Genomic DNA, 72,089 nt, shown 5'->3' on the forward strand with positions numbered 1-72,089 from the left:
TCGGTCCTCAGAGTCACCCACGTCTTTCTCTTCTCTCCCCCCATCACACAGTCCCGTCCTCTGCTTTGCACAAGGTGAAATACTAATACCTGTGAAGGAAGGGGGGAGAGGGGAGCTGACTGGTGATTGGTCGTCACTTTAAATGAAACCAGGCTGTGGAATTTGAAACTGTACTGCTGCCTTTTTAATTATTATATTAATCTTTTAATGCCGATGTAATGAAAAAAATAAAACAAGTGTAAGTTTCCTGCGTGCTAAGGTGCTAGGGTGCGTTCGATTCAGTATTTTCTGTACTTTTATTGTATCAAGATATTTCGTTTCTTGTTACTGATATCATGTAATAAATAGGATGTAAATCCTAACTGAATGATATTTAGCTTGCTAAAAATGTCAATGGTGGCTGCATGGCATTTCTCAGGGCATTGTTCTAGATGGTGATAAGAGTGCACAAGGGTTTTATATGCTGTGCTGAAATAGCCATTTGTAGTCTTTATTGGAAGTCTCAGTGACAGGGTGACAACGGAAGAGCACAATAGGGAGAGGGGATCAGAGCGTTGCCACCCCATAAGTACCTGAGTGATAAGTGCAGGATCTCTCTGCTTCTCTCTCCTATGCCCGTCCTCTCCTGACCAATGCCCTATCACTAAGAATGCTGCTGATATCATCAGTGATTGGCTAGCTGGAAAAGCAAGATGGGCACAGGAAGGGCAGAAGCCAAAAAAAATAGAGAAACTGCACTCCTATTGGCTGGTGGCTGTTACAATTTCCAAACCACTACAAGTATTTGATGTACAATCCATAAAAATAGGTTTGATTGCAATGCAGTGGCTAAATGATTTACAAAACAAGGCCAGACATTCTGCCCTGGAATTGAAAAATATATGATCAGAAATACGGTTGATTGATTTAACAATTTTTCTTGTCCATCAGTACACACACTGAGCATCCAATGTATTGCATGGTTCATTTTTATTTGGTTACAAAAAACAATATTTCACTGGTTTAGGTTTGCAGAACCTATTTAGATTTATTTCCTTTTGTCTAAATGTCACTCCTTACCTGGACTGTAAAAACTCAACCAATCCCAGCACAAGGCAAATTCTAATAGCGATCAGATCAATTGAATAACTGCGGTATGCAGAGGCAATATGGTAGACAGAATATCTGTTTCATGGACCAAATGTGTTATTACAGATACTTTCTCTCATTCTCTCCAGTCTATAACTTATGAATATTAGTTATACATTATAGTGTTAAAATCTATCATTTGTGATTATATGACAAGAAAGAACAATTGATGGCAGACTCCGTGCACGCAAGAACCAATATGAAATTCCTACTTATTCTTAAAGTGAGTAGATTTTTTTCCTGTTTTTAGAATTATAATGTTTGCTGGAGATAAAAGCATGGTAATGGTCTGATTTCTCTGGATGTTTGTATTTCCAGTACCACTCTCATTTGCTAGGTGTATGTAGGCTTCCAGGTGATATAATGGACAGACTGTCTGGGTTTTCCAGCGGTCTCTGATCCAGTTACCTTGTTCTTTTGTGCCCCTCATCCATCCAGTTCCCACACTGACGGCTATTCATTCATGAGAGGCTCTCCGCACTCTTCACAATGAGGTTGTGTGTGAGATTGATCCAGCTACACACATTAATGGGAAGTACGGAGTAGATGTGGAAGAGACACAAAATACTTGTAATCATTCATGGCTGTCCAAAGACTTTAAACTTTTTATCTATACTCCTTTTAAAATTTTAAATAAATGGGAAAAGTTAGAAGCATTTTTTTGCTATCTATGACCCCTTTAGAGTGATTTCCTATCTCTTCCTGTTCTGGTGGGATGACTGGTGATAGTTTAGATTATAGAATTCCTTGCAATAAATTGATAAAAAGCATGATTTTCAGTCTTTGGGAGAGGTGGTGGGGAGGTTTGGGTTATTTTATTCCTTTTCTACTTCTGTGTTCTTATGTCACATATCTCTAAAAGTTCTGTCTGTGTACAATGTGACAATAACAAAAGTTGTTGCACCACATTGAACTAAATGCAATTTAATTTTCAGCTTGAATAAGCCTAATGCATTCCAGGTAACAATTCCTGCTGATTAAAAAGCTCTAGGGAGGCATGTCAGACCTCTGCAGAGAGACCACTGCTTCCACACAGACAGCAAGGCTCCCACTCCGCAGCATGGCGACTGCAGCCTAAGAATGAACAGTAAGATTTGCACAGTTTAATGAGATACACATATAAGTTAATTAATTTACTTTTATGTATAACGAGAACAAAAATATAAACACATCCCCCTCTCCAAATGTTTTCTACCTGACCTCAGTGCACAAAATATTTAATTTAAATATATTCATTTATAGCCACAAAGGATATCAATCCACTAATCCAGGGAGCTTCCTGTACAGAGATCAGAGCTGGGGATGGGAGAATACACGTTTAAGTGTTATTGTGTAATATGGTGTTTTGCATGATGTATATAGTGCAGCATTATTGTATATACATTAAAACTGTATAAACAGTATAAACAGCTGTTTTGTACAATCTATATAGCTGTGTCTTTGTGTATCATTGTGTTTTGTATGTGCAGCATTATTGTGTATTGGTTGGGTAGTTTACAGTGTATAAATGGCTGTTTTGTACAATGTATACAGATCAGTGTGGCTGTGCATTACTTTGGTTGTATGCTGTATAGAGAGCAGTCTTATTGTGTTGTTCAATGTATACAGAACAGAGGTTTTGCCTATCAGTGTGTTGTATGGTGTATACAGGGCAGTGTTGTTGTGCATTGCTTTGTTTTATACATTGTATACAGAGCTGTTTTGTTGTGTATCAGTGTGTGTTGTATGGTGTATACAGGGCAGTGTTGTGCATTGGTGTGTGTTATACAGTGTATACAGAACAGAGTTATTGTCTATCTGTCTGTGTTGTATTGTGTATAGAGAGCAGTGTTGCTGTGTAATGGTGTAATGGTGTTGCAGTGTTGGTGTGCATTGCTGTGTGTTGTGCTGTGTATACAGAGCTGTGTTCTTGCTACCATTGTGGTTACACTAACATGGCTTTTCCAGATGGGAGGATTGTAGTGAGTAAGGGAGGGGGCTCTCAGTTGTGTGTCAGTATGGGGAGGTTGCAGTAGGATGGACTCTCTGTTATGTGTCAGTGTGGGGAGGTTGCAGTAGGATGGACTCTCTGTTATGTGTCAGTATGGGGCGGTTGCAGTATGGACTCTCTGTTATGTGTCAGTGTGGGGCGGTTGCAGTAGGATGGACTCTCTGTTATGTGTCAGTGTGGGGCGGTTGCAGTAGGATGGACTCTGTTATGTGTCAGTGTTGGGCGGTTGCAGTAGGCTGGGCTCCTAGCTGTGTGTCAGTATGGGGTGGTTGCAGTAGGCTGGGCTCCTAGCTGTGTGTCAGTGTTGGGCGGTTGCAGTAGGATGGCTGTGCACTGGCTGCAGTCTTCAGGAAGTGAATTTCTGGGATTGCACAGATGAACTGGGAATAAGGAGGCCTCTGTGTATACGGTGTGCAGAGAGGGTACGTACTGTACTGTCATCTAACATTTCTTCATGTAGAGGAACTACAAGTCCCAGCAGGCATTTCTATCAGTCTCTGTATACAGAGTTTTTAAAGCCTTGCTCAGCAAATCTGGCATACATACAGGAAAAAATGAAGTTTGTGTAAATATTTTTCTGCACACTTATATTTATGTTTAGATTTTATATAGATCACTATAAAGGGCAGCGAGCACAGAGCAATATAAAATGTGATGTAATAATAATTATACAGATGTACAGGGGTCACTGCTTTCTGGGTTCACTCATGTAAACATTATGCTATTATAAAATTGTTTCTGGGTATTTGGTTCTTCAGGATTCATCTTCACAGAGTATAACTCCCAGCTGGCAGTGACTCAATCATACTGTGTCCCCTAGTTGTGGATTGCTTATCCCTAATACAATGGTGTTTGTGGTCTCTAATCACTCACAGACCGGCGATTTCTAGAACAGGAGATGGACCAAACACCCCTGATCAATAGTTTGTGCAGGGTAAAGAGAACCTGTCACAGAGAGATGATGGAAGCTTCCATTGCTGAATTTGTAGTTTCATTTACACACCCAACACAGGCATGCAGATCACTGGCACAATTATCTGAACACCTGAGCTGCATACTCATTTTGGGTCAGTGATTCAGGAGGTACTAAAAGCGGAGGATCAGAACACCAACCAGGCAAGCAGGATTTTGTTTTATGACAGGGTCAGTAATGGCAGCTCTTGCAGGATGGTTTGGTGACTACCAGCTCCTTGTATCCAATAAGAGATAATTATAGAAAGGATTATAAAGATGATGTTATGTTAGTGTAGCTTTATTAAGTCAGTGATGTCACAAAACTTTTTTTAATAGGGGGTTATGGGAAAGAATGCAGCTAGTGAGCTATGTTGGTCTCTATTTTTATATTTCTTGGGTGATCCAACAATGAGATGTAAGATTCATCTCTGAGCACCTGGGAACTTTGAGGGTTTATGGCCACCTTTGTCTGTTCCAGCTTCTCTTGTTACAGATTCCACAATTTATGTGAAATAAAAAATCCTGTAAGGATGGTAGAGTCCTTGATAGGCTCAGCAAGTGTACAAAGTTGGGAGCAGGAAAACTTGCAGACCCAATAACCTAACTCAGTGATGATGGTAAATCTAAATATTCGGGGCACGGTCCTCTCCTCCTCCTGTGTCACGGTCTGTATTCGTCTGCCATTTGCAACCCCTATTTATTGTACAGCACTGCGTAATATGTGGGCGCGTTATAAACCCTGTTTATTAATAATAATAATAATAATAATAATAATAATTATCAGTAGATGAGCAGACCCAGGAAATTAGCACAATGATGTTGGAAAACCCTTATAATGGGTTAAGTAGGCGTACAAAGTGTAGTAATGGTAGGAAGCCCTCAATTGGCACAGCATTTGTTTAGACTCACAGAGTTGGTTTGAATATATTGAGCCTTCAAACTTGACCTGACTTGTTTTATTTTGGAGCAGGTGTGTGATGTCCTCCACAAGAAGAAGTGGGTGGGATGTCCTCGGTGGAAACCGTGCAGATCCTCCTGGGATCCAGATGTTACCTTGTCCCCCGCGACCAGCTGGTGGCTCAGAGTGGCTTCTTCCAAGCCCTTTTCCGCTCAGGGATGCGGGAAAGTACCGGGGAGGTGGTGACTTTGCACGGACTTACCCATGAAGGCCTTGAGGGTGTCCTGCGTCACATCACGGGTGGACCTGTGCAGGCATGTAGCCCTGTGGAAGAAGCAAAGTGTGGACTCAAGGCACTAACTAGCGAGTGTCCATCAGGCCAAGATGAGTCAACTTTTGTCCAGGAGGCTATGGCACAAGGCCAACTGCAAGCATTGGTGGAAGCCGCCTGTTATTTGCAGGTCCAGGGCCTGTTGTCTCTTTTGCAGTCCTCGTTGTCAGCGGACACTTGCCTGGACCTACTGGAAGTGTCTCAGATACATGGCCAATGGGATCTGGCTGCAGCTTGCTTCAGTTACATGGCTGCTCATTACCATTGTATGCTGCAAAGAGCAGATTTCCAGGAGAACCCAGAGTCTCTTAATGAACGTGTCCTCCAGGAGCGTCTACGAGGTGTGCCAGCTTTGCTGCTATTGTCCCAGCAGGGAGATGATTCTTGGGTGCTTCTGCGCTACATAGAGGGTGGAGTAGGTTGGCAGGTCATGCCCAGTGTCTTTCCACAGAGCATGCTGCGGGTTCAGGGCTATGGGGCGGCCTCACTCAACAATTATCTCTTTGTAGCTGGAGGGACCCGTGAAAATGGTCAGGAGGTGAGCGCTGTCCACTCCTATAACCCCAGCACTGGATTCTGGAGTGAAGAACCCGCCATGAACCAGAAAAGGTATTTCTGCAATTCCAAAACCGGTATTTTATTTTGGGTGGATGTTGTTGGGTGTAATCACTCACTAGTTTCCTATATCTGTCAGGAACTTGGTGGAAGAAAGTGTTCATATTCTGCTACCTTTTGTTGACCTTCCATTAAAGTCTTGCCACTTGCTGTTGGATCTTCTATTTTAGAGACTGCAGCGGAAGTAGTGAGACATGGTCACTTAGCTTTATATCAAGCATCAAAGAGCAGAGAGATATTTCTGCTTGACTTCCCTGACAGATGTGAGGCTGGGAAACTGGCATCTATCTGCAGAATCTGGATGACTTGAAAGATAACTTACATAAAACTAACCTAGAACCAACTGGCCCCTCACCACTCCAGAACACCAAGAAGACTTCAGGTCAGACGCTTGTTCTTCAATAAGTGCTGCGGCCTTGGCTGAATGGCAATTTATATGGCTTTCTGTCTGTTGGGTATATTGGAGAACCATCCATGTCACATGAGTGATTCTGATGTTTTCGGTGCCCTAACAGAACAGTGAAAATACTGACCTGCTCCTCTATTAATCCTTTACTGGCCAAACCAGCATTCTGTAGTCCTATCATTGCTCCTTCATTGAAAGAGCATTCAACATTTATCAGTAAAGGCTGAAGCCATAGGACTGGATTAGTCATTTTTTAGCATTTGGTACAATCACTAAAAGGAGATAAGTCTTAGCCTCTATCACAAAAATGGATTTAGTAGTCAATCACATACTGGCTGCAAGGAGAGTAGAAATATGACTTATGGCTTTTAGAAACGGCTTGTGGGTTTTATTTGATTATTTGATGTACAGCTCACCATAAGGCCATATACACGCTGGCATGAATTGTGGGCATCTTCCTAGGGCTCTGTACAATTTTCTTAATTAGTTGTTTCAGACTACAATTGACATTTCTTGGATTTGGTTTAATAATGTCATTCTTGTGCTTACCATCTACCTTAATATTTTTTGTTCAACCCTACACCTGAATGAGCTGCACAGTTTAAAAGAACATCCTGGTGCAGGATCTGACATTTCCTAGGGCATTCATCCAAGTTTAGCTTCTTCATTCCATAGAGGCTAGAAGGGTCACTGAGGGTCCTGGTGAATCAGGAAATCTCTGTGGCTGAATGCTGGTCACACACTGGCAATTTGTTTGCTAAAGCTCATTGTAAGATGACATAGAGACCAGTGATTGTTACATTATGATCCGGGCAGGAATGATTAGGAAACAATTATGTGCCTATCCAAAATCACAACACATCAGCCTGATCATTATATATGAAAGGGTTTCACCAGGAGAAAAAGTTTGGTGCTGGTGGTAGAGATACTCAGTTGAAGATATTTAAATAGAACATTGACTATCTCTGCATGTCAACCACCAAGTAACATCTGAAAGTGGATTTAAAGTTTTGTTACAACCACCATAGCATCCAGCGGTGTGAGTAGTTTTACCTGCAAAATGATTTTCATGACTGTCCATAGCTCTGCCATACAGCACAGATCTAATTAAAAGACACTTACAGGTCTTGTCCTTATCATAGCCTCTGACTGTACAGAGAATAGAGAAGAAGTTTATAGAACAGCATATCTATGTTCATTACTGCCCAAGTTACTGATTGCTTGTGCTGCTTCTCTCAGTCCAACCCTGAGCGGGTTCTGGTGCGTGCAATTTTTGCAATTTATTTGCATTAAATGAATGTAATAATTATTACAGAGCTGAATTTGTTTTTCCTTATATCTGCCTGGAGTACATCTTTAAAGTTACATTGGTAACATGATTTTTTAAGCTATATCGGTGGGAATGAAGGGGTTAATTGGTGGCCTGCAGCTCCCATGACCTATCTTTGTATCTATGTTGCTCACCTTATTTGGTGCTCTTTAGAGAAGATAGAAATTTAAAGGATCTCTCCCTCCCTCTTATAGAGGCGGTAACATCTGGTGGATGGGAGTTTTCCAAACATTTATATCTCGGGGCTTCCTTGGGATAATTCCTCATGCCCATACAAGGGGCGTCCTGGGACTCCTGTAAAGAAAACAGTTTAGTAGCTGACAATAACTTAGGTTTGTTTTTACTGAATTCCCAACAGAGCTTGAAGTATTTTTATGGGAAAGATTCCGCTTTGTACTTTTTTCTTCTTATACAACATTTGAGCCCATCCAGGATTCCTCTGTGCCCATGTGTAAGAAGATACATGGGCAGCAATGAAAAATTTGCCACAAATGTTAGCTATGAGCTGCCACTTCATAGGGAAGCATCTAGATACATTTCATTACAACTCATTACAACGAACTTATAATAAATACATAACTGGATGAAATGTTTGATTGTGCAAATTGCTGTCTATAGTTCTAATTTTATATTTCCAGACCATTCTAAGTCTCATTTCCCTTTCAGATATAACTTCCGTCTCCTTGCCGTAAATGGGTCCCTCTTCGCTGTTGGCGGTCAGTCCTTACACACCATGGAGTCCTTCAACCCAGCACAGAACACATGGAACCTTGTAGCCCCCCTTCCAGACCCTCTGGTGGAGTTCTCGGCCTGTGAGAGTCTGGGGAAGATCTATGTGGTGGGTGGTTATACCCCACGAGGTTAGTCAATGTATTTTATTTCACTATTAAAGTAGATCTTTAGGTTAAGTTCACACTGGAAGCTTTTACCGCTTCCTCATACTGCTACCTCTCGGGAGATACTACATGGTAGCATCTCCCTGCAGCAGCTCCTTGCAGAGTGAATAGGGGCAGCCAGTACCGCTCACTTCTGCCAGCTGTCAAATGTACAAACGCTGGTTCCTTTGGACTGCTGTGTGAATGTTCAAGCAGCTGGCAAGGTGCAAGTCGTGGGTATCGGCCCTAGATAGTGATGCCATCAGCCTGCTGCAGACAGGGAGAAGCATTTTCTTAGTCTTTGGTCCCTAAAATGATCACACTGCAACATTGTAACAAGTCATCAGGTGATAGCATGGAGCAAGGTCTGTTCTTTGTCAGATACTTGTGAAAACAGGCATAAAATGTACAGACGCCATGACTTTATTTAAACCTTCACTGAGCTTGCATCTCAATCCAGGAAGTTGATGGTGACCCTGGATGATGCCTGAACAAAAATGGCACTGTCCACAAGGGAGAAAAAGAGATGAAGGTGTTGTTACGCATGACTTGTCATGCTGCATTCAACAAAGATGGTTGGTCCATGATGATGGAGAAAGCTGTACTGCTGTGAGAACATTGGCACTACACCTGACATCCAAAGATTATCCAAAGACCCTGACATTCTGCACTCATAGGCTTTCTTCATCTTGTTAAGTTATGCTGGGTATAATTTACCTGGAAGGCTGAGGACATCTTGTGGCAAACTAAAGGTACTGCAGGAGACACCTCTGAATTATAGGTGGTGTTGCAGTCAAAGCTGTGTGTTTTTTTTGTTTTGTACCTAACATGCAGACATTTAAAAAAAAAAGTAAGCTAGAAGATTCACCTGGTTATCTTGCTGGTCAGTTCTTATCCTAGGGTGACAACACACATTCATTGTACCTATGGAGGTATTTTCATAACATAGAAAGGAAGGGATTCTGTTGTCATCAGAGAGAGCTGAAACCAAGAGTGCAGCACAAGAGGTTATCAGCTCATAAGTTCTGTAAGGAATATATATCCATATGAAATGGATATTACAAAACCCATTCAATCGTGTGTGTATATATATATTACTAAGTTGGGGGGGGGGTCACTGTTGTGGTTCATACATTTCAGTAGTTACTCTAGAAGGGTATTGATGATTTCATCTTTTCTCCTCTCAGGGCGAAACCTAAAGGTACTGCGGTATTGCCCGTTGGCTGACCAATGGTCGGAGATTGACATTTGGCGTCATCATGTGCGGAAACAGCAGATGGTGTCTATCGAGGAGACTTTGTACTTGGTGGGTGGATTTATCCGGGACGGTCTGTCCGGAGAGAGCGAGGACTCACTTAACATTCATTCATATAACACTCGGACCAGAGAGTTCAGCTGCCTTAAAGTGAACACCTCCAAATCAGGGCTGAGCATCTGCTGCACCCTGCACAATGATGGCATCTACATCCTGAGCCGTGATGTCAACCCTGGCATGATGGGTAAACACAGAGTGTTCCTCAAGTACTGTGTGTTCTCAGAGGTCTGTGAGTATGTCCGCGGGGCCCCATCTGAAGGCCACAACATGCAATTGTTTTCCATCTACCTACCCTAAAGGTTCCAATAGAGCGGGACTGTGCAAATAAACAGCACCGCCACCCAACCTTCACTACAACCTTCACCATCAACGTAATGTGATTGGTTACAACTTTGACAAATCTCCTTCATACCAATATACCAGGACTTTAACAACAGCTGTATTCCTAAACTACCAAACCATATTTGTATCTGAACTGCTAGCTTTGGATGAAGTGGAAAATAGAATCCCATTTCAGGGTGTTATTGCTGTGTCCTGCTGGGGAGAATTCCTTTACTTTCTGTAATGGAGATACAACAGGAAGTAAGTAAAATCTCAGAAGTCAAGGGAACTAAACAGAAGGTTTTATGACTTTAGAAATGACCATCTAGCCAGTAAGTAGACACTCCACTCCACACACCACATGAGTTGGGGTCACTCCTATATAAATGGAGCCTTAAAGGGGTCACTCCCATTTACATGGAGTCCTAAAGTGGTCCGTTCCCCCCAAAATAAAGCTTTACTTATTAGTGAAGCCCAGTGGCCTATATGCTTCATTTATGTTATACTCCAGCAGTGAGATCTCCATGACATTATTTTCCAGCTGCTCCTGTCCACCTGAAAGTTTGTGATGTCCTCACCCACCTACATTCTCCATCATATTAATAATAAAATTTCCAATGGGGAAGGTTAGAACTCCTTTTAAAAGGCACAATGAATGTGCAGACTCAGCACAGGGATAGTAGAAATAATAATTTAATATTTTTTATCAATAATTTGATAATGGGCACAGCAGGTGTATAGACCAAAGAAATGTGCACAGGGATGGAGGGAGACCCTCATAATGGGCACAGCAGGTGTTCCGTTGAGAAACCAGCACTGGAATGTTGGAAATCCTCTTGTGATTTACAGTAGGTATGCAGTCTTTGGAACTCAAGACAGAGATGGTGGGAGACCCTTATCATGGGAACATCAGGTGGGCAGGAGACACAAAAGACTTTTGGGGGGTTTGACTCTCCAGCATTTACTAAACATAGAGGTAATTTTTTTATGTGGGAAGCCTGAAGTGTTCTTTGACTACAGCCCCATACAGATGTCAGATGGACATCAGAGAATTGAAATCATGAACTTGATAAATGCCATGTATTACTTATCGTGTTCCATTTACCTGCACAGGCTCTAAAGGTATCTTCCACATCCAACAGGAAACTCGTAAATTCAGCAGAGATTGGTCAGCAGTTATCCACAAACATGCTATGTGTCAACATTTCCCTAAAAACAATTGTTACAATAAAGCAATACAATGTTTTCATTACAAGTGTTACGAGTTGTGTTTGTCTGACCTGTAACAAGGGTATAAAATGTTCAGCTTTGGAGAAGTATTGACCATACATGCCAGCAGTTGGGGTAAAAATGAGTTTTAGGGGAATTGATTTTGCCATGACAAAGTTTCAGCATAATTTGTCTCCAGCTTGCAGGCAGCATTGGAGAAATTGGCTCCAAATACAAATCACATGATTTCATTTTAACAGTCTCAACATATGCACAGGTGGCTTGAATAAAAATTTAGGAGCTTCAATACAATGAAATGCATTTATTATCCATGTTCTGCATTTGATATGGATTCATGTCAACCATTGTCAGTATGCTCATTTCCCGGGTGGCTATAGGCCTGAACCTGTGAAATGCACTTCACCTCATTCTAAGCCTATTCAGTAGGAGCCAGGGGAAGGTAGTAATCCAGTGCAAAACTATGTAACAAAGAACTACAGTCCTGTTCAAAAGCCTAGAAGTTAATTATACAGAATTCATGCAGAAAATAAACTAACATCAGCCAGGATGTGTGGGCCACAGCCAGGATGTATGGGTGCCATTTAGGATAGAGGGGTCACAGCCAGGATGTATGGTTCCCATTCAGAATGGAGGGGTCACAGCTAGAATATTTGGGTCTCATTCAAGATAGAGGGGTCACAGCCAGGATGTAGTGGTCCTATTAAGGATAGTAGGGTCAAAGCCAGAATAGATGGGTCCAATTCAGGATAGGGGGGTCCTATTCCTATTTGGAATAGAGGGGTCACAGACAGTATATATGGGTCCCATTTAGGATAGAGGGGTCATAGCCGTGATGTAGTGGCCCTATCAAGGACGGTAGGGTCACAGCCAGGATGGAGGGGTCACAGCCAGGATTGATGGGTCCCATTCAGGATAGAGAGGTCCTTTAACTATTTGGGATAGAGGGGTCACAGCTAGGATGTATGGTTCCCATTGAGAATGGAGGGGTCATAGCCAGGATATATGGGTCCCATTCAGGATAGAGGGGTCACAGCCAGGATGAAGTGGCCCAATTAAGCATGATAGGGTCACAGCCAGGATAGAGAGGTCCTATTCCTATTTGGGATAGAGGGGTCACAGCTAGGATGTATGGTTCACATTCAGAATGGAGGGGCCACAGCTAGGATATGTATGTTTTGTTCAGGACAGAGTCCCATTAAGGATGATAGGGTCACAGCCAGGATGGAGGGGTCCAATTCAGAATAGAGGGGTCACAGCGAGGAGGTATAGGTCCCATTCAGGATAGAGGGCTTCACAACCAGGGTGGAGGGGTCACAGATGGGTTGGAGGGGTCCCAGACAGAATTTAGTGGTCCTATTTAGAACGGTAGGGTCACAGTCAGGAATTATGAGTCCCATTCAGGATAGAGGTTTCACAGAAAGGATGGAGGGGTCACAGCCAGGGTGAAGGGGTCATAGCCAGGATGTGGTGGTCCTATTCAGGTTGGAGGGGTCACAGCCAGGATGCATGAGTCCCATTCAGGATGGAGGTTTTACAGCCAGTATGGAGGGGTCACAACCAGCATATTGGGGTCCCATTCAGGATGAAGGGTTCACAGCTGGGGTGAATGGATCATAGCCAGGATGTGGTGGTCCTATTTGGGATGGGGGGTTCAAAGCCAGTATGGAGGAGTCACAGCCAGGATATTTGGGTCTCATTCAGGATGAAGGGGTCACAGCCGATGTGAAGGGGTCATTGCCAGGATGTAGTGGTACTATTCGGGATGCAGGGTCACAGCCAGGAGGTATGGGTCCCATTCAGGTTGGAAGGGTTACAGGCAGGATGTGGTGGTCCCATTCAGGATGGTCACAGCAAGGTTGAAGGGGTCAGTTAGAATGTATGTTAGTGGTCAAGATAGATTTGGACAGCCAGGCTAAATAAAGTTAGCCATAATGAAGAGACCTGGGTACCACTGCAGTACAATGTATCCACAGCTTCCTGCAGCAGCACCACCCAATCTCTTTGCCCACACCATGAGTTGACTTTGTACCACTGGCATGATCTGACCCTCTCAGTCTGTGCAGAGCATCATAGGGGCCACCTCCATCTTCCCCATGCTTTGTTAATCATGGTGGCTGCAGAAGGCAGAGGGGTACTCTTTACATCAGTCAAGAGATTGAGTTGACTAATTTGGAGTGGCAGTAATTTCCGTCCAGTCTTGGTGCATTCCCAGGTACGTACATTTTAGGACTGGCAAGCTGCAATATATTATACTTTTGTTCTTGTTCCTATTGTTACACACACACATATAATGGCTTCAGAAAATATTCAGACCCCCTTCACTTTTTCAGTTGCGTTGTGTTGCAGCCTGAAATTCTTTTTTCTTGAAAACAGAATTTTAGACAATTTAGTAAATTTATTAGGAAGAAAAACTAAAACCTCATATTTACATAAGTATTCAGACCTTTAGCTACAACACTTGAATTTAAGCTCAGGTGCCTTGCATGATGAGATATTTCTGCACTGTGATTGGGGCCCATCTGTGATAAATTAAATTGATTGGACATAATATGGAAAGACTCACACCTCTCTATAGAAGGCCTGATAGCTGGCAATGCATATCAGAGCAAAATCCAAGTCATGAGGAACGTCTTGCAGAGCTCAGAGACAGGATTGTTGCAAAGCACAGGTCTGGTGAAGGCTACAAACAATTTCTGCTGCACCGAAGTTTCCCAAGAGCCCAGAGGCCTCCATAATTCTCAAATACAAATATAATAATTCTCAAATGTAGAGAACTACAAAGAGATGTAGCGGAAGAGGAGCGGAGATGGGAGAAGGGAGATAGGGCGGTAGTTGGAGGGTAGGGAGGGGTCCTGTGAGGGTTTCTTTAGGATAGGGAGAATTATGGCATGTTTAAAAGCTGAGGGGTATTTACCAGTAGAAAGGGAGAGATTGAATAGTTCGGTTAGGGCTGAATGTATTGGTTGATACTCCTTGAGGAAAGGTACCTTAAAAGTCCTCTATGTTCTGTACTTAAAAAGTAGAATGCTCAAAATCCTGGTCCTCCCCTGCAGCTTGCCAAGCTGGCCACACTGGTTTCATAGAATAACCAAAAATCAGCCAGTGAATACTGAACATTCCAAGGATGTGACTACAATCAGCCAGCAGGGGGCGCCCACACATCAATATTCCCAAAGATGTGTAAAACCAGCGTCAGGCTAGTACTTGCATCAATGTAGTTCCTTATTGTCACCAGCAGGTGGCAACATGGTACAGTAAGTTCTGCAGCACCAAATCCATAGCAGGGTCAGTGAGTCCATTTGGCAGTAATGTGTGAGCCAGAATTTGTATTATTGTTAGAAATTAGGCCTGACTGTGTTCTGAGAACTGAAGAACTCCCAACAAGAAACAGCTTAAAGGGTCAGTCCACCCAAAAGTCATACATTACCCGTTGATGTCAACAAGCATGTTTGTGTTCTGGTCCTCTCAGTCTCTAAGGGAGTCCAGCACTCAACATTAAATCTCACTTCTATGGATAAAAAAAGGGTTTTTATTTGCATGTTTACTGGTATATTGTCAGTGAGATATATTAAAACTCCAGCAAGGAAGGTAGAAACCCCTCGTAATGGTCGCATCAGGTGTGTAAATCTGGAAACTCTTTGTAATGGGCACAGGAGGTGTGCAGAAGGGGTGGTAATGGTGACAGGTACAATTAACCCTTACTACTTTATTATAATTTGCAGCATAGGAAGTAACCGAAATCACCAGAGGTTATGTAATGGGCTGGTCAGTGATATACACTCCACTTAATAACATGTTCTTTGTCATTCTCTTTATCTCTTTGTCATGGCAGGACCCCAGGAGAAGCACATTTAAAAAGATGAAAAGATTTAAAAAGAAGAAAAATGACTTTACAATATCATTAATGATATCTTTATCTTGTTGAAGCTTAGATGAGATTTTAGTGATTTAACAACCCTTTTACCAAAGGGGAACCCTTTAATATTAATAAACAAGATTGATATAGCGTCAACATATTACGCAGCACTGTACACTAAATAGGGGTTGCAAATGACAGACAGATACAGACAGTGACACAGGAGGAGGGGAGGACCCTGCCCCGAAGAACTTACAATCTAGTAGGTGGGGGAAGTGTCACACAATAGGAGGGGAGATATGTAGTGTGGGAAGTAGTGAGGGTTTTAGGAGACGGAAGAAGACAGATAGGCAAGTTTGAAGAAATGTGATTTGAGTTCTTTTTTTTATGAACAGAAAGTAGGAGCAAGCCGGATAGGACGAGGAAAACCATTCCAGAGAATTGGGGCAGCTCTAGAGAAGTCTTGTAACCGTGCGTGTGATGAGGTTATGAGTGAGGAAGTCATTAGTAGGTCATCGGAGGAGTGGAGAGAGCTTCTGGGGGTGTATTTTTTTTACCAGGTCAGAAATGTAAGTGGGACAAGAACTGTGTAGGGATTTGAAGGCAAAGCACAGGAGCTTAAATTTGATTCTAAGGTGAAATGGAAGCCAATGGAGAGAACTTCCAGTTGGTTGGTCTGAGCTTTTGCCAAGGGTGCAAGTTTTTGTTACCCCTACATCCCACCAAATGCCATCTCTGCTGCCAACTTCTAATTCCACCGTGATCCTTTGTGGCCATTGGTTGGCCGCTGATGGCATGTGTGCAAGTAAAATTGTCTCCACCATCTAGGTCTGTTCTTGGAATAAAATGCCACCAGAAGCCTGGCAAAATAAGACTTTACATGTCTGTTCTTCCAAAACCCCCACCTCCTGGTAACTTTATGTTGTATTGTGCATTGACTAGACGTGTGCTACCTTCTGTGATTTACAAGAGCTGGAGATAAACTTCTAATTGCCAATTAAACAAACCAAGAAGATTCTAACAGGTGAAATGACAAGAAGCAACAAAATTCTTTATTTCTCACATGTACATCTCTCCCTCCGAAACTAGTGATATGGCTGCTAGCAACAGTAATGTACTGTAAAATAGGGGGACTGGTGTCTGTTACTCAGACAACATGGGACAAATGTAGGCAACATAACTATATGGGCAATACGGAGTTGGGAAACACATAAGCAGACAAAGTCAGCAGTGGTCCACTGTTTAGGGGTCCAGGGAACCTGTGCAGCAACATACTTGACACCTCCTTGGGGAGACAGGTTTGCATTATATGTTGCCAGACTGTAATTCCACCCGCCATGAGAAGATCCAATGATCAAGAAAATCATGTGCATTATGCGATTGGCCTGAAGACTCTGAAAAAAGATGTATATGACAATGGTGGAGAAAAGTTAAAGAGGAGCTAAACTGAAAAGTGCCTAAAACAAAAAAAAAATAGACTTACCTTTACTCCCGCAGCGCAGTGGATTGGTCTGGAGGTGTCTTTCATGGCGCCGTCCCGCTATCTGTCTCCGGGTGCCGCCATTTTCTGCTCTTCTTGTGGGTTCTTCTTCCTACGTCACCCAACTTAGGCGCGAGATCGGGTGACGTAGGATGGAAAAAAAACTTGCCGATCTCACTGCGCATGCATGGGATCGGCAATTTTTTTCTCTTTTCAAGAAAAGGCTCCTTCTGCCCCTGAGATGCTCGGGAATGCGCAGAAGGAGCACCCAAGAGCCTCCTGGTATCTGTGACCTAGGTATTCCAGGAGGCTTTGCGAGGCGATCGAGAATTATGGAGCGGTGCTGCACCCTTTTTTTTAAAACAAAAGGGTGTTGCACTTACAAAAAACCTAAAGGAACAGAATTTTACTTAACATAAAAGGGTTGTCTACCCTTTTATGTAAAGTGAAATTTCTGAGTTTAGGTGCGCTTTAACACGACGCTGCTTTACAGGGGCCACAATCATTATAAACAGTAAAAAAGAATCTTATCAATTTTCGGCACAGGCTGATGACGGGCCAGGCGGATTTTTCAGCCATTGCTAGAATAGAACTATAGAACCACTAATCACTGTTTACAACAAGTGGCTGCGTCCTTCATGCATACTGCCATAAATTATGAGCGGCTGCGTCCTATTGGTTAGACCGCACGGTGCTGGGTTTGGACAGCCATCATGCATTTTGTGGGATGTTTGACCAATCCCATCAGTGTGAAGTCTATCCAACGTACCAATAACTATACAGTACAAGGCATTGCCTGATTGGCTAAACATTGATCAGATAGTTTGGGTAGGTCCTTCTATAATATTACTTTGGAGAGTGTACACAGATTGTTTCATCAGATTGTGAGGTTTAAGACAAGATGTACGGGGACAATAATGGCTTTTTTTCTTTTGATCTCTTAGATTGTAAGCTCTTCGGGGCAGGGTCCTCTGCTCCTCCTGTGTCACTGTCTGTATCTGTCTTTCATTTAAAACTCTTATTTAATATACAGCACTACATAATATGTTGACGCTATATAAATCCTCTTAATATTAATAATAATAATACATCAAAAGACAATTGCCATCTCTTGGCACTGCTGGCAGCGGCTTACCCATTTACCCCGCCAATGTCTGCTTTTATTGTTCCCACATTTATATTCTGAACACTTTTCCCACCAATAGATTTAAATCTGTGAAAACTGGACCACAAGTTGTTGTTAATGTGAATGAATTGACTTGTCTTCAATCTGGGAATGGCGGAGTTCTTGCAGGCAGCTTTGCGGTCGGAGCGATCCTTGTTCTGGGATAAGGCACATCGCCCTAATTAATTACCCAGATCGCAATCTGCTCGTAAATACGAACGCTGTTTATAAACCTGTTCTATTTCAAGGCAAAAGCGGCCATAGTTGTGTCTATTAAACGGCCCTCCGCAGTCCTGCACACGCTACCGGCACCTGTGAAAACATCTTAATTTGATGGACTTATTGTGCAGTTCCACCCAGCGCCTCCTGGGTGGGCTGCAGCAAGGAAGGGGTTAATCATCTGGCAGCAATGAAAGACTATAAAGTGGACCTGTCATCAGATATATTTTCTCGTGGTAAAGGCAGTATGCTAAGTAATGTGTCAGTGTAACACTTCCAGGTATTATTTATAACAGAGAGCACAGTACTCCCCCTGACAATGCCTTCATCTGAAAAAATACAGAACCACCTTTGTTTGGGCATCATCCACGGTCATCATTATCATTGTTAACTCTCAGTAAATCTTGTTATCTATGCAGCTCTTGGCTGTATTCACACATCCATATAAATCAGCCCCTGTCCGCTTGCTATGAAGTTACAAAATGCAGTCCTATCACAAGGGATAAGAGACTGGGGAAATGCTTCCTTCTGCCTGCAGCAGACTGATGACATCATCTCAGCCTAGACAAACTTACAAGACTGGACCTTGTAGAGCTTGCTGTTCCTTCTGATATGTCAGGTAATGATTCCTGCACAATAGTTATGTTACTGACAAGTTCACTATAAGTGGTCACCAGATCAAAAAATCCATTTTTTTTTTATTTTTACTGAAACTTTTATTTAGGAATGGTGATCTCTAATTTTTCAAGCCAGTTTCATGCAGCTTTTAGTGATACAAATCAAGGCAGCATAACGTACACAGCTTTGTCTGCCCTAAAGAGAACCTGTCGCCATACCATTCTTTAAAAGAGCAATCGTCTCATTGGATTTTATGTGCATTTAACATATTTTAGGCATGTTGTGTAGTTGTAAATATCTATATCCACATGCTATGCTTTCCAGAGATCTGCATACTCCCAATGCCCATGGCTACAATTCATGCTCCATTCAGAAAGTTTTCATTTGTAGCCACTACGCTGTGCTGTAGAGACCTGAGCTGCAACCACCCACATCCATGACATACAAGGAAGTGTGATAGGCAGGGAATTACATTGCAGCTGTTATGCTGCCATCTAGTGCTCATTAAAAAAATAGCGACAAAAATCAACAGCTTGTACACCAGAGTTTCTCCACCTTTTTTGGGGACCCACTCCTAATATTACTATATCCACAGCTCAGAGTATATTGGTGCAGTGGTCAGTAGAAAGAATGCCTTTTATATTGTTGGTCATTGGGAAGAATGTCACCCTTACAGATAGCTAAAAAAACATTGATCTGAGATTCACAAATTGCTCAAGGAAATCCTAGCAACCTCTGGAGGTACCTTGGATGAAAAACACTCCTCCACATGGCTTGGAGGCATAAGGTAAAACTTTTTTTTAAGTATGCAACTCATATACAATTATATATATATATATATATATATATATATATATATATATATATATGTTGGGTGGTGCTCAAGGATAAAAAAATGTACTGACGTGAAAATGTCAGGACTACTTTCTACCCCTGCTAGGCTGTAAGTGCAAGTTGCAGTGGTTACTGCCCCTCAGGGGAGGACTCCTAATGACCTGCACTGGCAGTTTGTGCTCAATGTGTCCTTGTTGGGTGGAAGACTGAGGACATCTTGTGGTGAACAATAGGTAGTGTAGTGAACAGCCCTGGAGAGGAAGCCTGAATTAGTTTTATTTTTAAACAGTGGGGATGGGGGATCTTTTTAAAAAAAATAAAATGTATTTGTACTAAACCAAAAAAAATCTACTCTTCATTTAGTACTTTGGGGGCTGGGTGTGGTGTATTTATGTTAGTGTGGAGTTGATGTATTTGTGCTTTTTTTTTTATCACAATAGGAGCCAAAAAGATTGAAAAGCTACATTGATGTGGTCATGTATCTATAAAAAAAAATTCAAAACAGAATAGACTGACTCTGTAGGAATTTATAGAATGCCTCCGTTGAGGTTCACAGTTTTTCCGCTGCTTCTTTAAAGTAAAAAAAAAATGTAAATGGCTCTATAAATAGAGACAATTTTTCCTTTAATACTGAATGTTTATGAGTATGTGGGTTGTAAATTTGGCCCTCGTCACCCTGGGGGGGTGGGGGGGATTCAAAACCAGACAGCGCTTTGCTTACTTTGGACACCGAATTTATTACACATTCTGTACAAATTCCACCAGTTGCCACATCTTATACATGCACAAAAGAGAAAAAAAATGTTTAATTCAATATAAAAAAAAAAAATAATAAAAAAAATAACAAAAAATCATTGGCGCGTTCTAGACATTAAAGTGCAACATGAAACGGGACGCCAGCAGCACAAGGAATTATAATAATAATAAAAAAACACAATAAATATATAATCCAACCAATAAATAAGGGGAAGGGAAGGGCCGCAGGGGGGGCGGCTGTGCAGTATTACAAACGGCGGGGGGAAGACAGCGCATTTGGGGGGTTCGGGGCAGTCTCTGGTTCTTATTTACAAGAAATAAATACATCTTATAAGTCCAAGTTCAAAGATCTCCGCTGCACTCCCCGCTCAGCTTTTGTTTTTTTACGGTTCTATTTCCTTTTTTTTATTATTTTCTCTTTCTCCAATATGGAAGCTCCAGTTCAATTCTCATTGCGTCCTGTGAATGGAAGGAAAATCGGTTTAGTTTAAATATCCAAAATATTTATTGATAAAAGAGTTAGTTAACAACATTTCAAAACTGATTGGTCAATCACTCATACAAATGCACCTGACTGCCTCTGTTTGGGTCGGTGGTGACTTTTAATTAGCAAGATTGTCTGGGGTTAGAGGTTAAGAAAGCACTGAAGCCAATGGATTATTGTAAGAGCCAGGGAGCTGGTATTTTAAGTAATATCCACCTCCATGAAGCCTTCCTATAGAGTTATATATATTGAAAGACCAGTGCTAAAGTTTTATTAACTTAACTACCGCCACCAAAAATCACAGAAAGTACTGAAGCCAGGTGATCATCATGACAGCCAGGAAATTAGTTTTTTTTGGAAGGAGGGGCCAGCAATATCCACCTCCATAAAAATAACCTCCCATTAACTAAATCTCTGATGCCTGCAGAGAGTCTCGGTTTCATAGTGGCAGGCTTGGGAATTGTCGTGAAAAGTTTTTCCATCAACGGAACTACTGCTATTAGAAAATCCCAACATGTTGGTATCGCTGGGTGGTTGTATGGAAAAGAAGGCAAAAAAAATGGCAGAACTTGTTCTAAGATGTGACGTCTGAATGCTAAAGTGCGTCCGGTACAGTAAGCAGTCCAATATTTGATGTGTGCATATTTACATCACCGTGGTGGAAAAATACAAAAAAAAAAAATGAATGTGCTTTTTTAAAATTTGGTAGCAACTTTACCAACCAATGAAATCCCAGCCTGACCAATGAGGTTAAAAATGGGCGTCCGCATTAATCAAAACTCACCACAATGCTCAAAAAATTTCCCGCGAGCGCAAGTAAAACAACCACAGAAAACAAGAGATGGGACAATCCTGCAGTTCTGGTCAGGATTATTTTTTTTATAACTCAAAGCTATCCATTCATTGGAGGCCTAATAAAAAAACCATGTGTGCTTTTCTGGAGGTGCCGGAAGCGTACAGCACATCCTCCATTATACTTTGTTGTCTCTGACACATTTGGGGGAAGGGGAGACAGAGAGTCTTTACAGCTGCGTAAGCTGCGTTAAGCCCGGCTGATATATAAATTGTATTAGCCGTGGTTTTCGGTGGATCTTCGTCCAGAGTGCACTTAAATTTCACCATCTTGCACTAAAATTTGCAGCCCCTTTGGAAAGTAACATAAAAAGCCAGCCCACGCAGAGGGAGAGAGAGACCAAAGATAAATACCGCAATGGGATGAGCTGACTAAACGAAGATCACACCACGTTCACACAGCTAAGTCCTCCTTGAAGCAGATTTAGGAAAATTAGGGAATTGGTTTGATGTTTTCTGTATCAACCAATCAAACTGCAGCTGCCATGTTTTATGCCCTCTTTTAGGATAAAAACTAACATTTGATTGGATGCTACAACCAACACCCTTTTTTTGCTGTGAATTCTTTAGTCTTATACATAAAGTTTACTGGTGCTCCTTATGTGAAGGGAGTAGGTCACTATGAACCGTTGGTAAGTGATATGAGTTCATTGGCTTTCAAAGATGTGGTGGCAAGGGCCCTTAATAAGGGGCGGAGCTGGGAACTCACAGTAAAGGGTGGATCTGGGAACTCAGATAGCCCATATGTATTTCTTATGTATTCCCAGCTCCACCCCTCCATAGGTGGGTGACCTAGGTGGTATTCGAGTAGGCTAACCCTAGACGTATTAAAATCTGCACCATCATCACTGGATCAGCATGCCTGCCAGGACAACAACATTTTCCTACTGTAAAACCACAGCAATGTTTCATCTCAGAGGTTGATCTACTGACCTGATGCCTAACTCTTCCCACCAAAGTTCTGACCCTGGCGGGTCCTGCAGGCCCTCTAATGCCGCCCGCTCTTTCCTCTTCCTCTTGTCCTGCTCCTTTCTTTTTCCTGGCTTGCCCTTCTTCTTCTTGCTTGGGTTTTTGGGTGGAGGGTCTTTGAAACTTTGTGATTTGTGTGTCTCCTGAGTCAGCTGGGTCGTTGCTCCCTCCTCCTCGCCCACCAGACGCAGGGTGTTAAAGTTCTTCACGCTGGGGATTGGGCGGGGCAATTCATCGGGCACTGACCGGATTTCTGCTGTATTTACCCCTTCTATGAGGTTCTGTAAAAAGATTCTGCGCCGCAGCTCCTGGAGGGATCGTCCTTTGTCATGGAGCAGCTGATGTTCTGAAACTGCCCTCCGTCTGCAAGAGAGATAAATCCATCAAAGTTAGAAACTTCATCCAAAAAAACGAATTTACATCTATGATAAGCAAAGTTTTGCTGTAAACCAAATTTTACTTTAAAAATGCATTCACTGCTGCGTATGGCTACCTCCTATCCCACGGGGCAAGATTTTTTAGCACTCAAAGGGAAGTGGTCACAGTGTGTCCCCTCCCATGAGCTGAAATACTTCAGCAGGATAGGTTGAAGGTCCAGACCCTTTGGCACCCCCACCTGCTAAAGTACCAAAGGCAACTGCCACTTATGCCCCATCTTGGCCTGATCCAAAATAAAACTAATCCTATCTCCTCCCTGTAGGTGGGCAGGGTGGCACAAACACAATTCATTTTGCATGTCTATTTAGGTGGTCAGCCTATTAGTAGTAGTTGCAGCTTCCAAAATTTGGACAAATTATTATTTTGTTTTACTGCTTTTTTTTAGTTCTAGGAAATTTTAAATGAATGCACAGCAGTTGGATCCAGTGAGATGGATGAGAGGAAGTGCAGTGTGTGGTTACACAGGATAATCCAAAGTGTTTTCACATATGACAGACACATCCTGCTCCACTGTTAAACCCACGCGAGAGACAGCGCGTCTCCCATGGATGAGACAGGATCCAAGCCCAGAGCTGGCAGGCGCACAACCACCCTGATCTGCATAGAAAATTACGTCTGACCTTAAAATTACACACAAGCCTTGCACATCCTCCCACACATATTTACACCACAGTGTGACTAGCGTGTATTAATTGATCCGGAATATTTGATTTGTTAGCAAGACATAAAAGATCTAGGGGTGAGATGGTGTGACAACCAATTCTGAGAGCTGATCTCTTCCTGATTTGACCAGGGATGCTCATTGGAAGCCTTGTTGCATTTTCTCCATAGAAAGGAAAGGTTTGGTTATTGACCCAATGAGAATTTAAATCTTCGACTATGTGATTAGCTTGCTGGTGAACTTTTTAAGGCATGAATGCCAGCAATGCCCAGATTGGTCTTGTTGCTTGCCTTTGTCATGGTCAGCCTTACAATACCCAAATTAGAAATTAAAAGAAGTAAAGAAAGGAAGGAAGAATGTATATGGGAGACTTCCTATTACCTCTCTATTGTCTCTTTCTTGTTTCCTCTCTAACCCACCTCTGTTTCTCTCTCTTCCCTTTCACACCCCCATTTCTCTCTCTCATTCTTTCATTCTTTTTCTCATCTTCCCCTTTCCTCTATCCTGCACAGACAATGCAGCATTGATGTGTTTTTGGTATGCCCGGGGACACGGCTCACATTAGTGTTAGTGAAAGGTGCAGATTTAATTACAATTCTTTCTTTAGAGCTACGTGTGTGCACTTGATTCTCATCCGTTTCCTTCTATATTTAACGAAAGAATTGTTTCAGAATTAATCCTCTGATGTGGGTGGAAATCTGATTCCTCAACGGACTGCATTTTATATTAAAACTCTGCAAACGTATTACTTTGCATCTAACGGCAGTGCAGCCGCTGGCTTGGATGAGGCCCAAGCTGTCCTGTGCACGTTATTTTCTGGCCTTGGGAAGGATTCCTATGACTCCCTCAGGGTGGAATAACTATATATGATATGACCATATAGGAAAGTCCTCCAAAACAAAATCTTAATGGCAAACCTAGAACTACATACAGAGGATCAACTTGTTATTACTTCCTACAGCACTGGTTCACCACCATCCCTCGGACTGAACCAATATGAAGTTGTAAAAGTTACACCAGCAGAAAAGATTTGGGAAGATGGGCATGTGATAGATAACAATATGATTGGTCCTGCAGCTGCATTTGTTTTGTCTTACCACCATCCTCAAATACATATATTATATGCACATTTACATACACATACATTAATGTATTAACAAGCGCACAGCCAGTCTCTTACATTCTGCTGTTGAGTCCCTGCGTTGGTCTTCCATGTGCGGGGAATGTGCAACTGAGGATGAAGACTGCCAAACTACAATGTGGTAGGAGACTCCGCAACATCTTGAGTGCAACCGAGACCTGCAAAGAAAGACATTTGTTAGGGATCATTCCCATCAATGCATTGACCTTTATTCTGCATCAATTGGGGTTCATTGACAAAATTACTTAAAACTGTTCACTTAGCAAAGTAACTGGAGCTATATTCACTTTTTACAATTATTTAAAATGTGACCTTCTCACATTACTTCTAATCTGATATTACAAGATATCCACAACATTTAAGAAAAGACACTATAAAGGAGACACAGTAATGGGAAAATGGGGTGAGTTCATGAATTAGGTGGGTTCTAGAATTTCAAAGTATTTCATCTTCAGATATGCCAGTCTATAAAAAATCCTACAATTCAGAAACTCAACCATTCAGGCACAGTGTGACTCTTTGTGATGACTTACATCAAATTGAAAAGTCTAAATCAGATATAAGTAAAGAAATCAAAATCAGATGCCACCGCTATTCACCTGATATTCAGCTTCATTAACTTTCATTTTAAAAAAAAGAGATATAATAGCTAAAAAATACCCTAAAATTGATGTTCCTTTAGAACCGCACTTTACAGTGCCATATTAATGTAGTTGGATGATTTTTGGAACATTTGATTTGATATTTTTTTTTTCTAAATACATTTTTGACTTAACAAAAAAAAAAAAAATTCAACAAGAAAACCATTGTAGTTACAAAATGATCACATTTAAAAAAAAAAAAAGCTGAATGACAACCATCAGACTTTTTGTTGGTACCATTGATCATTTCACACTCTGCTACTGTTTAATATTCAAACTGTAAGACAGAAAGACCAACTGCACTAAAACTGGATGATTGGAAAATGTGTTTCTATTGCTTTCTTTTAGATTAAGGATATTTGTTGGATAATCAAAGAATAATTATTGAATGTATTTCTTTGTAGGGATGAATCAAAAAAAGGTTCCAGTACAGTACAGATTTCTAGAGCGATAGAATGTTTTATGTACTCATGTCTGGGGCAAAACTGCACCACAAATTGGTAATATTTTATTATATATCCATATTAGAATGAATGTCAGGGGCACTTGCAGAGCAGACTTGTAGATGGCAAATATTTTTTTAGACCACCTTAGTTTAGGTGAGTAGCTGCACCCCACCAAAAAGTCTTTACAACATTTAAATCTCCTTCCTTGAGTGCACCATGGTATATTTGGAGTGCAAAGGGTATAAAGTATAGGTACCACTTGAAATGTATCTTAGTGCCTTACCTGTCCAAGTCTTTCAGAATTTTCTCTCTTTATATATTTCAGAATAAGCAGAAACCCTGAAATAAGAAAGATAAAACATGTAAATAGTGCATCCATCAGTATTATGATTATAATTACTCCTTCTTCTTGTTTTATAGTAGTCAATGCACTTCATTAAACATTTACAGAGTTTGCTATTTTTCAGCTGTTTTAGAAGTTGCTGTGTGCCCACAACTTGCGTTGCGGTGACTTTTAGTGCAACAGCAGGCAACGCATCCAATGAACTCTTTTTAAAAGTTGATTACTTTAGCGACAGATGACCTTGTGTCCAGTAGTGTCACACAGAACACAACAACAACATTTGAATAAAATTGTAAAATCATGCCAGAGTTTTTTTAACTGGCATTTGAGCGGGCACTGGTAAAGTTAGACATCACTAAAGTTAATGGCCCATAGGGGGCATCCTTGCAGCATCTTTTTTCACTCACTAATCAGAGACATCACTGGGAACAAAGACAAGTTTCATGGAGGAATTTCTTTCGGAGCCTTTGCATGCCAACCTTGTCCTGTCCTGTCTAGGTAGACATGGAACTTTGGCAAAGAGTACCTACCCCTGCCCAAACATACGGAATTGACTAATCATAAGGCCCCATTGGTGCTGCCACCCAGAATAGGCCGCTTTAATTCAAGATTTAAAAATTGACACCTTGGCATAACAGAATTGGGCACCTGTGCCAGGGCTTCCCAAGAAGTGCCAAGCATAGCATTACCCGTAACCATCTTATCATTCCTTGACAACTGTTTCACAGATTCCTTCCTCTCGCCCAGCCTCAACCTTTACCCCACCGGACTATTTCCCTAATCAGATGACATGCTGATAAAATGTTATTTGCACATTGTTTTCCCAAAAACACAACAGAATTCCTATTAAATTCAGGAAACCATTCTTCGCATTCCGTCCAAATTTTTGAATGGCTCGGAATACTGAGCTCGACTGTACACTTAAAGAGGCGTAAAAAAAATAATCGCTTAAGTAACCTTAGATTGCCAAAAAATGGAATTTAGTTTGTGCGGGGGAGGGCAGCGAAATATTTCACTAATCTCTGCGTGAAAAAAACAATGATTGTTGGAGCTCAAAAAACTTGTGGGTTTTGGATGTTGCCTGTATGTGGAACGGAGTCAGACTGAGGTTTGTGTGCGTTCCGTGGGGATGTGAGACGCAGCAGACAGATCCCTCTCAATGACCCTAAATACACCGCATCAGCACCCGCAGTTATTTCTCTAAGGTTTCCTACACATAGGTATTATTATAAGTCATTAAAAAAAAGGCCAAGAAAAAGGCAGCTCAACTTACAAAAAAAAAAAATTAGGAAGAGTTTTCTAATGCATCTTTTGACCACCCATAAACTCTGATCATTGAGATCAGTCCTCTATATCTCTTATCTTTTTTTTTTTAACTCCTGATGGATTCTAATGAAAAAATATTCAAAATCAGGGAAGGTGAACTTTTTATTGGCTGCAGATAGTGCAGACTTGAGAATTCAAATGTTGGGGTGTAACCATTAGCTAGGTAAAAATTCACTTGGATCTACAAAACATTGGGCGATGACCCTTTTATCTCAATTTATTTGTTATTGGATACAAGGAGCACCCTAATAGGACACATTCAGCTAGACCCAGAGACAAAGTCAAACCTGTCAACAAGTCAACTATTTTTTCTACCCATAAAACATACTAATGTACAGAAAAAAGTTCAATTCACAAAACTAAAACATTGCAAATATCATTTGTGACAGTGACAGTCCAACAAGATAAAAAAATGACAATCACACAACAAAAAGAAAGATCCTTACAGCTACTTATACCTATTGACAGTTATGACATTCTGTTTTTATAAACATTTTAAAAGTAAGAAATACAACTAAACATAATTACAGTTTAGAATATATAATCAATTCATGATTACAATTACAATTCATAACTTTGCATTCCATGATCAAAATCATAAAGTTTTTTTTTTAGCTTGTATAAAGTTTTTCATCTTCATTATGTCCTTTGAGCTCTTTGCTGTGCTCAGGACACTTTTCTGCAGATTGATATAAAATAACATTTTTTCTGATTAGTAATAAAAAAGTTGCATTAAAGTTTGTTTTTTGCATACCACAGGCAGTGTGCACACTTACTTTCTGCAGCTCCTGTTGCTTGTGCTCTCCTGTTGCTGTCTGCAGATCTGTGTAGTATTCCCAGTGCTGATGTGATGTTGCAGTCCAGTACTCCAGTAAGGAGCTGTGTCCTTTGGCTGAGTGTGAGGAGAACTGAATTCCTTCTCACTGAGCTCTTAATAAAGACAAAACTGTGACATCATAAGCTACATTCCCCTTTTCAACTAAACAGCACTCATGTTGGTTCATTGATGGTGAAGCATGTGACAACACCCCCCCCCCCTTTAACACTCCTCACATCTAGCATACAGTACATAGCCAATGCCAAGAGAAATGGAAGGAGTGTCCTGTGGGCTCACCTGTCACTATACAACCCTCCTTGTTAGATGTTTATTGGGGGGTCTCTACCAGTCTGCAGAGAGAGAGATAGAGAGAGATGGAGATAGAGAGAAGGAAGGAAGGAAAGGAAACAAAGAAAGAAAAAGAAAGAAAGAAAAAGAAAGAAAGAAAGAAAGAAAGAAAGAAAGAAAGAAAGAAAGAATGAATGGAGAAGGGGACAGAAAAGAAAAAGAGGAAAATAGAGTGAGAGACAGGGAGAGAAAGAGAGATATGGAGATAGAAAGAAGGAAAGAAAGTAAGAAAGAAAAAGAAAGAAGGGAATGGGGTTGGGGATGATAGAAAGCAAGAGAGGAGAATAGAGGGAGAGAGAGAGAGAGAGAGAGAGAGAGAGAGAGAGAGAGAGAGAAAGGAAAGAAAGAAAGAGAGTGAAAGAAATAGTGTGACATGAAAAAAGAAAAGAGAGATACAAGTGGGAAGAGAGGAAAGGGAGAGAGACAAAAAAGAGAGAGATAGAGACAAGGCCAGGGAGATTATATCCAACGAAAAGAGAGGAATAGTGAGAAATAGAAAAACATTGGAAATTTATAAAAGAATAGAGGAGGAAGACAGGAATAAAAACTCAGTATTTGTATTTTCTTTGTATCTGTAAAGTATTTAGAAAAGAAAGAAAGAAAGAAAGAAAGAAAGAAAGAAAGAAAGAAAGAAAAAAAAAGAAAAGAAAAGAAAAGAAAAGAAAAGAAAAGAAAAGAAAAGAAAAGAAAAGAGAAGAAAAGAAAGAAATGAGCTCTCGGTGGAGGTGAGGCAGCTGTGCCATACAGAGAGCTTGTAGCAGTGCGGTCTGGATAAGTATCTTCTCTCCGCAGAGCCACAAGCACTTTGTACAAATTCCCACAAACTTGCGCTTGTGGCACACGGGTGGTCATACATGAAAGTGGCTGGGGATTGAACGGAAGCGCAGGCTTGTATTTTTAAGACCGACAATATAAGCACTGTACCACACGTCTTCAAACAGCTCCACTGTATTCAAGGAGTGCAAGAAGTTTTTTTTCCTTCTACAAGAAATCCCCCCTCCCATTTTAAGAACATGTCCTGTGGTACTATTAAAGTGCACCTGTCACCATTGTATAGTGGGGTAAAAGAGGGAACATAAGCAGCATTCAGACTTACTCCCTGTAAAATATCCCTCTGCCTTAGCAGCACCTCTGACTGCCTGAGGGGCTCATTATCACCCTCTAGGAGTTCACAAATGGCCAATTATCCACAGAGCTCCAAATTCATAGTGTCAGTTATTATTATGAGGACAACTAACCTGTACTGCTTTGTTTAACATGATATTGCACCTTTGAATAAACACACAAAAAAGAAGTACCAATGAGGAATGAATAAATTCCATGTACAGTAGATGGCATCCTTAGTGGGAATTGAACACAGGACCCTATGGCATGGGCACAAATTTGCAGATTTTGTTTATTCAAAGCAGACTTTCTACAACAGTTAAAAAGGTGGCAACATTCATGTTCTGCCCTACATAGTGATCTATCCCATGTTAGGTGCAGAGACAGGGAGAACTTGGTAATGTTCTACAGAAATAGGAGCAGATACTTAGGAGTTTAACATCTCCCTGGGCTGATATTAGTATGTAGGTGGCCCTTTTGACCATTCAGACATATATCACAGCATGACCTGCAGTCAGTGACACATGCTTGGTATCATACAACTGGCTGCTCCCCATTCAGATCCCAGCTATAATAACTATAATTTTCTGGTTCTAGCTTCTCTGGTGGCTCTGAGAGAACATATTATGGAATGCCAGAAGGTGAAACTTGCTCTGAGAGACATCATGGCGCACTTTGCATGGTACACATTCATCACTCCACAAAAATCTAATCCTACCATGTAAGTGCCTCCAATGAATAGCACAACATCACAATCCTTTCTACTCAATTCGGATCTCTAGGGTTTGTCCACCAAAGATGATTTTCAATTTTTTTCTCCACTAAAGATGATTTATCTATTTTTTTCTCTCCCTTTGGACATACCTGGAAATTTACAAAGGGAGTGCAGTCTAAGGTTACATTCTGGAGAGATGAATATTTTCCACAATGATCATACTGTGTCAGTAATACTGGAATGTGGGCAATATTACAAAGCAACAGCAATTTGGCGGAAAAACTACAATTACTAACCCAAAGTTATCAGCTATTCTTACTGATGAGATCTGCACAGGTCTGCACAACTGCTGTTCTTACCAACAGAGGAGTTTAGTAAACTGGAGTGGGAATATTTGTCTATTAGTGACAGCAAGCAGTTGGGGTTTTGGATGGTGGGCCATTTGATAAGTATGATGGTTGGGGATCCTTGTCCACTGTAGTGTTCTCTTCAAAGGGCTATGATCATGATGACCAGTTAACCATGATACATGGCTGCAGTAGCTGATATCTGGTGGTTTGCGGTAGTTGGGAGTTTATATTAGGTAAATCGTGTTGTCATTATTTCAGATGGTGCCCTGTAACTTATGACAAGGGAGTTTGTAAAACAGTGCGTAATATACGGGAACTATGTAAATACTAGATATTAAAAATAATGATGTGACAGTGTTAATATAGGGGTCAAGGGTATTGTTATGGCCATTAACATTGAAGGTGTTATTTACGTTTATAACAAAAAGACTGTTATAGCCATTGAGCTCCACTCAAATTAAAGTGTTTTATTTATTGAGTAACATGGTTTAGGATGAGATGAGAAGGTAAGTTTAGGTTAGCAGATATTAAAGTATGACTACTCCTGAACTACTCATGTCATAAAAGGTTCCTGCCATCCCTGTGCTAAGTTCCCAGGTCTGTACACCTACTGTGCCCAATATGGGCAGCGCCAACTATCCATGTGCTGAGTTTGCAGGTCTGCTCACCTACTGTACCATTAGCGAGAGTTTCCAACATCCCTATGGTAAGATCTGTTCTCATTATGAGGCATTCCCATCATATCTACTGCTTAATTTGTTTTATTTAATGGAGAATGCAACAGGAGGAGCAGGAACATGCAAATGTGGACACTCAAGACTACCAAGTAGGGAGTAACAGAGATAGAATTATGGCATGGAGATCTGATTTTGTTTAAGCACCCAACATATTGAGAATTATCCTACTAAGCTCCATCTGTAACTATAACATGACTTTGAAGTGGACTGACCCTTTAAACATTACCCTTCAGAACATGAATTCTTCATTAAATAGGGTCATATGATGTCACCATGCTTCAATTATTTTTTCTTTCTTTCTTTTTGTCTGCTGGGGGTGGTGGCCAGGGGAGCTATAATGACATTCCCTTATAAGAGCATTCCAGCTCACTTCCCATCCATGTAAATGACTTCCCTCGTGGATCTTTCCATTGCTCCAGTGGAGGTGTCTGATATCTACACAGGACAGACACACAAGATATGTTGGAATTTTGGTGTGGGTGGATATATGGATTGTATAGATTTAGGGTAAAATTCTGATGTTTTTCCACTAACAGCAAGTAACCCCAACTTAAACTTTGCTGCTTTTTATATTCAGGAAATAAACATTTTTAAATGATTTTCTTTGTGCTAAAATCACAATTGTCTTTTGGATAGATATTATATGGGATTATAAAAAAATGGTAATTTAAGTAAACCCCAAATGAATGTCATTAAGTTTGCTAAATCACTGTGTATAATAACAATTGGTTTTGTTATTTTTATAATCCTTTGCCGTATATTAGTGCTGCTGATTTCCTGGAGCCTGTTTACAGACGGTTATTATTATTATTATAAACAGGAATACAGACAGTAACACTGGAGGAGAGGACCCTGCCCCGAGGAGCTTACAATCTAGATTACTGTCTACATAAACACTAGTGATAGCTGCATGGTATTTATCAGGGCAGGTATATTGATGGTGACAACAGCGGACCATGCCTGTATAATTTGTGTTGGAAAAGCCACTTGTAGTCTCCATGGAAAGTCATTGTTAGAGGATGACAATACAGAAGCAGAATAGTGCTTATCTGTTGCTTTGTCCAATCCAATGCATTGCCATCCCTATTATTTTGCATGGACTACCTAATGCAAAGCACATTATTTGCACAGAAAATGCAAAAAGTTAAAGATCTACAGCAAAAAATTGTGCACCTAGCTGTAATATTTCCACCAGAGCTCTGAGTTACAGTAAATAAAATACTTTTAAAATAGAAATCGGGCGTTAACAAAATAGATTCTGAGTTGAGTAAGAACAACACGTGTAATAAGAAAAAGGAAACTCTCTGTTCCCCTCTGTGAATATTTGAATTCTTATCAGGACATCTACCGTAGAAGGATTTGGAGACATCGCAGCTAAAGTGAAGGGAATTCATAGATCACAACTAAGAGATTGTGTATTGGTAAGGTCCTGGAAACAACAGGAAGGTGAAATCATTAAGATAGATGGACTTCACATTACTCATACCAAGTTTATTCATAAAAAGGAAATAAAGAAATAGGCGCTATTCTGGAAGTGTGATCTGTAGGGATGCCAAATAAATAAAGATTAACAAAAAGAAAAGTTTGGAACATTTTTGTCGCTTCCTTTTTCTTTCCTTTAAAATACATCTGTGATCAGAACCTTTTATTTAAACAATTATGTTTTTTTAATGGGAAATCATTGGTGTTTGGAGACAATGTTTTTATATTATTTCAATTTTTTAACTTTTACAATTTCGCTATCATGTTTTAAAACTTTTTAAAATTATTTATTTGAAAATTTTGTTTTGAATTTAAACAGAGATTGAACGCATGACACTGGATTCCCAGAGCACGAAGGGAAGGAAACAAAACACAGGCCCAAAAAGTGTAAACGGATGTTCTCTTTTAGAGGAAGGTCCACTAAAGTAAGGAAGAGCTGAGATACTGAAATTCTACTGACATTCATTCCCTCAAATATTCCCTGGTATGAATCAAGTACTACTATTGAAACACATAGACCTGGAAGATTCCCACTAGGGAATGTTTGAGGGATTGTCAGATTCCCTGTTTTAGGAATAGAACCCTAAATAAATATTGGAAAATTGAAATTAAAAATGATTAGCTAGACATGACTGAGTGGGAACCTATTTTTTTTATTTGGGTTTAAGCTTGAGATATTAAGCTCTGTAAACTGTTTTAAAGTTGTAAATTATTTTTTTAATTTAATTGATTGCCTAATTTTGACTATAGTAAAAATAAAAGAAACTAAATACAAAATCAATATGTTTCTTTTAATCCAAACATGTTGCTTATATATCTTTTACTTACTCCATAAACATTTCAGTTGAATCATATTTCAGTTACCTTTTCCCTAAATAACTTACCTGTTCTATTCACCTGCCCCTTCATATCTACCTTTTATCAAATCTCATTGATCACCTTCTTAAGCTACGTACACACGTCAGATTTTTATCGCCCGATAGTCGGCATCGGCCAATTATCGGGCGAAAATCTGCCGTGTGTACAGTCGGTGTCGTCCATCGTTCGGACGACTGACCTGCCGGATCCACGGACGATGGACGACAGCCGATCCTAATGAAAGGGAAGGGGAGAGCGCGCAGCAGGGTGCCGCTCCGTCGCTCTCCCCCTCCCCTCTCCATAGAGCATGAACGGTGCTGTATGTACAGCACCGTTCATGCATCGTGCACTCCCTTGTCGTTGGAAAGGATCGTGAAAGATCCTTTCCAACGACAAAAATTGGAAGTGTTTACGCAGCTTAACATTACTTACCAGTTCTATAAATCTCTCACCTGTTCCATTATTTCTACCTTTTATCATATGCTGCTGATCTCTTCCTGATGTAACTTACCTGTTCCATATATCTCTCACCTATTCCTATATATCTACATTTTATCAAATCATGCTGATCTCTTCCTATTATAACTTACCTGTTCCATATATCTCTCACCTATTGTTATATATCTTCTTTTTATCAAATCTCACTGATCACCTTCTTATATAACTTACCAGTTCTATATTTCACTCACCTGTTCTTATATTTCAACCTTTTATCATATGCTGCTGATCTCTTCCTGATGTAACCTGTTCCATATATCTCTCACCTATTCTTATACATCTTCTTTTTATCAAATCACACTGATCTCTTCCTTATAAAGCTTACCTGTTCTATATATTTTTCATCTGTTCATATATATCTTCCTTTCATCTTATCACGCTGATCTCTTTCTTATATAATTTACCTGTTCTATATATATCTCACCTGTTCCTATATATCTACCTCTCATCATGCCCAGCTGATCTCTTCCTGACACAACCTACCTGTTCTATATCTTTTTCATCTATTCTTACTGTATATGTATAAATAGAGTATGTCATATTATCTATATATCATAATATCAGCTGTTCCTACTGTATTTATCTATCTATCCCTATATGCCACTCCTTATACAACTCACCTGTCCTATACATTGCTCAATAGTCCCTATAGGTCTTTCTTTAATCTCACTAATCTTTTACTGTTATACCTTACCTGTTTTATGTGTCACCCCCCATCCCTATATCCCTATATGTCATCATATCTCATTTTTGTCTTTCTTATACAACTTACCTGTTCAATACATCTCTCACAAATCCCTACATCCCTGTCTTTCATCATCTCTTGTACCTGTTCTTTTTATAACTTACCTGTTCCCTATACATTGCTCATCCCTATATCTGTCTTTTATCATATAATACTTAGTACTTGCTTGTATAAAATACTTGTTCTATTTTTCATGTACTCTGTATACATATCACTTACCTTTCCCCTATCTCTTGTCATACTGTACCTAATTTTATATACCTTACCTATTCTAAATATCACTTGGCTATGCCATACTTTATTCATTTGTTAATTGTTATTTTTATACATCCCTTGTCTGCTCAATAAATCAATGGCCTGTTATATATAAATATTACCCAGGGCCATTTACAATTAGGTGCAGTGGGAAAGTCCATATAGGCTGGCTAGCTTTTGGCAGTAATGTTATTTACCACTCAGAATCTATAAAAAGTGGAATTGCTATTTCCATAAATTTTAGCAAACATTACAGTGTTTCAGAAAACTTTTTCCATTTGGGCAAAAAAGCTTGGCAAAAATAACATTGGGAAGGCCAAGATTAAGATGTTTTTGGTAAGGTTTTAGGTTAAGTTTTAGGCAAGGTAAATTTAGGGGGGTACTTTTCCTGAATACCCCTCACCTGTTCTGTGTTTCCCATCATTGGTCAGGTGGGATTGTACAGGCACATTGTATCAGTGTCATAATGGTCCCCTCTCTCTGTAGCACAGGCTCTGTTTAATCTATAGAAATATATAGGAAGGGCGCTCTGTACCGCTCCATATCATCTGTCAATGCTCCATACAGCCGGAACGCATGGCCTCTCCTCCATAAACCTCTCCACATCAAACTCTTCCTCTTTATACATGCACATAAGATGTTTGTATTTGCCCCATAAAACTCACCCAATGCTCAATATAACTTGTGAATTAAACACACAGTCACAGTTTTATATGGTAAAAGCAGCAATTATTCATCTTATATACCATATTTCCCTTTATTTATTTCTGCCTACTGCTTAGAAGAACTGTGACCAGGTTATCGAAATTCAAACATTATATATTCTATACAAGCAATAGAAAAGCTTAAAAACAATAGCACATATTTTTAATCCTGGACCAGATCCATTCCTGGTTTACTGATCACCTTGGAAAGCTTTAAAAAATCAGCCCCATTGTTCCGCAGAGGGAGCAGGCAGAGCTGAGCTTCTAAAATAAAAATTTGAAAGTAATTTCTGCAGTCAAGTTTCAGGAGGAATTTGTCCACAGTACCTGCATCTAGAGGTCAGTGCGGTCTTGCTCATTAACTAATACACTGATTGTTAGGGATGTCCAAATATTTAAATCTAAGACCTAATATGTTAGAGACCACATGTTTGATCAGTTAGGTGTTTCTTAGTGAGGGCGCATCTCCAAAAATCAAACAGGAGCAGCGGCTGCAGCTCCTTTTGCTGATTCAGCAACACCCAATAACAAGTGGTCAGGAAAGGATCTATGATTTGATTCTCTTTTCTCTATCTTCATTGTTTTTTGGCAAGCTGCTAAGCAGCCCCCACGAACCCTGATCCTGTTGCTATGACCAGATAACCACAAAAATATGGGAGTATTGCCCTCCAAAAAAGCATAGATGATTTATCCCAAACATCCTGGGTAACAAAAAACATTACACGCAAACTGCTACACTAAGCGCACAGCTACCCCTGAGGAAGCTTACAAAGGGCGAAACGCGTCGGGTAACAAGGCTGTGTGCAAAATTACCTCTACCTACCTGTGTTCTTCGTACATATGATTTGCTCCATGCCACACAGGAATGATAATACCACTAATTAGAGGATCTATGTCTAGCGTATAGACACTGGACCTCAAGGAACGAGGCCATACTGAAATATACTGTACAAACAAGCAACTATTGTTTATTTTATGAATATGTAAGAAAATACAACATCATTTTTGCCATATAAAACCCTGCCTGTCTTTCATGTTTACATATAAGTAGGTGTTTCTAATGCTAAACGCAGATTAAGAAAATGCAACTCCAATTAAGAAACCAGGATTTTGGAATATAGTTTTTTTAATTAGTAAAGCACTGGCCTTTCCATTGTTCAGTTTTAACTAAGGAAAACACTACATGGTAAAGTATTATACTCTTTACCGTGCAGATGTATGGCGTACATACGAGTTTTCGGGTAATGTTATTGTTGTCATTGTAACAGCTGACAGCAACAGAAAAAAAAATGGCTGCCAAGCGTTGTCACTGAGCAGGACCTGCGCCAAGTCTGACCCTCTCCCTATTCTTATCTACTCCAGCAATTTTATGTCACCGGAAATATGCTCTATTAATAACCCATTGTATGTAGCTGTTGACAAGACCCGCCAGAAATATTCCCTGAGAAACCAATGGCCGTACTGAGCCACGGAGCAGAAAATTTGTCACCACTTCTTATGACGGGAAACGGCACTTTGAAACGTGACAAAAGGAAAATGAAAAAGAGTGATGGGCGGATATGAACTACTTGTTTGTAATCTGAATTGTGGTATTTCAAAGTATATAGTCTTGTCCCGTCTATAGCCACATCTTTAGCAGAGAAGAATTAGAAATACTGTGTGGGGACTCCTCCACCCCTCTGGGTGATTCATCCCCTTAATTTGTATTGGTGACCATTGTTGCAGGGCCATTGGCCTGATTTATTAAAGCTCCCTAAGACCAGAGAGGATAGACTATCATGGGGGAACCTGGGTGATCTAGCAAACCTGCAATATATCTAATCCAGTATGAAAAACATTTGCCAAATAATAGTAAATGATTTTAAAACATCCATTCTAGGTTTGCAGGATCACCCAGGTTCTCCTATATTAGTCTATTGTCTCTACTCTTGGAGAGCTATATAACAAATCAAGCCCAGGAACACCCAAAATATGAAGTTGTCATTGGAGCAAGAAATGAGAAGAAATCTTTGTGCCGGGGACAATAAAAGAATGAAGTGCACCTACTGTTCATGTGCAGGGGAACAAGGTGGCTGTGGATGCTTTCTACAATCATAATAAAAATGACGTCATGGACTACCCATATTAGGTGTGTTTTTTTATAGGTTGTCTGTAAGATTACAAACGGTTGGCAACAATCTGTAATTGCTCTGATGTCTCTAACCATTACCTAATCTAAGGAAAGCATAACAATACAAGCATATTAAAGTAACCCTACGGCTAGGTTCACACTTCATGTGAGGTTGTGGTGTGTTTATGGCATCAGCATGCCAAGATCCGCTGCCTCTTAGGAGATGATATATGGTAGCGTCCACCTGTGGTAACGCCATAGGGAATGAATAGGGATGGCAGTGAGAGGTACCAGTACTGCTTATTGCCGCCAGCTGCAAATAGACGCTGCTTCTTTAAGTAATGGTACCGCGGTGAGAGCGGCGGGCAGGGTGCCAACTACGGGGAGCCAATCATTGATCCCCAGGCAGGTGGGAACAATAAACTCTTATTTGCTCTCATTCGATCTGTTACATATACCATTGAAAATGTTGAGTAATTTGTATTAAATACTAATGTTGAATAAAATCTTGATTCTTCCCCCCTCCCTAAAAATGTGAGTTTACAAGTTTCTATGTACTTGGTGATGTTATTATCCAGTATTTATATAGCACCATCATATTATGTAGCACTGTACAAAGTCCATATCCATGTCACTAGCTGTCCCTCAAAGGGGCTCACAATCTAATGTCTCTACCATAGTTATATGTCTTTAATGCAATCTAAGATCAATTTGGAGAGGAAGCCAATTAACCTAACTGCATGCTTTTAAGATGTGGGAGGAAACCCACATAAACATGGGGAGAAACTACAAACTCCATGCAGATAGTGCCCTGGCCGAGATTTGAACCTGGAACCCAGGCAAGAGTGCTAACCTCTGAGCCACCATGCTGCTCATGCTGCTTGTGCTATTATCTCAAACAAAGTTATTGGGAAGTTTCTCAGAACTACAGAACATTTCCCACTATTATGGAGAAGTAGTTGAAACACATTTCCTGTCTCAAGGTGACAACGCTGCTTCTCCATGGTCTTGGTACTTGAAGTGTTACTAATGTTTTACACAATGTCCTCAGTTCTGTTTGAGGTTGAAAGGTCTGAAGCAAATCTGAGCATCTATGTGACCCCTAACTGCACAGAGCAGGGAGCCCCTATCCTCTATGTACAATACAGACGCACAGTGCTGAACACCACCCTGATATTTACCCTAGTACCGACTTGTAGGTATATAATGTACACAGCTGGCTGTGATCACTTCCAGTTTATGTCCAGTCACCGGGTCTGATTTATTAAAGCTCTCCAAGGCTGGAGAGGATACACTTTCATCAACGAAGCTGGGTGATCCAGCAAACCGAGAATGTTCTTAAAATCAGTTTTGAATCCTGGACTAGATTCATTCCATGTTTGCTGGTTCACCCAGCTTCACTGATGAAAGTGTATTCTCTCCAGCCTTGGAGAGCTTTAATAAATCAGACCCAATACTTCCAGTGGCACCACTGACTCCCAAAATGCTTCTCAGCAGTTTGCATTAAAAAAAATTTAAAAATTGTCTGTCGCACATTTCAGGTTTTTGGAAACAAGTTTGTATTTTGAAAGCTCCTTATCACCGTCCTTCATTCTGTACATGGTGAAAGTTTCTCCGAGACATGGAGTACATAGAGTAAGAGCTGGAGGATGCTTGTGGGAAAGCCTATGCAGGACTTCTGAGAATTGCATTGTAGAAGCCATCAGAAAAACTGAAATTGTAGGCACCACCTAATACAACTCTATAATAACGAATACATCATAAATCTTCTTTTAAATGCAAGAGCCTGAATCTGACCTGGTGAGTCTCTTGCAATTCCTTATACAACATGTGTTATAGCTGTGTAAGTGTTAGGACTGCACTGAAACTCAAACTATGATGTAATTGAGTTTCTGTAGGGACATCTTCTGAGAGCTCAGCTCTTTATGATGTGGACAGGCCCCCAGAACTACATCTTTCAAGAGCCAAATACCTGCATGCAGTAGATTCATAACTCTGGGAAATAAAACAACACGTTCCTATGGAAAAAGATGGGGAGGGGCTGGGATGAGGTTCCTATGTCCAGTATGCAGAACTGACAACATCACTTGGAATTTCAGTGCAGCAAAGACAGGGGGTTGTCACCCCTAACACGAAGTTAGGAGTTCAGTGGACTTTGGACAGATCAGGAGGTATTTTTCTATACTTACAGCATTTTTAGAGAATTAAACATGGTCTGATATCAGTAATGTGATGGGGAATTAGAGAAGATGAGAACATTTGTGATTTCACTGTATATTGCAAAATTTTGGAGAAAATTGAGTTACACAATAATTGCAGAAAAGGGCCCTGTGAGCCTGCATGGGGGTATCCGACTATAAACATATCTATCCTTGTTGTACATGGAGGATGTGTATGGCAGTGTTATACAAAGCTCCTACATACATATGGCACACTATATCACAATTTGTATCTAATAACATCTGCAGCATACAAGTTCCCAGCACTGAGATGAGGGAGTGACCTGGATACTTCCCAGTTCTGATTTCAATGGAACCCCAATGGGAACCTGTCTGTACTTCAATAAACAGTAATTCCATATATTACAGAGTGATGTATTGCAGAGAAAGGACAGGTGCAATTTGTACTCCATTGCTGTACTTTAGTATTACAAATGAATATGTTGCCTTAATGTAACATTAAAGAAAAGGCTTTCATACTTTTTGACATTTACAGGGTACATTGCAGTCCATTGAGGTACTTTGGTATTCCAAATGAATAGGTTGCCTTAATGTAATTTTAAAGAAAACACATTAAACACATCTTTATATATTAGCAGGAATGGGCCCTTAAGCAATTAAGATGTTGTTTTAAGTTTTTTTTTTAAATCCACAGGGTACATTTAATGATATGTTGATAACAATAGGAACATTTTCATTCAGGGATTTACTGTCATAGGGTGATAAATGTCTCCCAAATCTGCATGTTCCCCTTGTAGAGACTACTGAAGGTGTGCCGATCCTCCTTGTATTGACATGGTTCACCTTACACCAGTGAAATTCAGATTTGATCTCAGTGCCCTATGTCTGGCACCAGGTATTAAACAACTAAATCTAATAGCATTTTAAATGCAAATTATTTGATCACTCAGGGACTTAAAGATAGGTACAAGGATTAGAGGGCTTATGGTTAGCCACCAAGGCAATGAAAATACACTTGGGAGAATAAGATTTTAGGACTGGAGGAAGGGCAATTGCTCAGGGTAGGAAAATATGACAATATGACCTTGGTATGTTTCACCAGGTGGAACGGAGCTAATTTTACCCCTATTGGGGGTAAGCTATAAGTTGAAATTTAAAGGTTAAAGGTTATATGCACATATAACTCTCCACTATAAAGAATTCAGGATCACTGAGCACCAGTGAAGCACCACCACAAAATGCAGTGGTGGAGAAAGAAGAGAAGCTAAGAATAGTCTGCTTTGGAGGGGGAATTTCAAATGTTACCTTGTCCTGCATTAGTAATTTTAAAAAAATGTATAGTCATTGCATAATGGCATGAAAATGACAATAGCAGGTAAAGCAAAAGTAATGGCTATCATGCACCAGTCCTATAATATGCCCACTGTGAACATTTCCACATATGGCTCTTCCATGATTGTTTTATTATCTGAGTGTATCCACCCCCCAGCGGAATGGAATCTGGACACCTGCTTTCACCGCAGAGGGCATATGAGTCTATGCTGGAGCATTGTACACCAATATCCCATGTACTCGCTCATTAATAAGAGTTCTTTACAAAGATCTCTGTGTAGCTTTTGCACAGTGAGCCAAATTACCTGAGCCAGTTGGCGGTTGAGCTGCTGTTTTTTATGGGTGTTATTTTTTTCGCTTAATTAGAAATTTAAAGGGCTAGTAAAGTTTCAATATGGTTTGTATAAAAGAACTATTAATAGCCCTAACACGAACATATGTTTTGGTTTTAGGAACGTATCCAACAAGCAAGTATAGCTGACATAGGTTTCTGGTGTTCTCTGCGCTGGCGGTCACCTCGTACTGCTGGACGTTCCATTTTTATTCATTTGCTGTACAGTTACATGTATACCTGTGAACATAATTATTCTGGTATAAAAATGAACTTGCATTTTAGGTTTACTGCTGAGCAGTTAGTAAAAAAAGGATATTAAATATAATTTAAAAAGATATCGGTCTCTGGGGCCTCCGGTTTGGGTAGTTTGCAGCCTCTACATTCTGTTTGAAGTGGGATTTCTGCAGGTGATCGCGGCTTATATCATACACCGGCCTGGACATTAATGGAGAAAATAAACTTTTTGTTCTGTACCTGAATGAAGGGAATGTAATGTAATTCTATCACAAGCTATGAAAAATTCAAGCTGATCTACAGGGAGCCAAAAAAAAAAAAAAAAACTGTTACATTTTGTCCAATTTGCTTTTAAAAGATCATTTCAAACCGTTCGTTCCCTGCAATAGAAGAGGAAGTACACTGACCTCTCTGGCACTCCATTTCTTTTACCTCTCCTCCTTTTCAGCGCTGCAGTTACGTCAGTCTCTCCAGTGATCACTACTTCCCTACCCTGCACCATAGTTTCTTCTTCTGATCTCTACGTCACTGCTTTGTCCTGAGATCCAAATATGAAAAAATAAATAAATAAATCCCGGTACCTGTTCAGTTTATGGTTGTGTATAGACAGTTCTAAAACAGATCAAACCCCACTGATCAACCTCACACCATGTGACTGCCTACAAATGTACAGTATTGCACTCTGATCACTGGGGCAGAGGAGACTGAGTAAATGTTTCCTCCTATCTGTAGCAGACTCATGACATCTTCTCAGCTTAGGCAAAGTCACTGAACTGGAAATCTTGGATTTTTTTTTGTTAAACCGGTGTAATTTATTGAATCAGACCTGCTAAGTTTTTGCTTAGGTTGTGTGACCTTCACCAAGATCAGGCCAGTACAATCTCCCTCATTGAGTTGCTTTGCCTGATTCCTGTGCTTGTATTGTGCAAACTTCAATTGCAATGACTACAGTGAAGGACAGCTGTGCTCTGCCCTAGTTGTGTCATGTGTAGCCAGTGCAAAGTTTTTGCTTTCTTTTCTAGAATATTCATTTGTCTTTTGTAGTCAGCAAATGCTTATCAAAAGTTATTTTCCAAAGGGAATTACACATCACATTGTAAAACTGATGTAGCAGTCATACACAATTCTTAATATTTAATATGGGATCATGCAGTTTTTAGTAATAGAGGGACATAAGGTGCTATGTAATACACAATAACAGTAATTGTGTAGAATTTTCTGCAGGACGGTTGGCTATCTGCTGACTCTTCTAACAATAGATAGATGTCTGTAATTCAAGGGACTGTTATGTCTTGTGAAACCTCATTCCTCCTCTACCATGCCACAGAGTATTAGGTCAGAGGGAGATCTGCTCTGTGTATGCTGCTTGTAATCCCCCCACTGTCTATCTCTCTCCATATAATTCTAAATTGCTTTCCATCGTATATACATCATCTAAAAATTTCCATCCTGATAGGTACGTTATCCATGGGATCAACAAGACAAATACATGTGAGAGAAGAAGGAATGAACTGCTGAAGGTCATGGGGGGTCAATTATGAGAAATTCTGTGCAAAGGTCTAAATGTTTTAAAGCCCAAAAAATTATTCAAAAAACATTTTAAATGAAAATTCACCTGTGAGGTCTCACTGCAGTGCTGTGTACAGAGGTAAATATAACATTTGTGTCCAGTTTTTTGACTGGTCAGCAAGCTCAGTTTGGATCTCACCATTACTTGACCCAGGTAGCTAGGATGCTCGCCCCATACTTACCACCCCTTATGTCCTTCTTTACCTCCACTTTTGCCCATTTCCCACCACACCACCTTAACACCACTTTAAAGGGGGTCCCAAATAACTGTAACCTTTTGGAGATCCTAAACCTCTGATGGTTCTTTGGCCACACCCATTTAAAGATGTCTTCCGAGGATACCAACCACAACCCAACCTCAAACCCTTCACCAAGCACATAGGGGGGATGGGAGGGAAGCTTGCTCTTTCACTTTCCTAAAACTTTTCCCCATTTCCTTTTTCCTCCCTCTTTTATCTTCTACTTTCTCCTCCCTATTTTTCAAAATTACAACCTATTGACTACCTTCTTCCATTTACCTTTAACAAAGTTCCTTTTATTCGGACTCCCTATTCTTCCCCTAGCCGCCTGGTCATGGCTGCCTTCCGCTTACCTCCTTTCACTTGGCCACTCCAGGCTGTTCTATAGCGTCTTTGTGATGGACTTTGGAAGTATAGGGCAGCACAATGGTTTGCAGGTTCTCTCTGTATTTTGGTGGGTTTCCCCAGGGTACTCTGGTATATTCCCACATTCCAAAAACATGCAGGTAGGTTAATTGGCTCCCCCCCAAAATTGACCTTAGACTATGGTAGGGACATTAGATTGCGAGCCCCTTTGGGCGACAGCTAGTGACATGACTACTGTGTAATATGTCTACGCTATATAAATACTGTATAATATTATTAATGGAGCCATGAGAACAAGCATGCAGCAAGTGTGAAATCAAAGAAACAAATGCAGCTGTGATCTGCATACCTGGGCCAGAATCTCAGAATACATTAATGCTCAAATAACCCAAAACAAGGCAATTTCTGATAACAATCAAGTTGGTTCATAAATGTAAACACTATAGGGGAGGAAAGTGGTAGAGAGAATATCTGTTTCATGGCCAAATGTGCTTGTACACTGCACAGCAGACGTTTCCTCTCATCTCTGGATTTAGCTAGTGGGAGAATCAGGTGTAACCATGGTACAAAAGAAAAAATAATAGATGCCAGGCTATATTTCCCAGTGCCCACCAGTAATTCCTAATTGTTCATTGAACCACTGATCACATCAAAGAACAATGTGGGGGGACCAGTGTTATTATTATTATTATTAAACAGGATTTATATAGCGCCAACATATTACGCAGGGCTGTACATTAAATAGGGACCAGTGTGCACACATAGACAAACTTCGGATAGGAAAAAAATTGAATATTACAATTCATGTACATAAGTAGTAAGCCTACATACTCCTCTACATCTGTGTTTCTCAACCAGCATTCTATGGATCCTCAGGGTTCCTTCAGATCTTGCTAGGGGTTCTTTGAGCAGTTTGTGCTTCTCAGATACCACTGACACAATGGCCCTGATTTATGAAAGCTCTCCAAGGCTGGAGAGAATACACTTTCAGCTGGGTAGTCTAGAAAACATGGAATGGACTTCAAAAATAATTTGCTATTTGCTAGCAAATGTTTTTAATCCTGGTCCAGATCCATTGCAGGTTTGCTGGACCACCCAGCTTCACTGATGAAAGTGTATTCTCTCCAGCCTAGGAGAGCTTTCATAAATCAGGGCCAATGTCTGTAAGGGTGACATTCTTTCCAATGACCAGCAAGGTAAGATGCATTCTTCCCACTTACCACCATGCTAATGTACTGTGATCTGCGGATATAGTATTTATAGCAGGGGTCCTCCAAAGACCTGAAAGTTATTTCAAGGGGTTCCCCCATGTTAAAAGTAGAGAAACACTGAACGGGATGATTGTTGTCCGAGACAAATGATCGTGATTGTCTCGAGTGGCAATCATCTAAAGAGTGTATATAGCCTTACTACTTTTGCACATGTATTGAAATATTCCTTTTTTTCTATCTTAAGGCTGTATCTCAATAAAATCTATAATACACATTATTTACGATTGAATTATACTCCATTAGATGGGTCAGTATAGGAGTTTGTGGAGATGCTAGGGGTAAAGAGGTGCAGGGGGTAGGGGGACTAACCTATATGATAATTATAGTACACTTTACTCTTTTAGGACCTACTTCATTCAGGCTGGTAGAATTGGGACAATCAATGTGACATTCTTTGAATGAAAATAAAAAAAATGTAACATAAATAAGCTTTGATAAAATGATTTATTATATTCATAACATCTTGTTTTCAATCATTTTTATTAATTTTCATTTAAGTTAACAACATACAAATTAATCTTTAGTACACAAAAGTACTAAACACATTGCCCTCATCTATTCATATTTAAATTATTCATTTTTATCTCTTACTTTAAACCTTCCTAAATGGGAAAAGAGCAAGAAAGAGAGAAAAAAAAATTGTGAGTATTCAATCCATTAACCATATCAGTCCTTTAATTAATAATTACATAAATATAAAAGTGATTCAAGTGAAAAATGAATATTCTTACTTAAGATTCTTGCCTATATTCATAACATCTTATATAACTTTGTCATTTCCTTACATCTTTGTAATTTCCTTCTTTTTGACACTCCCCTCCCACCGCCATTGATTTACTTATAAAGTCATGCTAAAAGCTGACATATTGTTTTGACCTTTGCATAACCGAACACGCTGTACAAACCTATGGAAAGCAGAATGATAAACGCCTTTGACTTTGTCACTTTGTCACAGTCAGCACTGCTGGTGAAATTTATTCAAAGGTCTTAAGATGTCCAAACCTGAGGAATGGCCCTGAGAGAGGTGTAAACTTTTCAGCAAAGTCTGAGGCTAAGCAGATGGAAAAGTGACCGATTTTCTCCATTCATTTGTTTGTGCGTTTGGTTAACAATAGCATGTCATCTAAAAATGTTTGGGCCATTTTTGTGCACCAAAAAAAGTTAACCTGGGGAATACCGTCTAGCAAGTTTGCTGTTTATGGGCAAAGAAAATGTGTGAAATATTTATAGATGTTTATACAAATAGGAGAGCGGCAGTTTTGGAATTCCAGAATGTATTTTTCCTGGAAAAGTATTTAATTAAGTAAATGCAAACACTAAATGAATTACATTTGGTTGAAACACTAAATATCATTGACAATTAACTATTTTTTAAATAAAATACTTATTTTGCTTTTTTCATTTCTAATTATATGTTATTATTATTATTATTATTATTATTAATAAACAGGATTTATATAGCGCCAACATATTACGCAGCTCTGTACATTAAATAGGGATTGCAAATGACAGACTAATACAGACAGTGATACAGGAGGAGAGGACCCTGCCCTGAAGAGCTTACAATCTAGTAGAAAGTTAGTGCCGCTGATTTCCATCGGCCCCTTTGTAGTCACTTCCTCTCTACAGATATTCCAGCGATGGCTATATGACATTTCTTAGACCAGATTTCCTGAGGATGACAACGATGCAAAAAAACCCTTGCAATGCGACAATTCAGTTCTATGGCTCACTCTGTTATGTGAAATTTCTAACCATAGACTTTTGTGGCAGAATCACTTTTATTTAAATAAAAGTTGCAGATTTAAAAATGTTGCAAACAACTTTTAAAATGACATTCACTTGTTAAAACTTATATGATATTTTATTTATGGGTTCATACATTAATTATTATTTTTACCATATTGCATAATGTTTAATTATCAAATAATTGCAGTAATTAACTTCCTTTGATTTGACTGTCATACATTAATGCTGTGGAAGCTCCCTCACTCAGCCAGAATTCTGCAGAAATCACTTATATGAGGAAGAATGATCCCCACTGGTTTTGCCAGCAGCTAAATGACTCCACAGGAAAAGGTAGGTGGTCTCCTAGACATCCTGTTGATGATTTGTTTCCAGCACAGGATCACTGCTCTGGTATCCACCATACTAATATTTCAAACACTTGTGGAGTCCAGGGCATCTTGTATCAGTTACAAAGAAATACATTGCAATAATTAAGGGCTGCCATGGGTGCAGGAAAATGGTGCAATGATGATTTCTTGACTTTTATTTTATCTGACACGTATCCCATGCAGGGTTATTCTGCTTGCAAACAAATATGTTTCTGCAGTTTCTAATGACATGAAATGGCAACAAGTCCTCTCTAGCCAGGCATCATGTGATGATTGTCACACAAGGTTGCTTAGAAGTGTTATTTTTTCCTTTCAATATAAATAGCTCTTTTTCTCTTTCATATAATAGTGGTAGTAATGATGACTCATGAACTCTATGGACAGATAATATAAATGCAAACTAAGATTCTTAGAGTTATAAAAAGATGACGAGATTCTGGTGACAAGTAGTTGTCAAAAAACTTAACATAAATACATGTTTGCAACATAAGAATATGTTTAAATGTGAATCCATTGTAAGGCAGTTTGTAAGTAATGTGTACTCCCTTCACCTTCCTTTCTCTGCAGTAGAACAGCACTTGGCTGGTTACATGGGCATTGAGGGTGCTGTTACCACTTCCTTATGCCAGGAAACTGTGCCCACAGTCAAGACCCTACATTTTGCCCACAGCTGCCTATGGGGAATAAATGCGGAAGGCAGTAAACAGTTGAGAACTGTGGTCATAAATAGGAAAACTGCTTTCATCACTTCTTTAGGACTGCACAAATTTATTCTGATGCCCTTTGGGTTGTCCAATGCCCCATGTAACCTTCAGAGATTAATAGAGCAGTGCCTAGGAGTCTTGAAGTTTCAATTTGTTTTGGCTGACATTGATGTTATAACTTTTTTTCCCAAAAAAATGTAAAGGCCGTCTATAAGGCGGCTGCATTGGAATCCGCTGAGCCCATATGTCTTTGTGCCAGGCACCTCCCGAAGTGGTTCTCATTCAACAAACTGTATTGAAAGGGGTTCAGGAAACAATAATATCTATCAGTTCCTGAGACAGCTGAGGATCATCTTTACAGAGAGGAATCAGTGACTGTTCTTCTTCAGACAGTGCAGATAACATATTCCCTATCAATGGTGAAGAAACTCTAGCTGATTTTTGGGAACCTTCTCAAGAGAATGACACATGGACTTTTACCTGCCAAATTTGCTGATTATGTGTTAATGGTGAATGCATCCTTTGGGGAGATGTTTGCAGGTGTTTGCTTACTACAGAAGTGCACATTGTTCTGCATCTCCCAGAAAGTTACCAGTATTCTTGTGATTTTTTTTTATAAATGGCCACTAGATGGAGTTCATCTTGGGCTTCTGTACCAAATTCATGGGCACTAGTGTTGGACGAATATTCGATTCGACAGCTATTTGATCGAATAGTGAGATGTTGTTCGGGAAATCGAATGCCAAATTCAAACACTATTAAACTCAAAGGTGGCAGAATTCGGGTTGTTTTTAGGGACTATTAAGGGCTGCAAGAGCAATCAGACTACTCTTGCAGCCCTTTACTAGTTGTATGCGTTCTTGGATAGAGTTTCTCTATCCAAGAACACAGGGCACTAGATGTGATGAATGGGGAAACTTGTCCCCATTCAACCTCTAGCGGGGATCACCTGCAGTCACAGCTGTGACCGCAAAGTTCATGTGACTGTGGGAAATGAACTGCAGATAAACTCTGCAGTTCCACTACGATCCCCGAGGCACTACAGGGTAATTAACCTGTAGTGCCCCCGGGGATCGCACACTCTTCTCAATGATTGCAGACTCAGCTGAGAAGATGCCCCGAAAATATCTCTTACTCTGTAACAGACTTTCCAGCACAGTAATATGATACATTTTTCTCACAGTGGATAAAAGAAAAATGTGAAAAATGTATCATAATATTACTGTGCTGGAAAGTGTGTTACAGAGTAAGAGATATCATGTCATTGTAGGATAACCTGTAAAAAATATAAATAAAAAATAGTTAAATAAACACAAATACTCAATAAATTAATTTACCATTATTTTTTGTTTTTTTAACACATTTGTTCACATTTTTTTATCCAAATTTTGGCTGTCGAATCTCGTTTATTTTTTTTTTTGGTCAGGTCTATCCGATTTCGAACAGCCATTTTCGGGTCGAATATAAGGACAACCTGATTTTGAACAACAACACTAATGGGCACCTTTATTTTAGAAGTCAAATTCGCAATTCACACAAGTGAATATTAGCCATCTTATAATGAAGCCTACTTTTTAGAGATGCCAGCCTGAGGACTTGCACTGGGGATTAACACTTGAAGTGTGAACTACAGATTACTGAAGTGGGCGCACTTGTGACCGAGCTACCTGAATCCAAGATAAAGACCCAGTTGCCAAAATTCTAAGTTTCCCTTGTGGAAGTTCCTTTCGGCCAACAACTATGACTACATTGCAGGCAGGGCTTATCACATGTAGCACACCTATAGTGTCTTTGAGGTCTTTTTAAGGGTTTAGAAGGTAATCTTAGTGCTTTGTCAACAGTTCTAGAATTAGTTTTCCTAGGGAGTGATGGTTGGCTACTTTCAGTCGCAGGGGAGGAACCCAGCTTTAGCAACCACCCATTGCCCTGGTGGAGTGCATCACTCCATAGGCCTATCCTTTTTATCCTTTTGGCACAAGTTAATTATGTGGAGAAGTATAAGGCTGAGAATGATGCAGGGCACACCAACAGCGCAGTCACCTGAACCCCTTAAAATGTTCAATTTCCTTCTCACATCCCATAGGGAGCCCACAATGTGGCACTTTGAGGATGTGCTGCACAAGAACCTCTTTTTCCCATGTCCTGATGTGGTGGCTGTTTAGAAACCTTTTATGGAAGAATGAGTTCTGTTGCTGGACTTTGAAAAAAAGTTGTTCACTAGGGGTCAGCAATATGGGAAGTCTTTCCCACACTTCACTGTGGCTTTATAGGATATTTAGGACCGGTTGAAAAAAAGAGATGGAACGGGTGGTGCTGGTGTGGTTGGTTCTGACCATCTCATTTGTGATCGATTTATATCCAGGATCTGGGATGCTTCCCCAAAGAGTATATTGAGTATAGGAGTATAAGGCACTGATGAGTCTTTAGAGGTACATTAAGAAGTATTTTAGCCACTAAGCTTGATCCGGAAAAAGAAGAAAGTGTCAGTCCTGCCACACAAAATGCAGTTGCCCAGACTCCTGCTGGGAATACTGGAACCACTAAAGCTTGAAGTAGAAACTTCAATAAAATTTAGTCCAAACATGAATTAAATATATTGTGTATTGTTAAAACTAAAGGGTCTCCTCTGACCCTGGTAAAGCACGAACTATTTAAATTTGGTCTACCCAAGACTGTTACAGGGTTGTAGTCTTTTTTTGTAGCTTTTTAAAGGACCCTTGGCCAGCACTGGGCAGTTTATTTGACCTGATTTGTTTACACCATGTACTACAGGCCTGGCCAAAAAATTTCTTAACTTATGGAATTCTTTGCAAAGAAGCCTAGCAGCTGAAAACATTAGAGACTCTCCCAAAATGTCTGGTTGTTACTCCATCAGTGGAAAAGATTGGAGACGAATGAGCAGCTGTGTTACTGCTGGGTGCAGCTTCCTATGGATCATAAAGGCTGGCAGTTAGTGATTCTGCAGAAGATGGCCTTGAGATCTGCCAAATCATGCATCATGATGACAGACCTTTCAGTCCAGAGTGCGAGATTTTTCTTTTGTCTGGGGTTGACGGAATTGGTTTAACAATTATGCCAAGCATCTGAGAACTGTGCTATTCAGAAATGTAAAACTGAACAAACTGTGCTCCTAACTATTACCATCAGTGAAGCTTTCAAACTTTTGACCAAGGAGTTTTTCCAAGTACAAAAGGTCATGTAGCAGCACCACTTTGCTTTCATCTTCATTGACAATTTCACCAAGTTTGCTGAAGTACTGCCCACGTAAGATGTGACAGCCATAGCAACAGTCAAGCTTTTTCTGAGTTTATATAATTTATTTGGGTATTCTAAATGAGTACTGTTGAATTAGGTACTTTTGATGATGATTTTTCTAAATTCTGTCAATTTAGGGGTATCTGTAAGTTTCATATAACTATGGGGTCTGGGAGTGGTTACACTACCCTACTGATTATGCGCCACACACATCAAGAATGCTGGTGGAAGATCTAGCGTGGTTCTACAATCACATTATGTACAACAATGCCCCTTATACCTCTATGCTTCAACTGGGAGTGTAACAGAAAGAAAGGTTGACTAGTGGGTTGGAGTAGATTCTTAGTATGTAATCTCAGCCACGTTTGTGCCAGTAAAACCAAACAAGAAGCAACATCTGATCAAGTGGTCAGCCATTCATTCCTAGATTTTCTCATCTCTGATGTCACTGTGGAAGGTAAATAAAAAAAATCCCACTTTATCCAGCTCATGTACCTGTACCTCTTCCCATACGTCCTTCAGCTCTTTTAATTTAACTGAAGTTGCTTCTCTTATTATCTCCCTCCACTACTTGTCCAACCGACCCAGTCCCTTCTGACTTCCTCTGTTCTCACTCTTCCACTCAGCATTGAGCAAAGTGTTCAACATTTCTTGTTCCATTGGTATTTTCCCCACAGTCTTTAAACATTAAAATGTACTGCCAATTTTATACTGCCAAGAAATCCTTCTTTGATTCCTTTCTCCTCTCTAGTTACTATGGCATTTTCCATCTTTCATATGCCTCCAAAATACTTGAGTGCCTTGTTTAACTCCAATTCACTACTATTGCTGCTGTCCTCTTCAGTCTTTTAAGCTTTTCACCCTCACATTCAACTGAAATGGCTCTCACAAAGGTGGCTAAAAACTCAACAGACAAGCTACAAGTTACTCCCCCTCCTCCTGTTTTAAAAAGCTCAGCCAACGGACCTGATAACCTTTATATCTTATCTTTTGTCAAACTCCTTCTCTCCTTTAACCTTACAATATCATTTGTATTAGATGACATCAAAACCCACCCTTGTCTTGTCTTCCTCTGACTTGGATTAAGGCTACTTACACATGTGCAATAATTGTCCTTGGAAAGGATCTTTCACGATCCTTTCCAACGACTGCACGATGTATGAACGAGTGCTGTACATATAGCACCGGTCTGCTCTATGGAGAGGGGAGGGGGAGAACGATGGAGTGGCACCCTTCTACACTCTATCCTCTTCACTTTTATTATGATCTCTTTCTCATCCATCATCTGTGTATTCACCAGGATGGTCGCTCGGAGCGCTGTACACACACCAAATTCTTGTCTGATATCAACCCTGAGATGATTATTGGACGAGAATCATAGTAGCCTAAGTTTCATACTGCCTGTCCACCATCCACCATCATAGATGTCTGACAGGTACAGTATCTGATACTTAATTGGAATAAAACTGAACTTTATTTATCTCCTTTAACCTTTAAAACCTTTTGCTGACATCTCTATGATCATCAATAACTGTCAATGATACATTTGTTTCCCTTGGCACAGAATGCTGTCTTGGTTAGGGATGAGCGAGAATGCCTCTGGCATCCACTGTCCAGGTTCCCACGGTCCCTGGGCTGTACTAATCATTGATAACTACAGCCCAGGGAGTGTGGGAACCTGCGGTCACAGCTGATTGGAGGCACGTGCCTCCAATCAGCTGTGACAGCAGGCGTACTACTGAACTCATATGACCTCTCAATGGAGAATCTCCATTGAGAGGTCATATGAGTTCAGCTGTGACCGTCCAGGTTCCCACGCCCAGGGATCTCTGGCATGTGTAGGGAGATCAGTTCTCTTTTTTTCCCCTTTACAGTGGGCTATGTCACCCGATGACGTGCCAAGAAGAATGAGGAAGAAGAAGGAAGTGAAGAATGAAGATTGTGGCGCTTCCTCGGTGCTGGGGAGAAGAGGAATTCTAGAATGACGTGGGACTGGATTGCAGGAAGGACCAGCGCCACGGAGGGACCTGCAGTATTACAAATAAGTGTAATTTTTTTTGTTTTCGGTTTAGTTCCGCTTAATGCGATGTCATGAAGCTTTGTGTGTTTCCTCCTTTTTTAATTGAAAAAGAAAAACGTATGGTTCCTCTTAAATTTTGACCAGACCTTTATCCAGGAATAGAACAATAGCACCTCTTATCCATTCCCAGAAACAGTAAATAACAATAGCACACACACAGTGTAAAAGTACTTTATAGAAATAAAAACATAGCACATGCCTAATGATTTAAAAAATTAAGCTTATTTATGTCCTCAGGAGTAGATCCATCGACATATACTTCATCCAGCCATGAAAATCCATGTGGATCATTATGACCCCCCAAACCATGTTAACCTCTTCTCTCTAAATGACAAAGTCCCCTTGCTGCAGTAATAGTACAAGGAATTTAGAAGGATGCAATTGTCTATTTTTTCCTATTGATGTCAACTCAACATTCCCTGTATAATCATAGTTCAGAGGCTACCAATATTCATTGACTCAAACAAAGGTAGGCTTGAACCTGAAAAATCATTTCTAATCAGCTCCATCTTTGTGACTTGCATTCGTTATGACATTTCCTTTATAGGTGGAAAGCTGATCCTTCCGAGATCCCAGTACAGCTAGTCCAATTCCGTCCTATCTTCCTTCCGGCATGGTCTGGACACTGGGTGCCGCCATCTTCTTCCTCTTCTTCCGGGTTCTTGTTCTTACGCCACCTGATCTCACACTGCGCATGTGCAAGATTGGGTGATGTGTCTTCCTAAAAATGTAAAAAAAAATGCTGATCTTATTTTCATGCTTGAGATTGGGCACGCACAGAAGCAGCAGACCGCGGTCTCCTGGAATACGTGACGTTTGTATTCCAGGTTTACCATTCAGTCTTTCCCACTGCCGGAGTAAAGCTGGAAGAGGAGGGTTCTTCTCATTCAACTTTAAAATAAAAGGTTTAGCCACCCTTTTATAAAATGTAAAAAATGTGGTGATAGCTCGGCTTTAGACAAGCTGGAGCTCATAAATAGCTATTTAAAGATAACAGGTGGAACTTTCTTAGAAAATTCATGTTGTTGTTTACAATTATTTAATGCAGACCCATAAATTTACTAAGTGGTCTGATTTAATTAACAGGCAGCCTTTCTATGTAGCAAGTGTCCCACTGTAATGCTGTAAGTTCTGTGCCGTTTATCTAATACATTCCTAAGATGTCCCTGGAACAAACTTGACAGCTTCCTTCTAAGACGGCATCCCATCTGGGCAGCTTGGAGAGAGAAGAGATTTATAACATGGAAGGCATAGCCAACAATCCTAGCTGCTATATGACAGACTACAGCAGAGGCATTCGAAACATTTATTGGATAAAAAAAAACATAAACAGCTCTTTACAAACACAAGAAAACTTTTTTACCAAATATTTCAGAAATAAAAAGGTAGTTTTTTAAAGGATAACAAAAATGCGTTAATCCTCCCAAATCAAAGCTAATGCTTTTGGGTGGGCTAACTCATCTTTGTACACTGAAAAGGAGAATTAAAGTGTATTTAAATCTAAACCCACTATATTTTCATATAACTTTTATACTATTAAAAGTTGATTGTACTATTTTTAAATCTGCAGTTTTCCAACATATAATGCAATACAACATAATATGTACACACACACAAAAAAATATTACCAAGGAAATCAATTTTATAAACTTACATGGAAATCTAGTACAAATTATAAAATAGGAAATTAAAAAAACAATGACAAAATTAGCTTCTAATCTGAATCTATCTATGCTCGCCCAAGACAAATGGTTGTGGCCATCCCAAGGAAAGCTCTGACGTGTGTGAATGTTGTTCATCAATCCACTATCGTGAAACTGATAGTGAATGACCACTGTTCACTGTGCCACTTGCTCTTCCTCCCCTTTCCAGCACTTGTTTGTTCATCTGTTACTGAAAATGATCATAAAAGATTGTTTTCTGCAACAATCCCTTGATGCTCATCTGACAACTGTATGGGGTGTAAGAGGTAGAGAATGGGCAGCATGGCTGGCTCATTGGCTAGCTACCACTCTATGACACACTTTCCTGATTGACTGGAATCAATGTACCTTGAGACCCCAGTGAGCCTGCCAGGAGGGGCTACTGATAGTCTGTAGTTGGTGGGGATGTACCAATTACATACTGATAGCATGTCAGACCTCTTTGAATATTTCAGAGAGCCAGCAGTACTGGCCTTGAGGGGCTACAAATCATCTGTAGATGCCGATAACAGAACAGTCAACCGCTGGTGACACAGAGGACCTGCCCCATGACTCTTTTCCTGATTGACCATATTCCACATACTCCTCTACAATGGCGATCTCAAGGTGCTACATACAGTCTGTAGAGAATGACAAGACACTGGTGTTAGAACAATCAACCAACAGTGACATCTCAACAAACATCTTTTATTATTCTATGCCAAGCAGTCCAACATGGTTCCCGGAGATTGCAAACATTTTCTGTCACTACCTAATGTCAACCAGTAGATGAAATGACTAATTAAGAGCTAATTTTCCCCAGATCTGAAAGCGGCGAGGTGTTGCCTTACTCATTCCTGTCAATATTTGTTTTACTAAGCTGTTTTCATGTTCGCTTCATCTCCAGTAGGCCAAAGACAGACTGTACGGCGCAATTTCTTTAACGGCTGGTAAACCTTAAACACGAGTTGGCTGGTATAAAAGACCTATTAAGACCATTTACACAAATATAAAGTATATAAAAAATGGAGGGTTATTTTAGAACTGAAATTATTAAAGGGAAACCTGTTTATGGTGTTGACGAGGGGGGAGTTAATATTTGGCACAGTCTAATTCCTGTCTAACATTCCCAGTGGAGGAGGCAGAAGTCATACTCTTCATAGCCAAAAATGTAGAAGTAGAAACTGCTATGTGACACATAGAAAAGGTAATCCAAAAAAGTTTTAGTCCTACTTAAAATACACTCTGGATCCTCAAGAATCAAGAAAACTTTTTCAATGGGAACATATTCCTTCTGCCAACCCCAGCAATTTTAGTAGCAATACTGTGTTTAGTGGTTTTGCAATCAACTTGGCAAGCAGCTCAAAAAAATGGACCACACTTTTCCTTCAATATGAGGAAATACTACATGTTTGTTTTTTTACATTTTTCCACTAATATGTTCCAACCAGTCCCACTGACTTCCTTTGGTGACTATACCATGTTCAGTAACTTTGTGTTTACCTTGTAAAATTAGCAAATTAAATTAATAAAATTGAGAAAATACTTTGTACTTTTTAAAAATATTTTTTATGAAAAATACATTTCTCAATTTTGCCTATCCTTAGGAGTAATTACCAACATGCTACAATGCTCAAAAAGATCATAAACTATTATAAAGCACATTAACTTTATCTTAATTTATTTTTCTTTTGTGATAATTAAAAAGTAGTTATACTGTACTAGGAATGCCATGTGGACCATTTTATTGGCCGTACTTCAATAGGGTACTCACAGGTCCTTAGGCTCTAGTGATGACATCTTAAAGAAGGAAAGCATTAAGACTGGTTAGACTCAGTCTATAGTATTGGTTTATTGGTTGTCGCTCCCAATAAGAAAACAGCTTTTGAGGCAAAAAAGAAAAACATTTGGGGAAAATGGTGATAAGGAGCAATGAAACTGACCCAGGAGATCCAGTCTATCTTCTTGTAATTTTGGGAAACATTGGTTTTGACTTTTAAAGTTGTTATACCCTTTACAGAACAAATTACGGCTACAAGTAACAGAATGAAAAAATGGGAAATTATTGGCAGGATGATGAAAACAACACCCACCTAAAATTTTAATCTGGTGTCACTAGCAGTGTCCACGGTATAATTCTAAGAATGTTGCCAAATCACACAGCATTAACAATTAACACCAAGCTCCTATGTAGTCAAAAGCCTTGGGAATGGCTGATTTTCTACAGGTTATATGAATGCTTTAAAAAAAAATACTAAATGCAAAAACATTGCAACTCGGACTGCAGGACTTTCTATTATTCTGGGTTATTCATTTCTAGATTGGTACATCTTTTGAGTTCTTTTCCCTTGTAACGGTAGCGGGAGCATGTAAGGTCAAGTTTGACCGCTAGTCCTAAAGAGACCGGTGTGAAAATTGCTGAGAGGAGCTTGTGAGTCATAACCGACGCTCTCCTTTCCAGGGCTCTGCGGAGTGCGGTCACCTCATGGCCTCCAGCCGAAGTGCAGCACAGTGACCCAGCTGGACCTCGCAGATGGTTATTCTGCTCCATTGGCTTTCTCCAGCACCCTGGCACAGTACATTGTTCAATAAAACAGTCCCAAAGCTTAGAAAGGAATTAAAAGTATTTACAGGGCTGGAACAAGCTTGTTTGGCTGCGTAAGGGTGAAGGTAACAAATCACACTTCATATTGTGCTCAGCAACACCACCAAATGTTGTTCGTTTTCCATGGGTTTGCTGCTGGTCCTCTGTCCTGGTGCACATAGTTGGCCAGGATCTTACATGGCTCTCGTAGGCAAAGTTCAAAACAAAGAGGAGAGTAATAAATCCAGCACACTTATTAAACAAAGGGACCAATGCCGGAATGCTACAAAAGCTCTATATTTTTAACCAGTAATTTTATTATTAGGTTCATCTGAATGTAGTTTTTACATTTTTTGCCTACATCATATATATTTATTATTGGGATTTGAGCAGGTATCAGATATTTAGCAACAAGGTGAATATGTCAGATCAGTACATGCATGTGGAAATTAATAATTAGTTAAGGTAGGAAACCTGAAAATCAAATAGAAGAACTCTGTCTATACACTTGCATGAAGATCACTGACATACAATTATTCTGCAGTATTACTAAGTAGGAAGCACAGTCGGCTTATACAAAAAAGAAAAACACACAAGCAATAACTATCTAATAAACTCAACTTTGCTTAAATAACTAAACCATGCATACACCCAGAAACTGATGAAGCTCCTTAAGGAGTACAATTAACAGATCCCACTTTAGGAAACTTTTGTGGCTAAATTAATTTTGGCAAAACTACTTAACTGTTTCCTAGTGTTAAAAAACAGGGCCTGGAAATCTATACTTACTGAGACTCAATACTTTAGAAAGTTCTAAAACTTGTGGCTTTGCTTAACAGTCAGGCAAATTGTATTTTCAGAACAGGGCTATCAAAATTACTTCCTGCATATTTGTTATGGAAACCGTATTTTAAAGTAGAAAAAGTTGTCATAAACCAGCAATAGGAGAATCATGAGCCAGTGATAAATAGGGTGTGTATACAATATACTGGCTTGGAGATTTCATCTCAAAACAAAAAACAAAGTTCTATTTTAGTACAATGGACAAAGCTATTGTCTTGCTATGTTTCTCACTTTTTTAGTATTCTTTCTTGGTCCTGTTTATTGCTCTGTTTTCTAATATGTGCCAAGGTGTTTTTTTTAATTCTTGCACGTGGCTTATTGTTATAATTTATGGTTTACAGCATCTCAGAAGAGGCAGAGAAAATCTAGTTTGTTGGCACTAGGAAGATGTTCTGTACACTGCAGCACATGAAATAACATGTCTCCAGATTTGTGCAACTTACTACCCCACTGCTTTGCTAAATATTAGGCGCTGATCCAAGGCTAAACTAGAAGTTCACACTATTTTATCAACCCCTGTAAACATACAAGATATATTAGATGAAGGTTATGGAGTTGCCTCTTTGGTTTTGAATTTTGGGTTAGATTTCCAACATTTGGTAAAGTAAATCACTTCAAACATCACAAATCCATTTAATGTCTCTAGATACTACCAGAATAACCAAGGTCTGAGTAAATGAAACAATGAAAACATTTACAGACAACATAAACAGGCTAACTGCAAATTGCTGTATTCATCAGCAACTGTGCTTATAGAGGTTAGTATGGCTGCACCTGGTTTGTTGGTTTTGTTGGCATGTAGAAATGTGGAAAAAAGAACATTTGACCCAAATTTGCTACTTGTTAGTATGTCAATATCGGACAAGAAGGTACAATCTGCAGACTGGAAAGGTCACCCTCTTTCTTTGTACTGCTAAAGGGTCACTTGGAATCCCTTTACCTGTTTGCCCCTCTTCTCTGATTTTATTTGCCATATGTCAACCATTTAAATAAGGAATCCAGCATTTAAGTAGTTCTTACTTAAAATGCTGGAGTCCTTATTTAAATAGTTGACATGTGACATATAAAATCTAAAATGGATGTTTTGTTCTAGAGACAACAAGTAGTTTGTATACTTATAGCCCTGCTACACCACTCTAAGCTTTCCTACCCCTCTATTGTTAGAAAAGCCACCCCTACAGTGAAAGACCAGTGGCGAAGCATAAAAAGTAGGAGTGCAGGAGGTTGAACTGTAGAACCTACTACTAGTCAATCATTATTTGTATAGGAGGATGACCCAGCTCATTGAGCTGTGGACACCTGACCATCACACTTACTATATGGCCAGAAATATGCCGGAGACCCCTTTAAATGAAACTGATGTTACAGATTACATTTTAGACAATTGTGCTTTAATTTTGTAGTAAACTTAAGCACAAAGCCAGTTCAATAAAGGAATTGTCCAATGAGGTTGGTGTGGAGCAACTCTAATGGCCAGCACAGAGCTCTGACCTCAACCCTACTGAACACCTTTGAAATACAGTGGAACGGTGATTACGTGCCAGGACTTCCCATCCAACATCAGTAACTGACCTCACAAATGTTTTATTTGGCTAAGCAGGCACAAACTTCCACAAGCACACTCAATAAACTTGTGGAAACTCTTCCTACAACAATGAGTTATAGCTATGAGAGAGGCTCCAACTCCATATTAATGGCCAAAGTTTTGGAACTGGATGTGAATAAAGCCTATACAGGGGAGATGGTGGCCAGATGTCCAAAAACTGGCCAAATAGTGTTATAAAATTTTATAACGTGTAAGTAAAATTTTTGTGTGATTTTGGGTTTACTTTAAATTGATAGATACTGAATTTGTGTGATCCCGTTAAAATAAAGGACTTGCCGGAAGATAGGCTTGTTTATTGTTGGATTGGATATCTTTCTGCTTGTTTGTTTACCTTCTATTGCCTTTGCTTCATAAACTTTTTGCAACAGGCTGTATTGTCACAGAACATCCCATGAGACTGAACTGGAATCTAACCGAAGCCTCCCACGAAATGCATTTGTCAGTAAAAGTCAGAAAGAGAACCCTAAACTTACTAAAAGTGATCATTCCATGAGATTTCACATGACTCTGCTTGGTTCTTTTGTGCAAAAATGTCTGATAATTGTGATGGAATGTGCATAAAAAAATGTGGGTTAAGGGAATAAAAAACCCCCAAAATACTCAACATGAGGGTTAGTTTACCAGTAACCACACAAAAGTGAAATAGTAAAAGTGTCCTTAAATTTACCATCCTTTAATCCTACAGGAGGAGAAGGTGCACCCTGGAATCTGAAATCGTCCAAAAGTCCTTTAAAGATGATTATGTTTTAATTCCAAGAGGGAAGAAGATGCACCCTGAGATCTAAAATAGTGTAAAAGACCTTCAAAGATGACCATCTTTTATTCCCACAGGAAGAGAAGATGTACCCTGGGATCAAGGAAAGTCTCCAGTCCTTTATATGAATAAAGTATAAAACTATTTAAAGTAAATCCCAAACCCAATCACTTAAATCTCAAATAAACATTAACATGCCAATGGTATTCCAAAATATGTTTTCAATATTTTTAAGCTGCCACTTTCATAAAAATAATACTTGTTATATTGATCTTTGTTTAGGTATTTTCTGCTATACAATGACAACACACAATATTCAGGTTTGGTCCACGTTTTTATCAGAAAACCTGGCCTGAGGTAGTTCCAAGCAGACATTGCCCCGGCGTGCATAAAGACAAGGCTGCAAGAGACAAAAACAGCAGTGGAATGGAAAAGAAGTGGATAAATGGAAAATGGTTAAAAACTAGTATACTATTTCAAACAAATGACAATTAGTTATAATACATAGTCCTTCAGAAGACTAAATGCCTGTCAGTTAAGGGTTAGATCTACTTTGACTGTGACTGGGTTCTACCAAGGCAGAAATAGTATATAGTGGTCAAACTCACAAGTAAAAAATCTCTTATTTCTTGTATCTGCTGAGAATGATCTCCTTGGAACAGAACTGTTCTTGATGTGCTAACATTTAGTTGGATGCTAGATGGAAGGCCCTCGATGGAGTTCCACTTTGTCATCTGTCTCCAACTGCATTTAAATGGGAGATATTAAGATCACGCGCTCCCTGTACTGTAAATCTGTTCAATAAGCTGAGTGTCGGAAACCATCCTAGTTTGTAATATATTCAGGGAGATGTGTGTCGGATCCCCGCCAAGCCCCTGTCTGCTTCTCAGAATCTGGGAGACATTGTAAAGTTCCTTTTTGGAGGGTAAAGAAATCACTTATTAATTCATAAACCTTTGAGTTTCTATATATAGAATTCCAGTGTGTGCCACTGGCAATGTCTACTGAGACACTGAAATATATGGCAGCTGTCCAGTGGGAAAGGAAATGGTGGTGAGAGGGGGAGAGAGAACGAAAAAGACACAGAAAGGGAGAGAACGAGAGAGAGAGACAGATGGACAGGCAGACAGAGAGCAAGAATAGGAAATAATGAAAGCGAGGACGGAAAATAAGGGGATAAAGTGATACAAAAAACTAGCTAGTGTAAGTAAACGACATTCAACAGGGTATGTTTTATAAGATAAAAGTTTTGTAGCTTTTTCCAGTGCTAATGAGTGTCAAGAACATTCAAAACATTTTCACTGTTATAAAACAAAACATAAAAAGGAATAGGAAGATTTTAAGTTTTTGGTTTTCATGGGCCACAGCTGGAGGCTTTTCGGTCAGAGCGTCTCTTTGGTATCATGTCAGGAAGTTCTATGCAGGACAGCCCCTACAAAGGGAATTCCTCTGTTCCTCCCCCCTTCTTGATCATTCTTCTTTTTCATGCTATGTCACAATTAAAAGAAACCTTTATCATACCTTTTCTCCTAATACAATCAAAAAGCTATTCTTTAGCTAAAACAATGTAGCTGTTGCATCAACATGCATACAGGGTACAAAGCTTAAACCATCAGTGTTTTGGTTTTTATTCTGACATTGCTTGATTAGACCAAGTGACTCCATTTGGTAAATTATCAGCTTGCCATCTTGCTTGGACACCCAATCCTGAGACAATGCTTCCTTCTCTCAGGGAGATCTAACTATGCCCGTCTAAGCTTTTCTGCACATTTGAGGCTTGAATTATTAAAGCTCTCCAAAACTAGAGAAGATAGTTTAATATCATGGGAGAAGCTGGGTCATTCAGCAAATCTGAAATTATTCTGGTCCAGGATTGAAAACATTTGCCAATAGCTATACATTTTATCAATCCATTCTGGGTTTGCTAGATCACCCAGGCTCTGCCATGAAAGTCTATTATCTCCAGTATTTACCAGTCTGTATAGTCTGTATACATATACACAACCTGGCACATGCAAGTCAGGCTACCCTGTCCTAAACTCTACACCCCCCCCCTCCATGAGCCAAACAAACAAAAACAAAGCTAAATGCCCTATTTTCCTATTTTCTTATTTTCTCATTTTCCATATCTTCTGCATTAGGAGTTTCTTTGCATCCACTGATGGCATGAGTGCTTCCTATTGGTTTTCCATTGGGGGGATCCTCACAGGTTCGAGAAGACTCCAGTGTGATGTTGATCATGATGACGTTAATAATGATCATGTGATAGTTGACTCAGATGTGTAAAAAGTTTTATTTGAATGGGTGGGGGTAGGGTGTCTATGAAGCATTGGGGGGGGGAGTCACTTTTGCTTAGAGATAGGCTTATATGGATCATCCTTTAATGCCTCTTAGTGCTTGTTCCCTTTTTCTTCCAAAAGCCTTGTTGGCTGTTTTTCATGAATACATGTTGTATGTAATCCGTTGCAGTTAGTAGGAAACTCACCAATTAACATGTATTCACAGGTTTCCTTTCTGACATTCTTTCTTCAATTGAAACTTCTTTTAGTGCTGTCTTAAAACCTAATTCCAGCCACCACTTACATTTTTAGTTTTGGACAGAGCGGGAAAGGCATAGAATCTATGTCAGGTTCTTACCATTGGTTGTGTCTAGCTTGGTAAATCTCTCTATTAGAAAGGTTATTATGGCTGCCTGACCATATCCCTCATCTTTTGCCCTGGTGTCCTAGCCCATGAGGAAAGGAAGTTCCATGATTGTAAATTATAGACTTTTTTGGCAACAAAGTTAGGAAAAGTCTTGAAAATATGAAAAAAATGCTTACAGCTCCAACTACTGGCTGATGAGAATGCAACATATACATGAGTGATTTGGCTTGGGAAAATTAAAAAAAAAAGTTTTCAACGTTTCATTTTCAGACTTTATTATATTAGCACAGGCCAGGCGCTGACTTTGCTTCTTGTCTGAATTCGTCATTCAAGTCATTTCAAAGGATGGAAAACCTTTTTATAGAAGGGACAACTTGAACAGAGAAAAATGAAAGGAACAGGAAAAATGCATATGAATAAAATGGACTGAGGAGATTTTGAAGGAGGACGCAAACATGTAAAGAGAATTAGGAGGGAGATCTGAATAGCAGACAGAGGAAACCACATGGAAAGGATCCAGATAGAGGGAAACCACAAAGACATGGTCCTCCCTTTGAGCAAGGAGACATGAGAACAAGTTAAGCTGTAGGAAAGGATCACACACAAGACAAAGGAATAAAAATGCTATAGGATAAGATACAGAACACTATGATACAAACCAACATTTTGTTAGAACAGCCCCATGTCAGGGCAAACAACTTCTTCACCAATGAGAAGCAGGAATAGACAACTTCCTAGAGGATTTCTTCATAGATATAAGGTTACTGGATTTAGCATTTTCTAATTCATCCAACATTATGCAGATATAGAGCCTTGTATACATTTCCCACTGGTTGAGTTTTCATGTTTTGGCCATGCTTGTCACCTTTATGAATCCACCTATACATTAAAAATGATTTTTCTTAAAGTTGAGTTATTGTATTGAGATAAGGACCCCCCCCCAAACAAATGTCTCCCCCTCATTTACATTTGTTTGTACCTCTTAGCCCCTTAGCCCCTATTTCTGCATCCTACTGTTGCATTTTTTAAACTTTTTCTAAAACTTTTAATATCAACATAATATACATAAATAATAAAACTTTCTATTGGTTTCAGCAAGAAACTGTCTATGTTTTTACTACTCCAGGAAGGGTTTTGTATTATAAATAGAGATGAGTGAAATTAAGAGTTTTCATTTTTCCAAAAATTCTTCCATAATCAAAAAAATGTAAGTCAAATTTTTCTATGAAATCAAAGTATTTTAGACAAAAGAAGGTTTTAGGTGGCTTTAAGGGTGCAAAGTTACAAAAGCACTCTTCAAATATCCTGGTCCATATCCTGTACCGCAAAATCCACTAGTTAGGAAAAGAATAAAATCTTTGCCCAAATTTTCAAGGACTGTTCACAAAAAAATAAAATAAAATACACACAAAAAAGACACAAATGCAAAAAACCCGGGTCCAAAATTTTTAGCCAAATTTCTTGATTTGCAAATCCCTGAGGTTTACTGCAAACTCATGGTAGCAACAAACCTTAACCTCACACAAATCCCTATTTATAAATGACTTACATGGAAATGTCTCATGTAAATGATTCAATAAACCTTATAAACAACTCTAAAAGTTATATGGGATAATATAACGATAATCAAATACTTCTTAAAATTCCACACTGGTCGTGGCTGGAGCTTTCTATTTCCATTTTACAGAGTTTTCTGACTTTCCATAGCTGTTAAGTAAAAAAACATTTTAGCTTCTCCTGTAAAATGATAAATTGTTTTATTTATTTTCTCTTCTTTGGTGCAACACTTGTCATTCTCTGTGGAGATGTAATAAATGAGTAAGCTTGGCAGTCGTGATTGCCATCAAATGAGGCAGACCTAATAGATCTCACAACGTTGTGTACATCTCCATCATTCCAAAACCCATTTTTAAGGAAGGAATCTTTGGTTTAAACAAATAGTTGGATGTTTTTAACTTGACAGGCTGTCAAGTTATCCCATTTAATAATATATTTTTCACAAACTGTTTGACCCAGAATTTTCATCAGCATAGTGACTATTGCTGTACTCCCAGGCCGACTGGATAATCTAGAGTCTGATTTATTAAAAGCTTTTAAGACTAGATAAGATACACGAATATATGAGAACCTGGGTGATCCAGCAAACCTTAAATGGATCTGGTCTAGAATTGAAAACATTTTAAGATATCCATTTCAGGTTTGCTGAATCACCCAGTTTCCACCATGATAATCTATCTTTTCAGTCTTGGAGAGCTTTAATAAATCAGGCCCATTGGCTTTCTATATTTCCGTGCTTTATGGTAAGGGCTGAACCTTGAACAACAGACATCCTGTTTGGTCCTTCCAATTAGACAATTAGAACAGTGAGATGGCAAAATATTCAATATTTAGACCCCCACACCCCTCCCCTGCCCAATGATAATGCCATTTGCCCAATTTAACTCTACTGAGCCAATGAGCCCAATTTAGATGGCAGCCGTAGTCATCACAGGCAATTACCGGTATTAGTTACAGCGCAAAACAAGAAAATGTCCATAAAATTTTGGTATCCTTATGCTTTACTAAGAATGCTGCTGGCATTTTTTTTATACAAGATTTATGTTCTAGACACCTACCCAGCAAGGGATTCAGAGGGGAAGATTTGGTGTGTGTTTGTGTGTGTGGGGGGTCCCTGCGCCAACGTCCAAACTCTGAAGGGTGTTATAGGCTCTCCTAATACGGGAATAGGATCACTCAATGACAGGATCTTATGTAAAAACCCCACTTTGTAACTATTTAATGTCTATGATTATTGACTCCAACCATCATGGGGGCAAGGGGTCATTTTTACTTATTATGCCCCATGTCACCTTAACTGATTATTGGATCTTGTTACTTCCCACAACATTTCATAGAATCCGTGGTGATTGCATATGTATTAGCAAGTCTTTATCCAGCTGGGTGTAACCTTGTTATCCAATACATCCCTCCAGAACAATGTTTGGGCACTACCACCATAGCACCAAGGCTTGTACTATGTCTTTGTCATGTATACAGAAGAGGGAATGCTTGTGATGTTTTCCTTTTCTTATCTCATTGAGAAGGGGAATTGAGCATCCAAGAAAGCCTCTGTATACCTAAGGTGTATTGAGAAAGCGGGCGCTGACCCTGGAAAACTAGATGAATAAAGATGGCCTTCTAGAGAAGAAGCAGATAAAGACAATGTCCTGGTAATAAATACCTGGAAGTGTCACACTAACAAATTATTTAGCATGCTTCAGTTATTATGAAAAATCTGACGCTACTACTTTAATGAACTATTGTACAGAAAGATGAAATATAATGGGAAAAAGCTGCAATGGATTTGTGATGACTTCATTGTTGTATTTGGACGGTGGATTCACCGGTGAATGGAAGTTTATGTTTAAAAGGGCACATTATGCCTAAATCAAAACAGCAGAACGCCAGCTCCAAAATCCAAGTCAATGGAACAGAATATGTTGTAGGTGGTAAATTGTATAACACAGATTTCCAGGAATTAAATTTAGAAATATTTCAACAATATTTGTTTTTCTGTTGAACACAAATAGCAAAAATAAAATTACATTTTTATCACAGAATGAAATGACACATTCAGGAAAATGATTGGTAGCTTTATGAAAAATAGAAAGTTGGTAGTTATATGCAAGTATTGACCTTTACTGTAAAAGTAAAGCTTTATCCCACCCAATCCTGTCTCCGGGGTGTCCTCGTTGATTAGTAATTGGCCTATCATAGTTCTGGAAAGATTTGGGTATGGGAATACAGTTGACTTTTACTTACATTCAAAATTTGGAATTTTTGGCTGCTGTTAGTTTTGAATATCATTGACATGTGAATTTCATTAATGGTAACCTCTGCTACTCCTATTCTAAAAGGACTTAAACAAAGATTGCCTTTAACACCCCTGTACAGAAAAATTGCAACGCAGAGGCAAATACCCCCCATGAAGATACCCAGACTACTGCCACCTAGTGTATAGTGGGCACAATGCAGATAAATGGCAATTAATCATTGGTGTTTTGTATTGTCATTGGGGGGCATTTATAAAATAGTGACATTTACCAAACCATCTCTGGTGAAGAATCTTCCATGTCCATGTGTTTTCAATATGGGGGATTAATTTTCTAAACATGTTATCTAAACTAATGTTTAGTAAATGTCAGATTCATTGCTTTAAAAATACTGTAGACCCTATAATCTGTAATCTGGTCACCCTTGTAGATAATGCAATCTAGAGACCTTGAATGATTTTATACATTTTTTGTAATGGAAAGTTTACTTTTTGTGCAAAGCCAGGGAATGTTCAGTCTGCCGTTTTTTCAGGCTTTTTATAAGCATTTTACAGGCTGCAAAAGTCCTTAAAAAATAGAACTGCTCAAAAAAAGCTTATATGAGCAGACGTATATGACATTTTGCTGCGGGTTTTAAAGGCTTTTTAAAGCCTATAAAAATCAGAACAAACGCCTATAAATGCCTGTACTAGGTTTTTCAAATACAAGTGTTTTTTGCTTGAAAATGATCCTAAAAGCTTCCAGGAGCATTTAAAAGCCATGTTTTTCAGAAGCAGCTCTGAAAATGCTCTTAGTGTTTAAATTATGGAATCCTTATTGCGTTAAAATATACAGCAACACAAGATAAACTATGTTGGCACATTTTCATATATATTGGTTGTGTATTTCCCTCCTGGGCTGAGATCACAAATATCTAACACGGATCAGAAACCGCTGCAGCCTTTCACCTTGTGACTTGGTACAAATTTACACTTTTTCAGCAGGATTGCTTGAGAAGGGGAGACAAAGCAAATGCTTCCTCCTGCCTGCAGCAGACTGGTAACACTATCACAACCAAGGCATTTTATTGGAGCTTAAGAACTGCTGTTTAATTGTAAAATGTTGATATTTTCTGAATAATTATGTGCCGGCATGTAAAGTTAAACTTCAAAGTACACTGCAGTTTTCCCTTTACCTAGAAGAATCAGACTAGTCAGACTTTTTTTTCCTACTAATTACTCAGCACAATAGCTATAAAATTACAGACAATGTCTACATTGTTTTATCTGCAGTACACCAGTGATTTTACCCTAATGGTGTTTGTTGTGTTTGTATTTAATTCCTCTGTGATGGATACACCGGATTGCGCAATTCATGGAAATTTTTAGCAGACTCATTATAGGTACCTTTAAGGCGCCCGGATGTGTGTGAAGGGGCTATAGGTGCTGACATACCCAGCGGTGTTCATTTACAGGCTATCCACGTGTTGACAGCGCTGGATTAATTGGCGTATTGGTAATTTAGAAGTGTACAGTAGCGCGGTTTTACAGTGACTGCAAAATTTCACTTGATGATTAAACTTGCCAAAACGCACCTTGGAAATACAAGCTGCTCAGCAAGTCGCCTAGAGGGGAAGGCCTCCTTGTAAAACCATGCTGACAGCTATCACGCTAGGAAATCTCCAGTTTCCTTTAAAGCCAAACTCCAGCCAAAACTTTTTTTTAAGCTTTTGAACAGAGCGGGGAAGGGTTAGAAGCTATATCAACTCTTCCTTTTTGTTTGCTTTTATTTAAGGGGTGTCAGATCCCCCAACATGGATACAGAGAGCAATTTAAGGCAAATGTTCTAGCATGGAGGGAAATGTTAAGAAAAGGAATTGTCAAACTTATTAAACAACTGTCCTTTAGAATTTAGGGGAGTTGGTCTGTGGTCAGTGAGAGCAAGCAATTTCCTTTGGGTCAGTGGGAGAAAAGGAAAGTCCCAGGTTTGGTGGTCAGTGAAAATAATTATTTATTATCATTATTTTTTTGTCCCTAGCACACATGGGAGAATAAATACAGCCTATCCCATACTCGGATCTGAATCTGCTGGAACCAGGCCTGTCCAGGTCGGGGGTACTTGTTACTTGGGGCTGTAGGTGTGGCTGAGAAGTCTATAGAGACTCTGGTGTTCAACAGAGCACCCCAAAAAAGAAGAATTTTTCTGCAGCTGTATAATGTTGTATCAAAACTACAGGCAAACTTAAGTCTGGAACAAACTAAGGGTCAGGACAGGCAATAAAACAGGTGTATTTAGGATCAAACTGAAGTTGAAAACCATTGAAACAGCCTTGGAGTACAAAGTCACAAAAGCAGAAACGTGGAATCACAGGAGCACGAGGGTAAGCAAGAATACATGGGGTTACATGAGGGTCTGGGGTCATGAAATGGTCTGGAATCACAGAAGACACTGAAAGCTTTAGGGTCACAAAAGACGTTGGGGTCACAGAAGGCTCTTTGGACACCTGGTATAGCAAGATTTGTGGACGTGGGGGCTTGGCACTTGCAGTGATGCCTACAACACTCAATGACTTACTGCTCCTTGTATACGTGCCCTAGAAGGTTTAATCTCGATTGCTCCTGGTGCTGCTACTTTATCAGAGGCATAGTAAGTGTGCCAATGCCCCATCATTGGTATCAGTAAAAATAGCAGTGCCCTCATCATGGTATTATTGGACCAGTTGAAAGCAAGCAATGGGACCTAATATGGCCGGCTGGCCACAATTTGTGGAGCAGTGATTTAGGGTGTCAGGATTTTGTAGTGGTATATTAGAAACTACATCATTTGGTGGGTTCTGAAGATCTTCCTTTTAGTCAGTTTACTGGTTGTGATATGGCACTCAAAAAAGATCAACCAGTTCAAATGGTTTTGGCAGTGTTCTTTTAGCTGAAGCTATTATTAAACTTGCATTGGTAACCCTTTCCAGTGCATTATCCCATCTCATGCAGTATTAGCAGCCCCTGATGGAGGCCCTTACAAATCATGAAACGTGATGGCTTTTTTTCACGATAAAAAAAAACACTTTTGGCGTCACACTAATTCTGCTCATTTTCGGTTGTATCTGACTAGGATGCAAACATCCAATGATGGAGCCTGTCAGAACTCCTGAAAAACTTGGCTTGTTTTTATGTTTTTCTTTTTTTTTACCTTTTTGATAAATTAAACACTTTTGGACTTCCAACTACTGGTGTGGAGGTATTTCTTGTCTCCTGTACCCCACAGTCACCGTACTCCTTACCTCCGACTGTACCTTACAGGGAGATCCAATTCTATTTGCCTCCAGCCTACTCTATACAATATTTTTTTACAGTTTCCCCATCGGGGAGACTTTTTTCTCACTTTCAGTCCAGGTAAAAGGTGTCAAAACTGGAGAAGTTGTAATTTCTGTGTTGATATGGACACACACAGAATTTCTACCTGAAAAGTTCAAATGTTTACTCAAAAATGATTTCCAGAATTTGAATTAATGACTTTCTATCAAGTTGATTCTTATTTAGAACTTTTACAGAACATGTTCTAACAAGACAAACCATTATGTAGATACTGAGTAGTCACCAAGTAGTCACTGTTCCTGGAATGCCGGGAAGTCTGTCTATTACTAGCATAAAGATACCATTAAGAGTAAGTTAGTGGTACAATCACCATCTTCCTATACAGGAAATGTACAGGCAGTACACACAGTTGTCTGATAAAAAAAATCAGGACAAACAAGGGAAAAAGTAGACAGATCTGATGGAAAGCTTGTAATGTCTCAGCAGTCATATTTTATGTTTTTGGCATACTCACAGAACTTTGAAAATGCAAACTTGATTTAGAATTGGATTTGTGCCATTGTCTGATCGTTGGATTTTTTATAAAAAGAAAAATATTTCTCTCTTGTCTCCGGGTCGGACAACTGACATAACCAGACCAAGGCACCCCTACAGGACTGCTCGACTATTTCAGTGACGTAACTTTTTTCCTGTTGAGTTAAGCAATATAGCTTGGTCACTGACCATCTTCCAGACCACTGATTGGATAACTAAAGGACATCATAGTGATTAATTCATTCCTCTGCTATGCCATCTATTAAGAAAGCTTTAGTTGTTATAAAGACTGATGAAATGATTTATAAAACC

General features: G+C 39.6%; 3 protein-coding genes across 4 annotated transcripts in view; 1 reads left to right on the forward strand and 2 right to left on the reverse strand.

Moving 5' to 3' along the window:
- The window catches only part of MANSC4 (MANSC domain containing 4), a 7,186-nt gene extending 7,071 nt beyond the window's left edge, over positions 1 to 115 (reverse strand). Inside the window, exon 1 of the mRNA XM_072403078.1 lies at positions 1 to 115. This exon is cut by the window's left edge and continues 72 nt beyond it. The gene's annotated coding sequence lies outside the window, so the exon portion shown is untranslated.
- Positions 116 to 3,116: 3,001 nt separating this feature from the next.
- On the forward strand, positions 3,117 to 11,418 carry KLHL42 (kelch like family member 42). 2 transcript variants are annotated; one of them, XM_072400106.1, is made up of 5 exons: positions 3,117 to 3,540; positions 5,043 to 5,642; positions 5,811 to 5,910; positions 8,319 to 8,512; positions 9,715 to 11,418. In XM_072400106.1, exons 2-5 carry the CDS (start codon positions 5,078 to 5,080, stop codon positions 10,137 to 10,139), a joined length of 1,284 nt encoding a protein of 427 aa, XP_072256207.1. In that variant the 5' UTR covers positions 3,117 to 3,540; positions 5,043 to 5,077; the 3' UTR covers positions 10,140 to 11,418. The 2 variants fall into 2 exon arrangements, with proteins under 2 accessions (XP_072256207.1, XP_072256206.1); XM_072400105.1 differs by having other exon boundaries at positions 5,043 to 5,910.
- An 8,859-nt stretch (positions 11,419 to 20,277) lies between these two features.
- PTHLH (parathyroid hormone like hormone) lies at positions 20,278 to 28,551 on the reverse strand. The gene is made up of 5 exons (XM_072400107.1): positions 28,399 to 28,551; positions 26,237 to 26,292; positions 24,906 to 25,024; positions 22,591 to 22,989; positions 20,278 to 20,780 (listed from the first exon to the last, which is right to left on the reverse strand). The coding sequence occupies exons 3-5, from the start codon at positions 25,004 to 25,006 to the stop codon at positions 20,771 to 20,773; spliced, it is 510 nt and encodes a 169-aa protein (XP_072256208.1). The 5' UTR covers positions 25,007 to 25,024; positions 26,237 to 26,292; positions 28,399 to 28,551; the 3' UTR covers positions 20,278 to 20,770.
- Positions 28,552 to 72,089: the final 43,538 nt, after the last annotated feature.

The sequence above is a fragment of the Pyxicephalus adspersus genome, chromosome 2, assembly GCF_032062135.1.
Source record: "Pyxicephalus adspersus chromosome 2, UCB_Pads_2.0, whole genome shotgun sequence".
Classification (NCBI taxonomy): Eukaryota; Metazoa; Chordata; class Amphibia; order Anura; family Pyxicephalidae; genus Pyxicephalus; species Pyxicephalus adspersus.

Coding starts and splice junctions, on each gene's coding strand:
- KLHL42 (XM_072400105.1), top strand. CDS start 5,078: ATGTCCTCGGTGGAAACCGTGCAGATCCTCCTGGGATCCAGATGTTAC. Junction 5,911..8,318: donor CCCGCCATGAACCAGAAAAG/GTATTTCTGCAA, acceptor TTTCCCTTTCAG/ATATAACTTCCGTCTCCTTG. Junction 8,513..9,714: donor GGGTGGTTATACCCCACGAG/GTTAGTCAATGT, acceptor TTCTCCTCTCAG/GGCGAAACCTAAAGGTACTG.
- PTHLH (XM_072400107.1), bottom strand. CDS start 25,006: ATGTTGCGGAGTCTCCTACCACATTGTAGTTTGGCAGTCTTCATCCTC. Junction 22,990..24,905: donor CAGGGACTCAACAGCAGAAT/GTAAGAGACTGG, acceptor TCTCTCTTGCAG/ACGGAGGGCAGTTTCAGAAC.